This window comes from Grammomys surdaster, unplaced genomic scaffold, assembly GCF_004785775.1.
Source record: "Grammomys surdaster isolate TR1022 unplaced genomic scaffold, NIH_TR_1.0 164, whole genome shotgun sequence".
NCBI classification, from domain to species: domain Eukaryota; kingdom Metazoa; phylum Chordata; class Mammalia; order Rodentia; family Muridae; genus Grammomys; species Grammomys surdaster.
The window spans coordinates 5,933,739-6,002,217 of record NW_021604612.1 but is presented as its reverse complement, the minus strand read 5'-3'; the positions used below and the strand labels follow the sequence as shown (position 1 = coordinate 6,002,217).

The 68,479-nt window shown below is 53.6% G+C and overlaps 3 protein-coding genes and 1 long non-coding RNA gene across 5 annotated transcripts in view; 1 reads left to right on the top strand and 3 right to left on the bottom strand.

Moving 5' to 3' along the window:
- Fbxw8 (F-box and WD repeat domain containing 8) overlaps positions 1–10,172 on the top strand; it is a 91,321-nt gene extending 81,149 nt beyond the window's left edge. Inside the window, exons 9-11 of the mRNA XM_028765468.1 lie at positions 5,891–6,064; positions 7,761–7,871; positions 8,275–10,172. Coding sequence (XP_028621301.1) covers positions 5,891–6,064; positions 7,761–7,871; positions 8,275–8,419 — 430 coding nt within the window. The 3' untranslated portion in view covers positions 8,420–10,172. The remainder of the gene's footprint in view (positions 1–5,890; positions 6,065–7,760; positions 7,872–8,274) is intronic.
- Positions 3,482–10,053, bottom strand: LOC114619629. The gene is made up of 3 exons (XR_003711198.1): positions 9,676–10,053; positions 8,871–8,941; positions 3,482–3,952 (listed from the first exon to the last, which is right to left on the bottom strand). It is a non-coding gene; the product is annotated as an uncharacterized LOC114619629 (long non-coding RNA).
- Positions 10,173–14,968: 4,796 nt separating the features above from the next.
- Positions 14,969–47,197, bottom strand: Tesc (tescalcin). The gene is made up of 8 exons (XM_028765471.1): positions 46,952–47,197; positions 30,050–30,119; positions 23,195–23,275; positions 22,050–22,189; positions 20,390–20,451; positions 20,184–20,291; positions 17,362–17,409; positions 14,969–15,243 (listed from the first exon to the last, which is right to left on the bottom strand). Exons 1-8 carry the CDS (start codon positions 47,007–47,009, stop codon positions 15,166–15,168), a joined length of 645 nt encoding a protein of 214 aa, XP_028621304.1. The 5' UTR covers positions 47,010–47,197; the 3' UTR covers positions 14,969–15,165.
- Positions 47,198–61,458: 14,261 nt separating this feature from the next.
- Fbxo21 (F-box protein 21) overlaps positions 61,459–68,479 on the bottom strand; it is a 35,981-nt gene continuing 28,960 nt past the window's right edge. For both annotated transcript variants that reach the window (XM_028765434.1, XM_028765433.1), the window contains exon 12: positions 61,459–63,503. In XM_028765434.1, coding sequence (XP_028621267.1) covers positions 63,316–63,503 — 188 coding nt within the window. In that variant the 3' untranslated portion in view covers positions 61,459–63,315. The remainder of the gene's footprint in view (positions 63,504–68,479) is intronic.

The following is a 68,479-nucleotide window of genomic DNA, read 5'->3' as shown; positions in this document are numbered from 1 at the left end:
GGGGTGTTCTCACTGCTGTCAGTGTACTCTAAAGCACGGGGTGTTCTCACTGCTGACACTGTACTCTGCAGCACAGGGTGTTCTCACTGCTGACAGTGTACTTTAAAGCATAGGCTTTAAATTCTGGTCCAGTGTGATTCATCTGATTTCCTTTCATTGCTTGTGCTAACATTTATTTATAAGAAATGGTTTTTCTAATCCAGGGTTATTGATTTGTTTTCTTGACTTTTATAATTTAATCTCTTAATATTTGAAATGGATGACCTACCTGACAGGCAGTTTGGGTCCAGTGTGAGGTGAGTCTAGCTTTGTCCCGTTGTTGACAAGATTGTTTTGTCTGTCCTTGTATGGCTGACCATAACAATGGAGTGTGTTCCCGTTCCTGGTCTGTCTGTTGATCAGTCTTCCCCGGCTGGCCTGGGCTTCCTGCCTTGTTTGGTTAGGGTGTACTGGATAGCTACCGTCCAGAGCCAGCCTTGCTGTGTTCTCGCTGTGGATGGAGGGTTGGGAATGAGAGTCAACACCTGGAGGTCTCAGGACAGCAGACTGTACAGTGAGGCTCTCTGTGAGAGCAGGCTGGAGAGGTGGCCCAGCTGTTCAGAGCAGGCACTACCCTTTCAGAGGCCCTCAGCCTGATTCTCAGCAGCCACATCAGGCTCTCACAACTGCCTGGAACTCATCTCAGGGGACCAGATGCCCCGCTCTGGCCTCTTCAGGCACCTGCACTTGCACGTGCACATAATGCACACAGACATACAATCAAAATAAAATCTTAAAAAGAACAAGACAAAAATGTGCAACATAGAATGCAAACTGTCTGTGATGATTTTAAATTTAATATTTTTAACTGTATTGTGTGTATGCATGATGACGGGGTGCATGGCCACAGTGTGCATTTGGGGTCTGAGGACAACCACGGAGTTGGCTCTCTCCTTCCACCGTTACCAACTTTCTAGAGACGAAACTCAGGTCACTAGGCTGCTGCAGGCATTGCCCTTGCTTGCTGAGCCTCATGTGTGGACTTAAAATGCAAACTACAAGCTTAAAGCTTTCCTGCTTCTAGCTCTGCGACTTTGGCTACCAGCAGTGCTGTCCTGGGCAGTGTCCCAGGCTGGCTTTTCATGAGCCACAGAGTTTGGGCTTTAGTAGAGTCTCTGAGCAGTCAGGTGCTAAGGGCTTCAGGATGACCCCCCAGGGATGGCTGCTTAGCACAGAGCATGCTAAGCTTAGCCCGGCTGGACAGAGTGGACATCTGTAAACTATCTGTAACGTCCGCCTGCACACACAAGGGGTTCGTGTTTTGGTTGCTATGAACTTGAACCTTCCTGGGAGGCTGTCGGTGCTGTGTGGGTGAGGTGTGAACTCTGCACATACACCTGTGTGCAGCCTCCTCCACAGCTCAGGTACAGCATGGTCAGACGGAAGTGCACGCTAACCCCTTAAAAATAGCAGTTTTCCCAACTGATGTAGTCATAATTTTACATTTCCGTACATTTACCTTTAGTTCCTGGATAGAAATGCAGCCATGTGTAGATTCTTCCTGAAGAACAGCCAACCCAGAGTCTGAACCCTGCCAACTTTGCCTCCACAGTCTGCCTTGTTATCATGCAGGACTGTTGAGTCCAAACCAATAGGAAGCACGCCCCAAGGTGTGACCCCCCAATTAAAGAGTCTTCTCGCTTCCTTCCAGCCCAGCACACAGAAAGTTGTGGTGTGCTCATGTGTGCTGCCTGCTGCCAGGGCGCGTGCAGGGCGCGAACATTACACTCACTCCATCTGCAAGTGTTATAATGAGTTATTCAAAGCTCTTCGCACAGGACCGACCGGAGCGTGCCTCCCTCTCCGTTCCAGCACGTTTTCCTGCCCATCAGATGGATGCTCCTCTGCTGGAGTCTTTGGAAGGTTCTGGTGTCTTTTGTTTTAATTGGCGGGCTAAAGCTGCCTCCTGTGGTTCGGTTTTCATTAGCAAGGGCTGCAGAGAGGCAGTGTTGGGGCTGTCCTCCAAGCCCTTCCATGGATAGTAAACATAGGACAATTACAGCTTTCAGACCAATTCTTTTCTTTCAGCAGGCAAAGTGGTGATACTCACTAGATGAGGATTCACAGTTTCTACCATTGGCCCCTTCTTGTCCCTGGAATTGGTGGGCTTGGCATGTGTCTCTGCCCATTTTCTGGGCTACCTGTCTCCCAGTGTGGAGTGTGTGGTTTGGGTGCTGAGGCTGCCGGCTCTGCCAGAGCTGCTGCAGTGTGGTTGGTACTGCACTGTCAGATGATCTGGGCCGATACCTGCTTCTTCTGTGAATGTGATGGTTTGAATGGACAGGACACTGCAGCATGTGCAGTTCTGTCTGAAACAAGCCAGATGTCTCAAAACTGGGTTCCACTGTGTGGGCCGGTTTCTGAGTCCTTAGCAGACCTGAGCCGCGGTGTCTCTGTGTGTGTTGTCTTGTTTGGCGCCGTCGAACTGCTGTAAACACAGCAGAGGGACAGACAGCAAGCTCTGAACTGTGGACCACAGGAGCTTGCCCTAGACTCTTAACAGCCACACAGTGCGCACTCATAGAGGGAGGGGCCCTGGTAGTTCTCATGAACTAGCATGTGTGGGGAAGTGCTCCACCCTTTCTGCTCCCTCCCCCTACCTATGGAGGCCTGAAGCCAGGCAGTTGTGTGTGTCACTGGAGTGAGGCTAGGAGTGAGTCTACAGTCCCATCTTGCTGTGTGACCTCCGTTCTGCACCCCAGGACTGTGGTCGTCTGTTGTTCTGTTGTTGGTGTGCTTTTACAGCAGGCAGTCTTATAACCAGGCTGATCTTGAGCTTTTGTTGATGTAGCCTCATAGCCAAGAACGACCTTGAACTCTTGGCCCTCCTGCCTTCATCTCCCTGGTGCTGGACCCCGGCTTCCATAGTTCCACATTACACCTACTTCATAGTGCCCATGAGACCAGACACGGTCTGAAACAAATCGGCTGGGTGCGGCTGGATGCATACCAGGGCGAAGCCAACGTCCTCTGAGGCCTCACTTTTAAACAGCATGGTAGAACTTTGAGTAAAGTAAACACCTCTCTTAGGGCTCTGGCTACATTCCCTCCCGAGGAACCGCCGGTAGCATTGACCTTGTGAACTGTGCTCTGCACCCAGAAGCCAGTGCGGCGGCCTCTGTGCAGCCTTGTGACGGCCGCCTGTCCCCACATAGACCTGCCCACTTCCAAGGCCTCACCGCTGACCCTGCTCCGTGATCAGTGTCACAGCTGAGCAGCTCCTGTCCTGTGGTTGCCTGAACAACCACCCCATTCGGTCATTCACATTCATGCTCTTTAATGGTGCCTCTAATTTCCCTGTCAGCCTAACGATCATTCCTGAACTGGTGATTCCTTCTCCCTCAGGCTGCAGAACACTTCCTGTGTGCTCCCATTTTTAAAATGGTATTCTGCAGTATGTGTTTTATTCTGACCAGTGTTCTCTAGCACTAACCCAGGGCGGCACCCGGACCTCCTTTCAGTGTGATGCCCCTGCCCTCCACGCCCCACCCCCCTTGCTGCTGTCCACACTGGCATCCTTCTTGCCTTCTCATGAAGTTCATGTTGAGGGTCGGTGTCTTCAGTCTGGGAGATGGATGGCTGTTTATGAGCAGGAGTTGAGGTGTTCATGGCGCCTCACTGCCCCTGCCCTGGGAATTGAGGGCCACAGCCACCCAGCTCTGAGTCTAAACGATTTACAGTCCTGCAGGGCAGGGGGATAGTGGTGTGTGATAGATGGCTGCCCAGGCCTCTGACACAGAGGCTCTGTGGCTGTCTGGTGCTGCTGATGCAGCCCTATGGCTGACAGCCTGACTACAGCAGGCAGGCAGGCAAGCTCCGAGTTTCCCTTAGCGTATGAGTCACTGAAGGTATGGTTGGTCCGTCAGGGTGGGAGTCATGGTAGCTGGCGTGTGAGGCTGTGATCGCACTGCATCTGCAGTCAGGAGAAAGGGGTGCATGCTGGAGCCGGACTCCTCTTACCCACTTGAGAAACACCCAGCAGCAGCGCCTTCTAAGCCATCCCAGCCTGGGCCTCACACTGGAGGGCTCGAGCCGAGTCCCTGCAGAGGGTTTGTGTGTGCAGTAGTCATGCACCTCGCCACAGGCCAGAGTCTGAGGAGCGTCACAGCGTTTGCTTTTATATTGCCCTGTAGGGTAACGGGGTGTGCTGTGCCAAGGCATTCCCGTGTGGGGTCCTCACTGTAACCTGGAGGGGCCTGTTAGGAAGGAACTGCTGCAGACTCACTGTCATCATCTAACGTACTTGTGGGCTTTTCTTTATTTGAAACAAGGTCTTGCTATGTAGCATAGGCTAGCCTCAAACTCTCAGCAGTCCCCATGCTTCAGCTTTCTGAGTGACCCAGAAAGCTCCCCTTGTTAGGCAGGAGCTCTACCACCACACTATATCACAGACACGTTTATTTGACACAGAATGTGATTAAAGCTGTTGAGGGGGACCTGGAACTTGCCATCCTCCTGCTTCAGCCTCTCAGATACCTGGTATTATATGTAACTTGCTCCAAGTTGAGAAAACAGCATACACTGACTGCTATCATAAAACTAAAAACCCATTTGAGGTCAGATGGTACCTAGGTAGATCAGCAGAGGGCATCTGGATCCCAGGAGCTGCAGTTCCAATATTCGTGGTCTGCCTCATGTGGGTACTGGAACCGAACTCGGATCCTTTCCAAGAGCAATCCACGTTTCTAACTGCAGATCCACCTCTCCATCCCTTTGATGTTTCTTACGATTAGTGGTCGTCTATACAGACAGGAGCTGGTGGGGCTCCTCAGTTAAGAGCACAGGCCCAGATCAAACCCCCAGCACCCACACGGCAGCTCACAACTCTAACTCCAGGTCCTGAGGATCTGATAGCCTCCCCTGTTTTTTTTTGCAGACAAACATAATTTTAAATGTAATTGTTGATTTGGACATATTAATATTGACAAATTGCTGTTTCTCTTAAATCTGGTATCCTTTTTGATCACAGTGGGCAGAAGCAGTGCTGACAGTGCCTGGCTGTTGGGAGGAATCCTGTTAGACCCAGGGGCTTGCTTCAGCCCCATGGAGCTGATTGCAGTTCTCTTCTGTACAGTGTGTGAAAGCTTGACTAGTCTCCAGGGGGCTTCCTCTGGTCCTGCTGTCTGCCTGATGGTAACAACCTACCTTTCTTGGGGCATGGCGGCAGGGCTGCTCCTGAGATGCTGCCCATGCCTGGTACTTACTCTGTGCAGGGACTGACTGTTGGTTCTTATTGTTTAAGCTGTTTAGTTTGTCTGTGTTTTCCTAAAAAGTTACTTATCAAAGTTTTGAATTGTGGAAATTGAACTAAAAAAAAAAAAAAATGAAAAACCCTCAAACAAAAAAACTGGGCATATCTAGAGACTCAGGGAAGAAATGGAGTTATAAAATTCATAAAACAGCCTGTCTGTAAAAAGGAAGTTAGCTCTCCATAGCATTGGCTCCTGCTCCCCAAGGGCAAGTTTACCAAACTTTTGGTAACATTTGCTCTGTAATCCAACTCTTGTGGCTCAGAACTACAACACCCATCCTTGTGCCTGATGCCTACACACTAACAAGCTAGTTCCCATGATGCGCTCAGGGCCTGGCGGGTGAGTAAGGCGTAATCTCCAGGTTAAAGTCATCCCAGGCCCTGGAAGCAGCTTGCGTGGAGGTGGAGTCTGGGACAGCACATGCTGGCTTCTGCCTCGCCTGACTTTTTGGCAGATTTGTTTCTGATCACAAGACAAGGCTGCTCTGTATTCCAGGTGACTCCCCATGGGAGACTCCCACCAGAGCGCTCTAGGAACTGTGGTACTGGTACTTGCAGGCCTCCTCAGTTACCCCTCTTCTCCTGGTGCTCTTCTTCCAGAGTACGAATCCATGACCTCCGCAGCGATAAGATCGCCCTGTCACTGTCTGCCCACCAGCTGGGCGTGTCCGCAGTCCAGATGGATGACTGGAAGATCATCAGTGGAGGCGAGGAGGGGCTGGTGTCTGTGTGGGATTACCGCATGAACCAGAAGCTGTGGGAGGTGCACTCCAGGTAAGCTGGTTCCTGCATAGACTGTGGTTCCCAGGCTGCCTGCACCCTCACTGCGCAGGAAGTGACCTTCAGGAAGGTCACTGCACCTTCCCGAGAGCACTTTATGCAGGAGAGGTGACCTAGGCTTGGGAAGACACCAATCCAGAGACCTGAGCTCCTCTGTCCTCCAGTGACACACAGCCCTCATTGAGCATCCTGGCCTCTTAGATATAGGGAACTTCACAGCTGTGGTGCAGGTACCGTGTGAATCCCGTCATCTTAGTTACCAGGAAGAGGCCTGCTTGAGGAGACTAATTTCCAGTGTGCATGTGCCAGACGCAGTGTGTCCAAGTGTGGCTCCTGCCTCCCTTCAGTATGAAGAAGGGCACTTGGGGTGTGAGTTGCATGAGCCTCAGCTAAGGGGAGCTCACCTCAGCTCGAGCAGGAGTGTTGAGAGGAGAATCCTGTTCTGGGCACAGGCCAGGGCCTTCTAGGACTGGAGCCCTACGGTGAAATTGTTTGTGTGAGTCTGCCTGGAGTTCCCAGCTGGCTCCTATGCCTTCAGTGGCAGAGCCTGCCCGGAGTCCTCTAGCTGAACACTGGCTCCTCCATAACAAGAGGGTGTGACGCTGTAACTGCCCGGCTGGAGAACATAACATAGACAGAGCCCTTTCCCCAGATACACAACCAAGACAGCTCTGCCTTCGTTTAAGTGCAGGGTCTGTAGCTTCACAAACACTCCCAAAGGTGCGAAGTAAAGTCGCTTTGGTTTTTTTTTTTTTTTTTTTTGGCCTGCAGGGTGGTGAATTCTTTGGCTAGCAGCTTTATCAGATCAGAACCCCTGGTCTTACCACACTACCTCTGGCCTTGCCCTTCTCCAACTTCACCGGTGATACACCATGGTGCCACCAGGTGGTGCCAAAAGGCAGTTCAAAAGTCCCACATTGCAAACAGCATTTGCCTGAACTTCAGGAAAGCCAGCACTTGTAGTTGGTTCTCTGTGGGTCCAGGACAGCACCAGCCTTTCTGGGCCTCTGCAATGCTCACACCTTCTCACCACCCAGGGGAAACCAGGGAAGTGAGGTCCCTGCTCTTCAGCCCAGGGCACTCCTGCTAAGGCCTTCTCTCTGTAGGCACCCTGGGCCTGTCCCAAGCTCCGTCTAATGCAGCTGCTGCCTGACCACCAGCCTGCCTTCCCTCACCAGCCACCTCTCCTTCATGTCCTTTTGCCAAAAGGCTTGTTCTTGCTACAGGCCTCCTCCTCCTTCCTAGTGGCCTCAGCTAGCCCCACTTGGTGTGCTGTGGTATTCTTCTTCCTGGCTGAGGGGGGCTCCTTACTCCCACTGGTTTGGAGCCTTCCAGGTACAGGGGCTGTCAGCGGTAGCCATCACTCGGGACTGAGGCCTCACCCCGAGGATAAGAACTCGCCCATGTGGCTTGTGGGGTCTCTGGGCCCTGTTGTAGGTTTGTCTCAGTTGAATATTCTTATGTACCAAATACACCAGCTTGTTGAAGCAGTCAGCTGGGACGTGAGGAGGTTAGAAGTGTGTTTGTAAAAATGGCATGGTGCCAGAGAAGGAGGCCTTGCTCCCGCCTGCTCTGGGAGCTGCCAACGCTTGGGCCAGTTCCTTCTCCATAGTGGAAAGTGCCTAGAGGGCTCTGCTGCATACAGCCGGGGAAGGCTGCTCCTGCCTCACAGTGCTCTCCCCTCCCGCAGGCACCCTGTGCGCTACATCTCCTTCAATAGCCACAGCCTGATCACCGCCAACGTGCCCTACGAGAAGGTGCTTCGGAACTCCGACCTCGACAACTTCGCCTGTCACAGGAGGTCAGTGCGGGCTGGGCACACATCTGAGTGAGCCGGGGCTCCGTGCTTCCTGCTCAGCCTGGTCATGTCATCCTCTCCGGGGACCAGCTGTAGCAGGAGCACACACCGAGTGTCTGTCTGTCTGCAGTGTTGTGCATGCAGTGTTGTGCAGCTGCTCCTGCCGTTAGGGACAGCAGAGACACAATGTCAGTTGACAGGCAGACTCTCTGTGCTGAGGTCCCTTCAGATGCTTCTTCATAAACACTGTCTTTTGGGGCTCCCTACTCCCCTCAGCCCTGGGGTCTGCATATCTGACAGACTATGGCCTCAGAGCACGTGATCACACTGGAGAGCCAGCCTAGACTCTGCATCTGTCTCTTCCACAGCAGCCTTGGTAACTGGTGCTTTTCTCTGCTTCCTCTAGACATCGCGGCCTGATCCATGCCTATGAATTTGCTGTGGACCAGCTGGCCTTTCAGAGTCCCCTTCCTATCTGCCGCTTACCCCGTAACACCACGGCTGGATACAGCTATGACATCGCACTGTCTTTCCCCCATGACAATATTTAGAGTGTCACCTCATGTAGACGGAAAGGGCGGTTTTACAAATCTTAGAGCTGGAACAAGGCTCTGCAGCACATAGTGGACATCTGGGGACAGTGCTCTGCGTGCCTGTGGTCACACAGCCCTGTTGCCCTGTGCAGCCCCTGTACAGACCCCGGAGTCCATTGCTGCTTTCCTCCTTTTCCTCCTCCTCCTCCTCCTTAGGGCTGTGGTAGGACTGGCTGATGACTCAGTTAACCTTTTCAGGGGTGGCCCCTCCCCCTCAGCCTGTGGCAGCAGTGACACCCTCCCTCGTTCTACAGGCCAGGGCCATGTGGCCTTCACTCCCACTGGCCTGTCTCCTGGGTGTGGTGCTGAGGGCCTCACAGATGCAGGCAAGCGTTCAGCCTCCAGCCTGCTTCCCCAGCTCACGGTGGGCTTCTGACCCCACTGTTCATAATTATAGAGCCGCCCTTACCTGTGTAAGGAGTGTTCTGCCTCGCTTGCTCTGTCCTGTACATGTGCTGTGAAGGAGACAGCCATCCTTCCCTGCAGAGGGAAAGGGCCATTCCACAGGGATGGGATTGGGTTAGTTTCCGAGCCTGGCTGGTGGCATTTCTTCCCTCAGCAGCTGCAGTGCACTTGACAAACACTGCAGCCGCCATAGCTCACCCACTCTGGCTTCAGAGTGTCACGGGCAATCCACACACAGTGGCCAGGAGACCCAGTCAGAGCTCTCCAAAATCCCCACAGACCAGGCACCTAACACGCCTGGACAAAGGCCACCAGGTCTCAGGAGGCAGAGTCCCTCTCCCAGCGAATACCAGCTAAAAAACAAATGGGCTAAAAAACTCTACATTGGGTCTGCAGAGAGCAGAAAGGGGGTTGAGGTGGAGCTTCATGAGGTGGAACCCAAGTTGGAAACAACGGTGCAGGAGGGCCTGAGAGGGTGTGCAGCCTCAGAGGGAAGGGGCTCTCAGAGGGAAGGGGTGACAGCCCTCACCTGGAGCACTGCCTAGAGCCAGAGCTCACTATGCCTCATGGCCTGCTCTTGTGGCCAGTACTGGGATGAAGTAGTCTGAGGCCTCACATCCGTGCTTGGCAAGTGCTGCCACTGAGTCACACTTCCAACCAATGTGTAGTTTTGTGGCATGATCTCAGACTACGACATTGAGGCCTCAGACATCCACAGTCCACTGCACCGGACACAGAGCCAGCTGAGGCTGTGGCCTCTCCCTAGCAGAACCCTTCCGCAGCACTTGAGAGTGCCCAGGACAGCTCACCTCCTTCTTTCTGAGCTGCGCCCCCTGCTGGCCTGGTCTTGCTACATCTTCACTTCCCAGTCCTGGAGCTGTCCACTGGAGAAACTTGTCAGGGAAATTGGTTGTGCAGTCAGCTCCCTTCTGGGCTTCACAGCCATGGAAGGCAGGCCACTGAAGAGCTTTAAGAGCAGATGCAGAGGTGACTAGAGTAGTTTCAAGCATACATGCCCTCCTAGGCCCCAGCTCCTGCCCCTGTTAGAAAAAGCTCCCGAGCTGGTCTGCGGTCAGCCTCCTGGAAGATGCCCCTCCCGCACGGAGCATCAGCTCTGTCCACACTGGCTCCTCAGGTTGCTGCCACTGCACCTGCTCACAGGTGGGGGACAGGCGGTCTCCGTTAGCTCCCTGTGCTGCCTCTGCCAGGACACGCCCCTGGGAGCCAGAGGTGGCCACACATCTGCAGCTTGCCTTTTGCCTTAAGCAACCACGTCTGTTCTTATTATTAAAGGTTCTGGACTTACGGCCTTGTTTGCTGCTCCTGGACGTCTCCTCCACCACCTGCAGCCCCGGTGTATCCCACAGCTCGGGTGCAGGGTAACATGACGTGCATACAGACTGCACTGTCGCTCTGTGCGGGTGGCATGTTTCTCAAGCTCAGACAGCGTTCCCATGGGAACATTCTCTAGGGTCCTGTGTGGTTTTCAGCTGAGCAACAGAATTACCAACGTTCCCCAGCAGGGCCACTTTGAGTTCTTCCTAAATGGGGAAGCCAGCAGCCAAGGACAAAGCACTTGGTACCCATCCTCTATGAGGGTAGCATGCCCCAGTCCACTTGTTACAGGGCAACACCACAAGCTAGTTGCTTGGAGTTCAGAACAGTCTCCCCTGGTGAGGGGTTTCAGGTGATGACTGCCCCATGACAGTGGCTCAGATGGAGACACCACTACCCATGAGCTCTTGCTTGAAGCAGCAGATGGCACAGGCCGTGGCATTGTGGCCACGCAGCCAAGGCAGATGGTTACCTGGCTACTGCGGCAGGCCTGCGGCGACTTGGCCACCACTGCCCATGTGTGAGGTAGCAGAGCCCCTCCTGGGCAGCAGCCTGCGCCCAGCCTCCAATGCTGCCTACTGCTGTGCACTAGGGAACTTCTCCCTGGAACAGGAGAGCAGCTCCAGCATGTGCCCAGCTGAGCCTCTACTGTGGCAGCTGCCCTTCCCAGGACAAACGTGCTGCCTCTCACACTTTCCCTAAGGACAACCCTCTCCCTTGCTGGCTTGGCATCACTGTGTTGCCACCCTGCCCTAGCCAGTTTTGAGCCCTCCTGTGGCCATGTTCCTGTCCCAAGCCCCATTGGCATTTGTCCAGCTCATGGTAAAGACAAAGGTGCCACTGATGCCATTGGGAGTGGCCTGGTTCCGGCACTGGCTCCCTTAAGGTCACAGCATACAAGGACAGCCTTTATGGTAGGTGTTTGCCAAACCTCAAGGAGACCTGCATTTCTTTCTGGCTCTCCTCTTCCCAGCTTGGGCCTCTTCCAGCACAGTGGAACGTGGTCTGGTCAACTGCAGGATCCAGGGTCAGACCTCAGGGCCTGCCCTCTCCCATTTAGCACAGCACACAGGAATATGAACCAGAGCCTAACAGTGGTTTTGTTCAAGTCTCGAAGAACCTGGTTTGCCAAGGGGTCAGACTGGCAGGCTGCACTGGTCTTGCTCTGTTTCTTACCCATAGTTTATGTGTCACTAGGCTGCAGGTATGTATGCATCCAGCCATTTCTTTGAGGTTTGTATCACACAGCCCTCTGGGAAATAGACCAGATTAAACATTAGCCTCAAACTGGGGGAGGGGCAGCTTTAGAAGGAGAGCATAGTGACCCCCACTTGCCATCCCACCACTCAGGAGGATTTTAAGTTAGGAAGTGTCTCTAAAACAACAGTTGGTAACGGGACCAGACTATAGGGCAGATCCCGCTTTTCAACTTGCTGTAGACTAGAGAGAGCATACCTGCCCTCCACCCAGGTGCTGGGACCCCGGTGCCACCTGCTGCTCTGCCCACAGCCCTCAGCTCCTCAGCAGCAGCCTTCGGCACCGCCTCGTCAGCTCCAGTCTCTGATGAAGGTCACTAGCCAGTGTGGTGGATGGAGAGCCTGTACTTACCTGTCCCAAAATGTTAGCACAAACCCTGCTTCACACTGCTGGTGAAGGCATCTCTTCTGACTCATGTCACACAGGGATGGGAGGCCTGGCTGCACAGGGGCGGAGTATCACCCACCTACCCACAGTCCTGCAAGAAACAATCTACCTGCTAACTCCCTGCCCTGCAGTTCATGTGACCCACGTGGTGGCCAGAAGAGAATTAGTCTGTACTGCTTGGGAGCAGGTTTGCAACAGTTCATGGTCCTTATCCTGCCTGCCTGCTGCAAAGCATGCTGGGAGATTTCTACAGTGAAACTGCAGCCTGGTCTAGCCATTGTGAACAAATGAGCTTGCTTCTGGGCCTGGAGGACTGGGCTCCCAGTGAGTCAATCTCATTTTAATTAGCTGTTTGGATTAGCTGTGCCCAGAGCTTCAAAGACATTAGCAGGCCCTCAAAGGGGAGCACAAGCCAGCACGCTTGATGCAAGTCCATCTCAGCATCTTCCCGGCTAGACCTCCAGGCTCAAGGGAAGGTGATCCATTATTTATGAAAACATTTTACATTCATGAACTGCCTTTGTTGATAAGGACACAACTGAAACAAACTGGGAGAGAGTCTCAGGAAGCCCAGGCCCATGAGATGCCAAGGTGACGGCTGCCCAGAGTCTCCCGCCCCCTCCTCACCATGGCAGGGAGCATCGGGGAGTCCAGGAAGCCAAGCTTCAGATACTTTCTGCATTGTGTCTCCATGCTGACCCACTGCTTTTCTAGACCCTAGAGTCAGTAGAAACCCAGAAGCCAGGAAGTCCCCAAGTTGGGGGGGGGGCACCTTTGTGGGGTTCTCCCCAGAGCTGTCAGTTTGCTTGGCTCTGAGCAGGGAGGTGGGCCCCAGCATCTGCTCCTACCGGCTGCTTTGCTGAGGCCTTTGCCAAACTGAGGCCTGAATTCAGAAGCACAGCCCTGGCAGTGCCTTCCTTCCGACCTCCCTCCTCACCGGTCCAGGAGAGCGGGTGGTGGGTGGCCCTGTGGGCCAGCATCCAACACAGGCCGAACACAGGCCAGCCCTGCCTGCCAAGTGCTTGCTCAGAACATCTGCAGACCCTTCAGCTCCTCACTTGCCTCTGGGGTCCAACATAGTAACTAATCTAGCACCCTCACACACATACACACATTCTTGAGTACACACACACACTGCACATCCTAACACACACAGTCCATCCTAACACATCCCCAGAGCAGTCTCTGCACACCCCTATAAGTGGCTGCAAAGCGTGCTTTGCTTTTAAGTAAGACATACTAGCTTGAACCTCATCCCAGCAGTAGCTCGGGGCTCTCTTATATAGTAAGTTAGCTTTCCCCCTTCGAGCACGTTCTGGAGAACACTTGTTGATGAAAAGACCCATCCACCACTCAGAACTACCCCAGACAGCCTGTTTGGGGAGGACAGCATGGAAGGGATCCATAGAAGAAGCCACTGAATCTCACACATCACCATGGAGACAGAGCCTGCCGTCAGTCATGACAAGCACCCACAGGCAGAGAGAAGGCTGCAGGGGTCTCTGCTGAGACCAGAACAATGCGCTCTGTTCTGGTAACAGGATTGTTTGTTCAGGCATGAGTCACTGTCCCCTGAGCTGTACTGATGGCAGACAGCATGATTTCACCAAACCACCAGAACTAAGATGCATGTGTCAGGCTGTCATGATGGCTTAGGAGGTAAGAGCATCAGTGCAAGAGCCGGATGGCTTGAGTTTGATCCCCAGAACCCATGTGGAAAAGGGGGCAGGGCTAAAAAGACAGATGAGTTCCCAGCACCCACATCAGGTCGCTCCAGGGGGTCTGATAGTCTCAGCTTGGGGCACCCACACTTGTGTACAAACAAAGGTGTATATATATATACTTTTTTGTCTTCATATTAAAAAGCTGATGTGGTGGCCCACATGTGTAATCGCAGAGCTGTTGAGTTGGGAGGCAGAGACGGGACAGTTGCCAGAAGCCTTGAGTACACAGATGTTGAGAGAGCCCCTGCCTCAATGCCTCAACGTGGCAGAAGGCAAGAATGGACCTGTTGTCCTCTGACTTCCACACACACAGCATAGCATGTGCACACCGATGGCCACACACTGATAGTAACAACTTAAAGTGTATACATTAGGGGGCTGGAGGGATGGCTCAGTGTTTAAGAACACTTGTACAATTATGAGAACCAGAGTTTGGCTCTTGGTACCCAGAGAACAAGCCAGCACCTCTGACTCCAGCTCCAACGGATCTTGTCCCCTCTTTTAGCCCAACGTGCACTCCTATGCACAGATTCACATAAAATGTAAAGAAAAAAAAGTGTAGCCACATCGACCTGCACATGCATGGCAAACAACTGGAGACAGCAGAGGATGGAGTGGAGTTACATCATGACTGCCCTCTGGGCCTTAGGGAGCCCCAGCTGCAGGTACCCAGCCAGCCATGATGTGGCCGTTGACAGACTACACAAATGAGATCAAACGTGTTTAGAACAAGACGTCTAAGTAAGCGTGCCAACAGCAGCAGTTGCCAGTCACCCAGAGAACTTTCTGGAGTCTAGAAAAGCACCTCCCAGTGTCAACAGAGGAACAAAAGCATCCTAGAGCAACACTCGAGAGACCTGGAGAGCAAACACCAGCCAGCCACAGGCTGTGGGGGGACTCTACAGTTATTTCAGCTCTATGGGCCCCGACCCCACCCATCCTGAAATGAGTAGTGACAAGCCGAGCTGTACGAGCTGCTTACCTGCAGTAGGCACCTCCGGTCCCCACTGCTGCCTGTGCTGGGGGCTGGAGTGTCCTGGGCTCACATCTGGGTCCATGCTGTCAGGAGGAACCGTGGCAGCCCCAGCCGCAGGCACCCTCCATTAGGAGCTGTCGTCAGCAGCCAGCCAGCCAGCCAGCCAGCCGCGATGATGCTGAGAAAACCCCATTACCTCCACACCAGGTCTTCTGGAAGCCTGCCCTGACAGACTCTTCCTGGCTTCCCCTGCGTGGAGACCACAGGTGGATGCCCAGTCTCCTTCAAGGAGGAAACAGATGGTACATGAGGACCAGCAGACAGGACAGGCCTATGTCACCAGTCTCTGCCTGCTCCTCAGAATCAGTCTTATGTCACAGAAGCCCAGGTCCCTTTAAGGGATGTGAGGGACAGATGGGGATGGCCGGGCTCATTAGGAAACCTTTATTGTCACTGTTAGAGATAAAAAAACATCGGAGTCCCACCCACCATGCCCCACAAGGAGGATAACCAAAGAGTTACTGATTGTCACAGCAGCCCAGGCAAAGGGCTGAACATCGGTCCTCGGCCACCCCCCAGCTTCCAGCCACCCCCTCCCTTGCATAGTCAGCGGCAGCAGGTCAGTGGCAGAGGGCGATGGTCTCCATGTTGAGGAAGCGGATGTGCATCTTGGTCTCGATGTCAATGCCCTGCCAGATCTGGAATGGAGGGAGTGGCATCAGCAGGCATCCCCACCACTGCCAGATGCCCACCTGAGCTAGGTCCTTGGCCTGCCCACCCACTCACTGCCCTGCCGCTGACTGAGCCACTGTCTGCTCCTAAGAAGCAGGATGGGTTCAAGGCCAAGCTACATGAGGAAGGAGTCCGTGTGTCTGCTGGTTCCTCTCACTCTGACCTTCAGGCTCTTGCCGAGATAGTCACTGTGGAGTTAGGATGAAGTCCTGAATCCAAGCAAGGGCTCAGTGGGCTCCATGATCCAGTCCTCCGCCCACCCCAATGGCCTCTTGAGAGTTCCAGCCTCCTTTTCCCCAGTCCAATTCCAGAGTGGCCTCGCCATGCTGCCCACTTTTCAGACTCAGACTGGGGTCAGCAGAGCACTGCGTCAGCACCTAGGGGCTGTTACATGGCAGGTGTCACTAGACAGCTATCATTAAATGACCTGCCAGCTTGGTCACCATAACCTTGGTGGGATAAGAAGTCACCTGCTTCAAACTTATGCTCAGTGATACTGCTGTAGACTTTCAACCCTAGACAGTTAGGGCTTGGACATTCAGGTCATGAGGCCATTGGCCTGCAGGACAAGACCTTGTCCCTCCCAAGATCACCCTCTCTCCAGTACTTTGGCTATGAGCAAGTCAGGGGTTTCAAGTAGGGAGCCAGGATAAGAGCAGGGACAGCAGGTACCACACTGAAGGCTGTCACTCAGCATCTACAGAGATGCCCCCCTAAGCTTCCCAGGGTGAGGCAGGCCTCGGAGCTAGACTTCCCGCTGGCCCCTGCCTGGTCCTGTAGGGACACAGAAATATTTCCACTTCACAAAGAACAGCCCCAACTACTGGGAGTTCGAGTTCGAGATGTTCTCAGAGAAAGATCCTGGGCTCCATGATGATTCAGTCAAGTTCTGGGAGAGCACAGACACTGGGGGGGGGGGGGGGCACCAAAAGGGACAACGTAAGGAGCTAGCTTCTGAAGAACCCCGGGGAAAACAGCAGGGTTGGTTTGTCACAAGAGTCTTACTCTAGCCCAGGCTGGCTTTGAACTCAAGATGCCCCTGCCTCAACCTCCTGGACAAACATTGTACTTGTGTGCAACCAGGACATGCTCAAGGCGACTGCGCCTCTTCTTGATGCTCCTGCTGCCCTGGCGTCCTGCATCGTGTTCTTACATGAACAGGTCCCAGTCATGCCCAAGCAGATCTGTACAGTAATAGCTCCTGTCTTCCCCCTCTATATGCCCTGTGCAGCCCGGGGTGGGCCTGTCATGGGATAGGGTCAGCAGCTGACCTCTGCCTCCTCCCCTGAGAGGCTGGGGCTGTGCTGCTTGCCTGCCTGTAGCCAGAATCCATCTGGTAGGCAGAGGCTCTGCCAATGAACCCTAGAGGCCCCAGGTTCCCTCCATGCACAGGCCTTAGTGAGGCCTGCAGGCTGGGAGGCTGGACTGGGAGGTTCCTAGGTCTTCCTACATCCTGACTTCTATCCCTAGAAGGGCTCGGAGACATGACTTTGGCATTTTCTTCTTTCTGCTTCCGGATACCTTGGTCAGTGCAGCAGCCAGCAGCCAGCAGCCAGTCTTAACTTCCAGCCCGAGAGAGAGAGAGAGAGAAAGTGTGTATATGTGTGTGTGTGTGTGTGCGCACGCGCACGTGCGACAGTAACCACTATCCACCAGATTGCCTGCAGGCGCATTACGCGGGGGGGGGGGGGGAAACAGGCGAGTGGATAGCCACTCATGAATCCCAGCAGAACTCGGCAACATGCCACCTGCTCCAGTCTGCAGAACGCTGGTGGTTTGTCCCTGTGCAGGAAGTTTTCAGAATATTCTAGAATCTCTGCTCTGCTGTGAAAAAGCAGCTGCTCCCAGGAAGGATTGCCAGGGTCCCAAGAGAGAGAAAAAAATTCACTTCTCCCATCAACCCATGTGCCACTTAAGTCACAGACCACACAGCAACACCGCCCTTTCCACAAAGCCAAGCACGTCAGTCAATGTGGCTTGCAAGGCCTTCCTAGAGAACAGCCCTGGTGGGCACTTGGGATCTGCAAAGAGCCACAGCTCCTCATGGTGGCCCGGAGCCCCCATCTTTCCCCTCTGGAACCTACCTTCAGGAAGTCCTCAAAGGTGATCCCCTCATACACCTGGTCCGGTTCCTGAGGACAAGATTGTAGTCAATGAGTGGCCAGAGGGGTCTGCCGGGCTCTTCTGAGACAGTCCACCTCCTCCCAACACCCAGAGCACAGAGGTAGCCTTTTTGAGGTAGAGTTGAGGCTAGGTCATTCGTTTTTTGTCAAGGCCAGTTTCTTCAAACTCCCAACAGAGGCACAGGTTTTATCCCACCAAACTCCCCCAGGACGGTCAGGGGAAGAAACAGTGGGACCTCTGGGCATGGACTTTCCTTCCCAATACAGCCCACGTCACCCTGTCCCCAGAAACCTATCCACCAAGATACATCCTGCCAGTCTGGGTCCTGCCTCTGTTCCCTGTACTGATAACACAACTATTCTGAGCTAATCTATGCTCACAGCCCACTAGGGTAAAGGGAAGGGCATGGAGGGCCTTCTGTGGCCACCCTCGTGCCCATGAGTCACTATGATAACCAGGGAACAGCAAGTCTCCAGCTGTATCCTTCCTACCAGAGGGACAGAGGGGATGTCACCAGGGCTCCGTGCACACACTGCTGAACGAGTCTTCAAAAACAGTTCACCCAGCAGCTCGCTGTGGCAGTGACCAGCAGTGCAAGGCTCCAAAGGTCCCTTCTGGGTACTCAGAGGGTTCCCTGCACTGCCCAGAGTCCTCCTGGATTCTACCCTTCGTGGCTATCGAGGGGGCTAGCCTCTTCTCAGTGTGGAAAGGCTCTGAGATGTCCACAGAGCCAAGAACAGGAGACCCACAAGGAGTGAGTGCCTGCAGTTCCCAAACATGCTTGTAGAAATATCACCCACCCACTGGACACATGCCTCTGCCAAGAGGAAAGAAGACCATGTCCAGTCAAGGCTGATTGGAGTCAGGCTAGACTAGAGCTCAGTGGTACAGCCTGAGCTTAGCATGTACTGGGCACTGAGTTCAAAACCCAGACTACCACCCCTCCGTTCCCCGAAATGCAAGTGACTGGACACAACAGAACAGCAAAGACACACGTGTGTGTCCGATGGTGCTGTAGAAAAAGACCCCGAAGGTGGTTCCACAGGGCAGGGCCTAGACTGGGCATGGAGAAGGAGTGACCTTTCACCCTCTCCCGGTTGCTCTTGGGGGTAAGGGTCAATGCCCCTTTAATATTTCTTTGTTTCTTAAAACATTTCATAAAACCCCCAGTTTTCCGCTGGCCTGGGCCTGCCCTGTCCCCAGGGTTTCTCCTCTGTCCCTCCCTCTCCAGGGCACCAGGCTCCCAGGCTGGGTGAGGGGAGCTAATTATAGACTCGGGCCCCACTGTGAGGAGTGGAACAGGAGGGCGGTGCTGCTAAGGACAGAAGGCCAGGAGTTGGGGAGCCCAGGATGAAGCCTAGGCCAGCAGCCCCACCCTCATCCGCCAAGATCCCCTGTACAGACAGGACCTAAAAGATGGTACTTAAGAGTGTCCCCGCCCAAGTCAATAAGTGGCTTTGGAACAGCATCAAAAGAGAGAAGGTGGGTGGCTCTCTGGTGAGTTGGTGTGGTCAGAAGCATTTAACCAACATCGGAAGCCAGTGGCTGCCCTGACCCATAGCTCAGCCCCGGCCAGAGTGGGGTCTGTGTTGATCTGGTGGATACGCAGTGTGTGTTCCACAGGTAGACACACATGCCAGGCTCCCTGGTGGCTCTGTCCCCTCTGCACTTGGGACGCTACCACTTCTGTGACAGGGCAGATTTGATATAAATCAGCAGGCACCAGCTGCCAACAATTTTACTACAGCAGATTAAGAAAAGTCGGCAGTTGAAAGTGAAGCGGGCTGGGAGTCATTTAGCAAGAAGAGTATAATTAAGCCAAATGGATGTTTGGCTCCACAGTTACAGGGGAGCTCCGTTCTCCACAGGGTCAGGGCCCTAAGGCAGTTCACATGCACAGTGTGGCTTTTATTTTTCTTTTAACTGGGGCCAGTTGCTTCTCTGAGAGAAAAGCCCAGAGAGATACAAGCCAGGAGGGCTGTGTTCTGCCACCATGACCTCTAGGGAGTAAGGACCTGATCCCAGTGACAAGCAGGAGACATGGCGGGGGGGGGGGGGGCAGAGGCTCCAGCATGGAGCTGCCTCCACTCTGAAGCTGTTGGCAATACAGATGCAAGGAGGCCAGATGCCCCGCCCCGTCCACGGAGGTGACCACCTACCCACCCTAGTCATCGGTCCCCAGGGGCTGCTGGGCTACAACCCCACACAGAAAAGATCACAAGCTCCAGAGAAATCTTCAGAGCGGAGCCTCAGTTTCCCCAGAGGTAAGAACGAGGCTGAAGCCATGAAACGGTGAACACAGATTGCCAATCCCCTGTTCTGCAGCCTCTCAACTCGGTCCCTCAACTGCCCCACCCCCAACACCAATGGTCTTCACAAACGAAAGGTGCTGGCCCCAGTGTCCAGGCCCGAAAACACCTCCACGTCACTCAGGACACAGCGCACGTGGGGATAGTGTGTTGGGTGCTGCCCTCGGGGGTGAGGACAGGTAAGGAAGGCCACAGTGGCACTCCTTAAGCCTTGCTCTCTGGTTCCCAAATGACACAGATCTCCAGACTTGCAGTCTCCCGGAGGCAGAGGAACCTGCACTGGTTATGGCCCCCCCCTCCATGCCGGGCTCTGGTGAGAACCGGAGGGACACCCGGCTCCTGCCACTGAGACCTTCAAGAAGCACAGACTCCAGCCATAGGGAAGGTATTGTGGAGCCGTGGAATGGGGTATCTGCCGGTGAACTCCTGCTGGCCACCCTTCCTTCCCTCCCTCTACCCCAAGGGGCTCTCACCATCTGCCCCACGCACACGCTGGCGGCTTCCATCATGGCCCCGTCTGCAATGGACCGAGCTGACTCCTTCTCAATGTGAGGGTTTCCAGAGAGCAGCTCCTCCACCACCTGCCAGTGGGGCAGACACTTGGTGACCTTGGGACTCGGCAGTCCGAGAAGGGGGAGACGCCAGGAGCCCCAGGCAGGGCCAAGAGAGCATACTTTACATTTCGATACTCTTCCAGAGTGATGCGGCCATCGCTGTCCGAGTCATACATATGGAACAGAACTGTAAGCAACAGAGGACGTAGAAGTCAGTTAGGCCAAGCCAGGAGTGGGGCCAGGAGACTCCCACTCTGAAGCTGTACCAAAGTAAACACAAAACATCATGGCAAGATCTAGATGGCAAAGCCTTGGGGCAGAAGGGCACCGGGCATGGGACCTAACTGGTCTCTCCCTAGTGGGATGCACTGAACAAGTGACTTCTCTAAGCCTCAGTTTCTCATCTCTTAAGAAGGGAATTGGGCTGGGCGGTGGTGGCACACGTCTTTAATCCCAGCACTTGAGAGGCAGAGGCAGGCAGATTTCTGAGTTCGAGGCCAGTCTGGTCTACAGAGTGAGTTCCAGGACAGCCAGGGCTATACAGAGGAACCTTGTATCGAGAAAAAAAAAAAAGGGGGGAATTGGAAGCAATGTCTGCCAACCCCACTATACTTCAGACACGAGTGACATGACTGGATATCTCAAGAGCCCAGGGCTTCTCAGGTATCACCTTAAAATGCCAGGTCTTGAGCCATGATACCCACATCCTGATTGGTGGCCAGTTCTAGGTAGATCGTGAGGGTGACAGGAGACTTAGCAAGGCCTGGCTGCCTCTCTCAGGCTTGGCAACAGCTCATAAAGATGAAGTACCGAGTGGCCGCTCCCCACCACCCCAGCCCTCTGCTCTGGCATTTATCAGGAACCAAGTGCCCAGAGCCATGCAAAGTATTTCCTGGTCACGATGTCCTAGCTGACCCCGTGAGATCAGGGCGGCTGCAACCCACTTCACAGATGGGCTGCCAAAGCCTGTAAGCGCTCAGACAGCGGTCTTGAACCGGTTCAGACCTGTTATCTTCTGATTTCATGATCCTCACCCCAGCCTTCAGAGCAAACAACCAACTGGGACCATGGGTATGTCCTAAACTGACACAAGAGGCCCAGGGGACACTCAGGATGGTTGTTCTCAAGAGTTCCTCACATGCACTCCAGAGCTAAACATAGCCAAGCACTCAGAGCCTGAGGCGGTCGGGAAGGTCAGGAAAAGACCACAGAGGGGAAAGGAGACGTGACTGCTAACTACCGCTGCTTGGGCTCTATGCTGCCGTCCAGTCAGGATGGCCACCAAATGCTCCCTAGAGCTGCCATCCTAAGGTAGACCTAAGGTAGAGCCTGCCATAGACTGTGCTCCTAGAACACCATGGGGGAGCAGGTGTGGGACCCAGACTCAGGGGCTCCCCAGCCTTGGACGCAAGGTTCTGTCTGCAACAGAGTCCTCAGCTCCACTGCCACCCGTGTTCAGAGTCAGTACACTATGCCAGGGTTCAAGGTCACATGGCTGAGTGTAAGATTTCAAGGGAAACCCAGGTCTTTAAACTACACCCAACACCCCCCCCTAATCCATGCTCCCCACTCCCCTCCTATCCTGGAAGGCCAGAAGCTGCTGGGATTTTTATGAGGCTGCCACCAAGGTGCAACTTCAGAGAGGTCACCCAACACTGCTGTTTAGGGGCCGATGGTGTAAGGACACAGGCTATGTCCCCTGGCTGTCTCCCTCCCCCTACAGATGGCCTAGCCTCCCGCTGTTGGGGATCCCCACGTTTGGAGAACCTGGGACTCAGCACATACATCTCAGCTTCTCCTTTCGAGACAGCTCCACCTGTTCCTCGCTCAGGGTGGTGTCAATGGGTCGGAAGTAAGACATGATAGTCAGGAAGTCCTCAAAGTTGATCTCATCGGCCAGGCCGCTGGGTCCCTTGCGCAGGTTCCTATGGTGGCAGCCGGGGAAGGGAAGAAGGACCTCAGTACATGAAAATATCTCTTGAGATGGCTGACTTCTATGTGTACAGAGTACTACACAGACATATACAGACAGACACACACAAACTCATGTCAACATGGCCCTCTGGGTACATGTTCCCAAGAATCTGTGCCTGAGCTGTCTGCCACAGTCCTTCACCTTCACCTTCACCCTGAAGTGTCCCTGCTTCTCCAACTAGGCCTCAGCCTGGTTTAGTTACTTCCCAGTAATACCCATGACAGACCCATCAGTTCAGAGGTCAGAGCGCTCACTATCCAATCAGATCTCTAGAGCCCCAGCAGCTGAGGCTGGAACGGTGCCTTCAGCACTGGAGCCTAAAGCCCAGCTGTACCTCCTGTTCTTAGCCTTGGCCACAGGTGGGAGGAGACGCTGAACTTCCGGGCCCAAGGAAGCCACGAGGAATCAGTGCCGAGCTTGGGGCTGGGGTCGGATCCCAGAGGGAGAGAACCTGCCTAGCACACCTGAGACCCTGGGTTCTATTTCAGAAACAAGGATAAAATGTAAAAAGCGGGGCTCAGCAGGTGACATGCTTGTCCAACAAGCGTAAGGACTGGGGTGTGGGTGAGTCGTTTGCCTATAATCTCAGTTCTGGGGAGGTTGAGGCAGGAGGATTCCCTGGAACTCCCTTGGCCAGCCTAGCCAAATTGGTAAACTGAGACATGCCAGCTAAGGTTGTCTTCTGGCATCCACGAACACACAAACATACATGTGCACCTGCGCGCACACACACACACACACATACACACACGTGCATGCGTGCAAATGTGAAGAAAACCCAAAGGGTCTGCTAGGTTGGGAGTCGGCTGTCACGCAGCCAGCAGTGACTCACAGAGAAGTGGATTGAACCCAGGAGAGCCGTCCAAAGCCATGCAGGACTGTCCACCCCCACCCATTCTCTGTTTGGTGATGGAAGAGGTAGGCCACCTCGGCCTGCCCAGGAGAGGAAGCACACCTGTTGTCGAAGAAGGCACGGACGATTTTAGATCGGATCGGGTTGAGCTCCAGGTCAGGGACATTGTTGAAGTTCTCCTTCCTGTATTTCAGGACACGCAGGAGAGAAAGTCACAAGAGAATAGTCATCAGTGCCATCGGACACAGGCCGTGAGGTATCACTTCATCGCCGACAGCCCCACCCTCCCCTCAGGCCTCTGCCTACAGATTGGATGCCAGTGGGAGGACTGAGGGAGCCTGACCCTCAGAGGAACCTGGGAGGTGGGGGGTACACTCACACTCAGGCTGCAGAGATAGATCTGCAGAGTCTGGGGAGGGGGGAGGGGGAGGGAGGAGGGGGAGGGGTGGCTGCACTGGGCTCCCAGCAGGAGGATTCAGGTCTCAAGGAAATGGACTTTCTGAATATCTCATGACCTGGCACATCCCAGCATATGCCCAAGAGACACAGCACACACGGGCAGTCTCCATGGGAACAAGGCTCCTAAGATCCCCAGAAGGGCCAACAGTGGCTGCTACCAGATAAATTGATAGCTGGACTGTGGACTGTCCACCCAGGGGAACATTATGCAGCCAGGAAAAGAATGGGACACTGGTACCCACTGCAGGAGGATGAACCTGAAAATTGACACCGTTGGAAAGGCATTGGCAGGGAAAGGTCACATGACTCTGTTTAAATGAGGTGTCCAGAACAGGCTGAGACACTGAGGCAAAAATCTGAGGGAGCCAGAAGACACCTAAGGGGAACAAGCGTCTCTTAGGTGACAAATATTCTGGATACCCGCTCTGCAGAGACACTGACACTGCTGTGCACTTATATAATTAAGCCGTAAAGTGTGTGTGAGTTTTAATTCAGTAAAGAGATTCATCCCACCAGCAGCTATGGGCCTGGCAGGGGGGACACGGACAGTTTCAGCTGCCTGTCCTCACAGGAGGGGAAAAGCCTCCTTTCAGGCTGCCTGTACCTGTTCTATGGCAATGACCTTCTGAGGGACCTAGGGCATAGCCCAGTACTTCAGGAAACAAGAATGAATGCTCAAAAGGGGGGAGGGTTGGCTGATTTTTTAAAAAGAGGACTTTAGGGAGGGATGTGACACCGGACTAGACCAGAGCAGGAACAGAGGCTGTTTGACTTGGGAGGGACCACAAACAGTCCCTTATCCTGCCCTGGCTTTACCTCACAGGAGTGGGGCCTCAGGCTCTGACACAAATAGAACCAGGTGTCCGGATCTTTCCTGTTCTCGATACCCCTGGCTTGCTTCCTGCCCCTCCCTCGTGGCTGGACTGGTGACATCTAGCCAGTCAGGAGCTGGTGGCTGGGTACAGCCACCTTCTACATTCACCAGAGCCCAGGTTAAAAGGACACATTAGGACAGTTGTCCTGGTGTGCCAGGTGACAAAATGAAGACACAAAGAAACAGAGCAAGCAAGCTTTGGGACATGGTGGATGCGGAAGGAATTGGGTGTCGGGCCTGATGAGATGGCCCAGCGTGGGAAGACGCTTGCTATGTAAGCCTGGAGACCCGAGTTCAATTCCAGAAGCCACATAAATGTGGAAGGGGAGAACCAACCCCACAAGGTTGTGTAAACACAAAGTAATACTTTAAAAAAGGAATCCAGTCAAGTGGGTGCAGCAGTTCAACCAGAAGTCCTAGGCACTTGAGAAGCTGAGCCTAGGATTTCGAGTCCAGCCTGGGGAACACAGAGAAAAAAAAAAAACAGCCAGGTGTGGTGGTACACGCCTTTAATCCCAGCACTTGGGAGGCAGAGGCAGGTGGATTTCTGAGTTCGAGGTCAGCCTGGTCTAGAGAGTGAGTTCCAGGACAGCCAGGGCTACAAAGAGAAACCCTGTCTCAAAACAACAACAACAACAACAAAAAAGCAAATAATAATAAACAAAATCAAATCCGACAGTACCGTGACAGTGGTACATGCCTGGGATCCTAGAGATGAGAAGGCTGAGGCAGGAGGATCACAAGTTTAAGGCCACTCTGGGCCCGTGCAGACTCTGTCTGATGAGACCCTAACCAGACAAGGACACACTCTGCCACCAAGCCTCAAGAACATCACACCTAGGATGAAGCGTGCACATACGGAGTCCGGTTTCCAGGGTGATGTGGGTGGGTGACAGGAGAGGGTTTCTTCCTGAGATGCTTAAAGTGGCAGTACATCTTTAATGACTGGATCATTCTCAGGTACGACCTCTCCCCCAAACTACTAAAAACTCCCCCTCTGGTTTCCTTAAAATAAGAAGCATAGCGCTGTCTGTTTCTACAGAGGGAGTTTCCACACGGGATAACGGTTACCAGCCCTTGCAACTGGCAACTATGAGGACCCAGGGAGCCCCAGGGACAGACACACGGGGCTCTGTCCCACCCCCATATAGTTGCTAGCCTGTAACAACCACAGGAAGAAACAAGAGAAACCAGAACCCCAGACTGACCGGGGAAGCCAAGGTTACCACGGACACCATCAGATCATCAGAGGCCCCTCCCCTCTCCTGGCCACTGCTCCCACGACTGTCATAGTCACAGCGGCTGTGTGAGCTCTAAGGCCTGCAGCAGGTGCCTCACCCCAGGGAAGCCTGTTGTGGCTCCTGTGATCCCTGAAGTAAATTTGACACACAGGGCCAGTCACCTGCCCAGGCTCATCCAGCTGTGGCAAATCGCACTGGAAGCCAGGCAGGGCATAGCCACGCTCATGCCCCCGGCACCTCCCTCTCCACTCTTCTCAACCTCTAGTTACTACCCTACCCATTCTACTATCCTACCTGCCCCCTCACCTCAGGCACCTCCTTCTGTGAGGTTCCGTCTCCAGGCCTGTGAGAAGGGTGAAGTAGAGAGGCCCCGGCTGCTGACGCAGGCTCTGCCCCTGCAGCGTGTGTGTGTGTGTATGTGTGTGTGTGTCCCCGCCCCTAGCTTCAGGTGTCCCACTTGTAAGATAAGATTGTGGCAATACTCAGGACAATGGAATAGGATGTCACACATGAACACTGATGGGAACACGGACACCATGGCAGTGTAGCGGTGGACAGGTAGCACCTGTTATCCCAGGTACTTAGGGAGCTGAGGCAGGAGGATTGTAAGTTTGAGGCCAGCCTACATAGCTCTTAGCAAGCCCCTGTGACAAAAGTAGAGAAGGGCCTGGGGATGTAGCTTAATACAGAGCCCTTGCTAGAATCCCCAAAAAAGGGAGGGGGAGGGGAGGAAGGAGGAGGCTGCCCCCCCCCAAGGAGTGACGTGCTGCCCTTGATCTGGAAGCGGCCACTCACGAGAGGAAGGTCTAGCCATCGGGTACCCAGAGACCTCTGACTTCTGCTGCCCCCTACTCTGACAAAGAGAAGTCAAGTTTCGTGGCCAATGCTGGGCCAGGCCAAGTGGAGCAGCCTCGGGACCCTGTGCCCTCTAGATCCCTGGTGAGCTTTGTCACTAGGGCTCAGCTCTGGATGGTACAGCCGTAAGAGCAGCTCCGCTCTACCCTAGGCCATGGCTGCTAGCAGATCATTGCCCTTGGGACCAAGCTGACCTACCTACCATCAGTCCCGTGCTGCCGCCCTAGTGGCCAGCAAGAAGGGCCACCAAAAAGCCCCAAGAGACAGCAACCTTTCTGACCTCCTCCAGGGCAGCTTAAAGTCTGTGGTAAGGGGTGTTTAAGCCATCTCCCCCAAGTTCTGAAGTGTCCTCCCTATGCCAGGCCACATAGTGTGAGACTCATACCCATAAATGGTGGGAATGATGGACTCGCTTTCATAGACAAGACCGTGGAGCCCAGAGAAGTCTAGCCAGTAAGCTGTAGTCACACAGCTGGCTGGCAGAAGCACTCAGGCACCAGGGAGGCCCGTTCCCTTTCTCCAGGTTGTACCTTTTGGCTTTGGAGAGAATTAGAACTCGGTGTGCACCCACTCCTGCCCAGTTTTACTCTGAACCCCGGTGAGGAGCTCACCAAGAGGGACAAGCATTCAGCCCACAAAGGACACACGAAACCAAGAAAGCCACAGAGGGCTGGGCTGGCCTCTTCTGCAAGTACAGGGCTGTGGGCTAGTTTCTGGTAGTTTCCGGTGGCTTCTGAGGCTCGGCTCAGCTGCCAAGGACGTTCTCTGCCAGGCCTCAGAGCAGAACTTACAGTAAGCCCTATGTCACATGGCCTGACTTCTCTGGTTTCTGAGGGCTTCCCCATCCTGAGAGGTCATGGTCTTTCCTCTTCACATGCACAGCTCTGCCAAGTACTTCCATCACCCAGTGTTGGACGCTTCCCATGCTAGAGAAACTGAGGCCTCTTTGGGACTCTTTAAGGAAGGAACCATGTCTCACAGGCAGTGCTGGACACAGGCCTGGAGGATGGGAGGGGACCATGGGGGTGACGGCTGAGAGGGATAGAACAGAGGGACAGGAGGACAGGACAGTAACCCCAGACTCTGGGTAGAATTGAGTACTTTCTGATGGACCAGAAGCGAGTGAGATAGACAGACAGCTCAGGGCAGCTCTGGGTGGGGGGAAGGGAAAGACAATAGACGGGCACGCCCCATTCACTATGTCCAAGGAGCGTCTGGGAGGGTAGAGGGCTCATGTTGGGACACCAAGTGGCCGTGCAGCTGCAATGTGCTGTAACATTTGGGCTAAAGCCCTGGTGAGGTACACAGGAAGCATTTTAAGCCACAACTTCCTCTAGGGAAGTTGCGGGGTGAATACCTCTCCCCTGACAACACAGCCTGAGGCTACTGTTCCCACTACAGTGCCAAGGAATCCAACTTGGTTACCCTGCTCATGATACACATGGGTTGCCTTAGATGCTTGTGATGGTTGGTACACGCTCTGCCCAGGGAGTGTCACTATTTGAAGGTGTGGCCCTGTTGGAGTAGGCGTGGCCTTGGAGGAGGTGTGTCACTGTGGGTGTGGGCTTTAAGACCCTTATCCTAACTGCCTGGGGGACAGTCTTCTGCTAGCAGCCTTCAGATGAAGATGTAGAACTCTCAGCTCCTCCTGCACCATGCCTGCCTGGATGCTGCCATGCTTCCTGCCTTGGTGATAATGGACTGAACCTCTGAACCTGTAAGCCACCCCCAGTCAAATGTTGTCCTTCTAAGAGTTGCATTGGTCATGGTGCCTGCTCACAGCAGTAAAGCCCTAACTAAGATAATGCTATAGCCTTCTTGGAGAGGGCCTAGACACCTACTGTGTGAAGTACACCTGTGGGACAAGACCGCCCACCATAGCTATTAGCCATGCTAAGAGGCAGCATCAGCATGGGGGCTCCCCAACATCCACTCATACCTTACCGTTTAACTGTCCCCCTTCCTCTGATCCGAAACTCACCTCTGAGGAGGTGGGACCTCTCAGGCATCCCCTTCCCCATGGGACTGAGGACTCCCCCAGCCTCTGTTCCCCATCTCAGGTGGATCACAGTGACCTGGCCCATTTGACAAGAACCTGGGGACCAACTGTTGCATCTGAGGCACAATGCACAGATCCAAACCCAAGGACACAGCCTGCTTTACACGGAAGGCCGGCTCCAAGGAAGGGGTGGGATGGATGCTGGCCCAAAGCCACACAGTCAACAGCTTGAGGTCCATGAAGCTTGTCTCTCGGGTTTTTGCGTCTGCACCTCAAGTCTGAAGGGATGGCATCTGACCCAAAGCCAGGTAAGACTGGGTCTGACTCCAGAGCCTACATCTTCACAGTGCTAGGTAAGGCAAACAGTGTGTGTCTGGTGGCTGGCCATGGTGACTGGCTCAGAATGAGGCACCTGAGCCCATGAGAGCCAGGAAACTTCGAGAGGTGCCCCAGCTTTTCCTTTGGGCTTAAAGGGTAGGATGGCTGCTCTGGGCAGATCCATCCTGTCTTTGATAATGTGTGTGGCAAATTGAGACTAGAGGCCACAGGACCGTAAGACTGTGGAACCCTTCCGGGTGAGGCTGTAGTTAACAATGTGCCTTTGTGTAGGCTGCAAGGAAACGTGCATGTGCACATGGCTCCCTCGAAGGGCGGAACAAAGCCCATCTATAAAGGAAGCTTTTCTGCAGCCCATGCAAGGCTTCTGTCCGTGTCACAGTGACATCACCTTGATACCTCGTGCGTATTTGAGGACACTGCTTATCTGCTAGGAAGCTTGTGACAGAAATCTTTCCACATTGCAGGGCCTGGTGGCTCCCACCGGCCATTCCAGCTGCTCAGCAGGAAGAAGGACAAGTGAGCCCAAGGCCAGCCTGGGCTATAGAGTGAGTCCAAGGCTAGCCTGGGCAACTTAGTGTGGTACATCAAAGGGAAAAAAAAAGGAGCTGGGGCTATAGACCAAGGGTGTATGTTTAACCCAAGTTTAAACACGTTTAACCCAAGTACCAAAAAAATAAATGTGACGCCAGAGAAGAAAACCGTCTACTTCCCTAACAGGAGGTTGACCCCTCCTTGTTGACAGCTTCGCCTTGCCCAAGGCTGGAATGACCCAGAGGAAGTAAAGTCTAGAGATAGACCCATCAGGGCGACACCAGCGTCCCACACACAACTCTATCAGTAGACCCTCAGACTCCCAGCATCAGGGACGATCCAGCAGGAGCTCAGTGTGGGGGTGGGGGGACTTCAGGACAAGTCCAGATCACATACGACATAAAGAGGTTAAGCAGGGCTGGGTGGCTGTCTGTCTGTCTCCTCCCTGGCGTCCCCTGCGAGTGTCTGTTCCTGTAGAACCCGATAGGGCCCCTTCTTCCTTCCACAGCTTGTCTTACAGAGACCCAGGAGAATTCAAACAAGAGGTTTGCTTCAGAAACTAGGACAGGCCTTGGAGCCAGCTCAGAGTCACACGAACCCAGGGTAAGCGATAACAGACAGAGAGTAACTTGAAGCCCAAGGCTGGCTGCGTGTCTTACCGAATGGTGGGCTGGTCCCCGCTTAGCTGCTTGAACCTCCGGTGCAGTTGTTCTATCTGGTCCGAGGAGACTAAGAAGGGAGAGGGGAAATGGGAGAAAGAAGAGAACGAGAGAGAGAGAGAGAGAGAGAGAGAGAGAGAGAGAGAATCATTGACATTGAACTTGAAATGGTCGAGGGCTGCAGTGTTCTTGTGACCCCCCCTTTCCCTTGACCACCGCCATCCTGCTTGTGACATTGTGACATCTCCCTTAACCACACTGAACCATAACTGAGGAGCACAGGAGAGCTTCGCTTTTTGCCTGCAGGGACAGCTCCAGGCCACCATCTGCTCCCTTAGCAAGAGGGCAGCCATTTTAAGTGAAAGCTCCTGAGGGTGGACGAGGGACCAACCACTCCTCCAGGTCCTTCTACCACCCATGAAAGAGGACCGTGGATCTGCTCCTTTGCCCGTGGGGCTTGTCTTGTCTGGGAGAAGGCCAGGTGGGGAAAGCAGAAAGAGAAGGAAGAAGGTGGGCCTGGAAGGAAGAGGGAGCCCCGAAGACACACAATGCCCCCCACCCCACCCCCACCCCTGTTTCAGAGAGACTGCTGAGTGACCAGAGATGGTCCATACCGTCGTCTCTGGCTTTACCAGCCACTCAAAGGCTGAAGACCACAGCGCTAGCTAACCAGTCCCAAGCATGCCCTTCCCATGGGGGACATCACCTCTGTTCCCCAGATACTTGATGCTCAGGGGCCTTCAAGTCCTCCTAGGGACCCTGTCCAGCTTAGGCCAAACAGTGACTGGACTTGGGGCCTGCTATACACACCTGCAATCACTTCATTCCCCGCCCCGCCCCTCCCTGCCCCTATCTCTTACTCTAGAGCAGCGGTTCTCAACCTTCGGTTCCTAACGCTTCGACCCTTTAACACAGTTCCCCACGCTGTGGTGACTTCAGACCATAAGATTATGTTTTCATTGCTACTTCATAACTGTAGTTTTGCTGTTATAAATCATAATATAAATATTTGTGTTTTCTGATGAGCTCAGGGGATACCTAGCAAAAGGTTGGTTCAACCCACAGGCTGAGAACCCCCGTTTTAGAAGCAGCCGATACCTGAGACCTAACAGTCCTCCCCATCTTGGAGTCTCCCCTCCCTCTACCTCAGGCTCAAGCCTTGTTCTACTGAAGAGTCCATCACACATGGTTCTTAAGCATCCCCGGCGGCTGCTGCTCACCAGGGAAGACAACAGAAGCCTGCCAATCTGAGCTGGGCACCACTCCAGCCGTTAGCTCATCTATCCCACACGGCACAGGCAGGCGGGGATGTGTCCCCACACCGTGCGTGTAGTCAGGAATGATAGGAAAGGCCAAGTAACATTCGAGACAGTATCTACCCTTCTAGAGAAAAATACAACCATGTACATCACCAGCAAGATAGCAAGCGAGCTGACCAGGGACCCAGAGCCAGTGAGCACGTAACAGAAAGGAGGATGAACACAGGATGTTTGCGGCAGGCCTGTGTGAAGCATCATAAACTGCAAACCACACACATGCCCAGCCACACCGGACCAGCCAAAGTACAAAAGGTCGAGGCAGCCAACGGATGGAACGGTATTTGGTAATGAAAGCAGATACCACGTGTAACACGGAACCAAAGGAACCAGGCGTGAAAGGGCGTGGCCATGGGTTCACGATTCTACCGGGGGCCAAAACTCATCCTCGGGAGACACTTGCCTACATTGTTAGCAGTCAGGGCAGTGGCTGTCCCAGGGGACAGAGTACTGTGATTGAGTGCGAGGGGCCTTGAGGGCAGAGAAGATTCTCTGTCTTGATGTGGGCACGAGTGAATCAGGGATCTCCTTGGATAAATGTGGGGCTTCATGCTTAAGGGTGACACACTTTTTCTTTCTTGAAACAGGGTCTGATGTCTCCCAGGCTAGCCTTAAACTTACTATGTGGCAAGAGATGAGGTCAAATTCCTCATCCCCCTGCCTCCACTTCCTGAGCTCGGGGATTACAAGTGTGTGCTGCCATATCCAAATTTCTTAGGAGCTGGGGTCGGAACCCAGTGCTCTGTGTGCTTTGTGATGCCCATGATTCACTAAAATACTTAATCCACCAACTTCAGAACTCTCCTCGGGAGAAGTGGATCCTGAAAATAAGAATCCGACATGTATGAAATATGTGTGTATGCATCTCTATCCCTGGTGCGTCCCTGGAAGTCCAGCAGCTAGCTCTTCTGGCCCAAACACTTGGGAAGAAGCAGAAGTGCTTCTGACCTGGCACTGTTTTCAAAACGTCTTTCTGGACCAAATCTGTAGTTGCTGTGTCTTTCATCTGACGGTCTATTGCCATGCTGGGTACCCTGAACTGTATCTATGCAATCCTCTGCAGAGAGAATCTCCTGTGTTCTGTGTGGAAGCTTCACCCGTCAGTAAAAAGCCAATGGCCTATCAGCTGAGGTAGGAAATAGGAGGTGGGAGTTCCTGTGGGGGAGAAAGGAACTCTGGGATAGAGTCAGGCCCAGGAACAGATTTACCCCAACTCCGAGGAGGAGACAGACGCATGAAACCACGTGGCACTCACAGAGCAAAATAAACAGGATAATTAAGTTACAAGTGAATCTCAGAACAAGCCCAAGCATTATTCATAAATAAAAAGTCTCAGAGTCGTTATTTCAAGAACTGGGGCATGGGTCGAAAAGCCCATGGTTACAATCCCCCTGCCTCAGTTGCATCTTCAGCCATTTCTTCAGCACTCATACTGGAAAGTGCAGAACTGGGTTACACCACAATTACTAGAAAACTCAGGCTCACTCTGTCTTGCGTGACATCCGTACCAGACGATGGTATACACACCCTTGCAGCCAGAACAAACCCAAGGAACACGGATGAGTATACAGAGATAGCCACAGAAGCTTGCCAGGCCAGTAACACAAGCTAGTAATAACCATACCATACCACTGGAGAGAGTGCCAAGCCCCCAGAAACCACAATCATCCTGGGTCATCCTTGATTTAGAATACTATATAGCCTTGAAAACATACTCAAGACAGAATCTTATGTGTCTCAGGCTAGCCTTGAACTCCCTATGTGGACTGCAAGCATACACTGCCACACCCGACTTATGTATTGCTGGGGATTGAACCCATGGCCTCCTGCATGCTAGGGGAGCACTCTACAAACTGAGAGACATCTCCAGCCCTTGAAAAACTATTCTGAAGTATCGAGAGTCAGTATTTAATGCTCCCGGCATGTCAAGGGGACCATCCAACTAGCCAAGACGATAATACGTGTAAGCACAGAGGAAAAAAGCATGACAGAGCTCGCCACCCTGGGACTCTAGCTTCCCCGTGTTTCCCAGTTTCTCTCTGTACAGTGCGTAGGCATCAACCATAATAACATTTCCTGGCACATGGCACCTGGCATATGGGACAGCAGACGCTCACAAAAATATTAATAAGTCATCCTTGGCTCAGTGCCGTGGTCTGGGTACATGTGGTCTTGTAAAGGACATAGTTCCCTTCCTTTTCTCGCTCCCTTTTTGAGACAGGCTCCCACGAAGCCCAGGCTAGACTCCAACTCACTTATATAGCCAAAGATGACCTAGAACCCTGATGTGTACCTGAGATCAGGGATTATGGGCATGAGCTGCCAAACCCAGTTTACGCTGTGCTGGGGATTGAACTCAGGGCCTCATGTTATGAGTCTGGGGGCATGGCCATGAGTCAGTGGGGGTGTGGTCATGAGTCTACCAAATGCTCTACTAATTGACCCATACCCCCAGCTCTTCACCCTGTACTATTTGAGACAGGGTTGTAAAAGTATTCGCCAGATGTAATTGTCATCTCGGAGGACTCACTTCTGAATAAGCTTACCCTTTCTAGTTCTTTCTGAACTCTGGCTGGCTGATTCAACTCAGCTGTTCTGGCTCACATTCCTCTCCAAGCTGACCGATTCAACCTATCCTCCCTCCCCCTGCCCCACCCCTGCTTCTCACTGAATTGCTCTGCTTGACCTCAAACTAACTCTGGCATTCTGTTCTAATCTTCTGTCTTCACCTACAACTTGTCTTGGTAAAACTGTCCCAGTAAAACTGCCTCCTCTTCCCTCCACCCCTGCTCCTGCTTCTCCCCCTCCCTCCTCCTCCCCCTCTCTCCTGCTGCTGCTTTCCAAGTAACCTCTCTTTCTTGTGCTGTTTTCCTGAGAGTTGGGTGTATCCTATCTGACTCATTCTGTCAAATCTTTCTCTGATTCATTACTTTGTCTGCCCCTCCATTAGACATCACTTTCAAACATGGCTGCCTCCTCCTTCAAACTAATTTTACCTTCATTGTTTGGCATTAAAGGTATGTGCTAAGGGTGTCTGTATTCCAGCCAGTGGGGTTAAAGGTGTCTCTGTATTCTAGTCAAAGGAGTGAAAGGTGTGTGTTAAGGGCAAGTCTGTATTCCAGCCAGATCCCACAGACCTAGGTGGTCTTTGGATGTGATTCCTTGACAGAGAAGTCACATTACTGGATTAAAATTCCTCTACACAGGGTCTCACTATGTAACTCACACTGTAGACCAGGTTGGCCCTGGTCACAGAGACCTACCTGCTGAGTGCTGGGTTCAAAGGTGTGGCCACTATGTCTGTGCTTCTGATAAGTGGTAAACTGTGCTTCCTGGAGTTTCTAATAACACTTGACCCACATCCAGGTGAAATTAATTTTAGGATTATACTTTCTTTAGTTCATGATAATCTAAAATACTACCAAGTCAACATGTAACCCACATAACGTAGTAACGAGGCCTCAGGAGGCCATGTGAATTCTGCACCTCATGTTTCAGTGGAAAGAGTGATGGGAGAGCTATTTCCACCCCTGGGGTGGGAGGGTCTGACTGATGGGGATCCCTGAAGCCTGGGACATGAAGCATGAGGGTCGGGGGGAACAGCTCAGGAGATGGCAGGGGGAGATTTGCTGGTTTCATCCATTTGGACATGTTTTAGAGTCTTCACCTTCAGGGAACATACGACTCCTGGCAAGATGGACTATACACTCAGTGAGGGCCAGGAATTGTGGGAGGCAGCAGGTGCAGCAAAGGAGAGAAGCAAAGGCCCCAGACACTGAGAGGCAAGTGGGCCAGAGGGGCCTAACCCTGCTCTCCGTGTGTGTGGGGGGGTGGGGGGTGGCGGGGGTACTCCCTAAGCTTCCCTACTCCCTGCTGTGTCCAGTTCACCTGAATATGGATGCTTGACAAGGACCAGCACAACCAAGTAGGACTGGGGACTCTTGGGGTACCCGGAGCTCTGTGGTTCAGCATCCCACAGACAGGGATGGGGCTCTGCCGACACAGGACTCCCCGTGTATGTAGAGATCAGCCCAGGCCAGCAGTAAGGAGAGGCAGCTTTGAGCCCCTCCTTAAGCAGTCACTGTTCTCCCGATCTGCCGATCTGCGCCTCCTACTCTGAGAAAACAATAACACCTCCCACCTCCTGGGAAATGGCTCCCATGGTGACAAGCCATCTCAGTGACAAACACCATTCACAGCTCTCCAAGGTGGCAACAGCCATGTCGCCCGCCTGTGGATGACTGTATGAAAGGAGAAATATATTGGGCGATGTCCTGATCCCAATCAAGACAGGCTGTGGGGACACTCACTGGCACACGGGGTGTTGACAACATCGTAGCCAGCACCAGAGCCACCTGGTCCACACCTGGTCTATATGTCAAGCAACGTACCAGGTGACTCCATAGGAATGGAACAGGACTCTTGCTGGGCAAGGGCCAGGAGGAGAGGGTAAAGATGGATAATGGGTGGATACAGGGTTGAATTGGGGGTGATGGAATGTTCTGGATATAGAGACGGTGGTTTAGAACATGAAATGCATTGAACCCAACTGAGCTGTTCACATCACAGCAGTTAAAATGGTGAGTGTGTATATGTGTGTACGTGTGTGTACATGTGTGTATGTGGGTGTACATGTGTGTATGTGAGTGTATGTGTGTAAGTGTATATGTATGTACATGTGTGTATGTGTGTACATGTGTGGACTTGTGGATACATGTGTGTGTATGTGTGTGTATGTGGGTGTACATGTGTGTGTATATGTGGGTGTACATGTGTGTATGTGTGTATATGTGTGGACTTGTGGATACATGTGTGTGTATGTGTATAAGCGTATATGTGCATGTTCATGTGTGTATATGTGCGAGTTCATGTGTGTACATGTGAGTTTATGTGTGTATGTGTGTGCGCTTGTGTGTTTACATGGGGGCATGTGGAAGGGGTGAGGTCAACATCGTGTCTTCCTCTGTCACTCTCAACCTTGGTTTTTGAGCCAGGGTCCGTCACTGTACCCGAGTTCACAGATTCAGCCTGCAGGAGGACTGGCCCTGGACCTCCAGGGCTCCTCCCCACTCTGCATCCCCAGTGCTGGGAACAGATGTACGTTATCACATTTGCCATGAGTACCCGGGATGGAACTCGGATCCTCATGCTCACAGGTGGCACTTTACCGACTGGGCCACCTCCTCGGTGCTAAAATGGTAAATTTCATGTCACATGAACTTTGGCTCCAATTGAAAAAAACAAATAAACAAACCAAAAAAAAAAATCGGTGTCTACTTAGCTGGATAGAGAAACGAGCCATTAGCCTGGCTGTGACTGGCTTGCTGCGCCGCCGCCGAAGCAACCCCAATCTTCAGGGCTGTTCTGCTGGCTCTGAGCTCCACAGGGAGGCCACCTGGGGCTCCAGACACAGCAGTGACTAATTCGGGGCTATGAAGGGAGAGAGGGAGGGAGGGAGGGACAGAGGCTGGGCTTCCGGAGCCTCCTCACAAGGGATCCTGTGCCAACTGCCCTCTCTGGAGAGCACCCCTCCTCTACCTTGACAGCCACAACCCCGGTACGCACACACCCTATTGCCATGGACTTTAAAACCTACCAAGGATGCACCTGGCCTCTTTGAAGTAGTTTATTCAAATCCAACCTGGAGCACAGACTTCAGGCAAAAGACACCAACTTCCCTGGACAGAGCTAGCCCGGGCCACGTCATCTCTGATACATCATCTATTGTCACCCCGGGGCATCGAGGGTCCCGCTGGAGACGCTGTGCGCTGCTTCTGTACAGAACACATCCCTGGGGTGTGTGGGGGAAGGGTAAACACGATAGGTGGATTGCCTTCACCCTGTCCTCCGACAGAGGAGGCAGTGCAGGGATCCGTAAGAGTGGGAGAGCGAAGCTTGGAGCACCACAGTTGGGCTGTGCCCGCCTTCCCCCAGCTATACTCTGCTCTTTACATTCGCCTTATAGCAGGAATAAAGAGAGTGACAGCCTGACTCAGGCGGGAGCTGAGCCAGGGCCGGCCAGGCGACAGCTCAACTCTCCGAACAGTGCAGTCAGTACACCCACTTGGCTGCTCGGGAGACAGGATCAGAGAGGCAGTGCGGCTCCCTGAGAGTCACACAGCTCTGGACACCGCAGGTAGGGTTGGTTCTTCCTGCCGTGGGCTGGGGGCACATTACATTTATGCGTTACAGCGGAGCCATTCAGAAAGGCGGGGGCAACCTCGAGCCACGCAGACCTTCAGAAAGCGGGCGTGATGCAATGGGCTCCAGAACAGCTCAGCCCCCGCCCTCAGAATGCTCTCAGCTAACTTATCCGAGGCTGAATCAAGCTGCAGAAACTTAACCTCACGTGCAACCACAATGGGAATGAAGTCTGAGAAGCTGGCCCAGCTTCTGAGAGCTAGCACGGGCTCCACCTGGCACTCCAAACACAGTGGCCGCTGGAGAAAACCAGAATCCACATAAATAACCTGCCAAGCTCAGAAGGGAGAGTGTTCCCTGAGCGGGGGCCTAGTTGCACACACCTATAAATCCAGCATTTAGGAAGCTGAGGCAGGAGGATCTCTAGTTTAAGGACAGCTAAGGATGTTGGACAAGATCCTGTCCCAGGGAGGGAGGAGGACATACCCAAATGCCAGAAGCAAGGAGGGACTGAGACCCCACAGTGTGATGAACTGAAGACGCCAGAGAGTGTTAGAATGCTCTCATGTCGATAATGGGGGCTTTAAACCCACTGAGAGAGCCACCTGGCCTTGGGTCTGAGTAAGCTCAAGGACCCCACAGAACACTGAAATGCAAAGGGTAGCCAATCCACATCGGCCCCAAACTGAGTTCATATAGGCAGTGTTTGCAGACTGGTGGGAACCCTGAGATACTTAACACAACAGGTGCACAGCACCCTGGAATCACTTCTGTGGCTCAGGACACACAGGAACCCTGTGAGAGGGAGGGATAGCCCCAGCAGAGGAGTCGAACTCAGGATCGGGCCAAACCACACAAATCAAAGCAGGGTATTCAAACTCTACCATGTGAGCCTGTAAGCAATTTGTAAGTAACTAGAATTTAAAAACTTTAGCGGGCATCTTGCTGTGATGAAACACCCTGACCAAAGCAACATGGGGAAAGAAAGGGTTAATTCAGCTTACACATCCACATCACGGTTCATCATTGTAGGAAGTCAGGACAGGAACTCACACAGGGCAGGAACCTGGAGGCAGGAGCTGATGCAGAGGCCATGGAGGGGTGCTGCTTACTGGCTCGCTCCTCATGGCTTCCTCAGCCTGCTTTCTTACGGAACCCAGGACCAGCAGCCCAGGGCTGGCCCCACCCACAATGGGCTGGCCACACCCACAATGGGCGGGGCCCTCCTCCATCAATCACTAATTAAGAAAATGCCTTACAGCAGGATCTCGCGGAGGACTCGGATTTGTATCAAGTTGATATAAAACTAGCCAGCACAATGAATAGATAAAGGCTGCAACCTGGCTGGAGAGAAAATTAGTGAATTGAAAGGCAAACCTAAAGAAATGATGCTGAACGGGGCTCAGAGCAACGAAGAAAACATGAAAGAAGGGTCAAGAGGTGGTCAGAAGACAACAAAAGATCCGACATATTTGTAACAGCAACCACTGAAGGATAAGATCACTCACCGGCTGGCGCACGCCTTTAATCCCAGCACTTGGGAGGCAGAGGCAGGCAGATTTCTGAGTTCGAGAGTTCGAGGCTAGCCTGGTCTACAGAGTGAGTTTCAGGACAGCCAGGGCTACACAGAGAAACCCTATCTTGAAAAAACCAACCCCCCCCCCCAAAAAAAATCACTCACGGGGTAGCAATAATTTTTTTGTGATAGAAGATATGAATCCTTTTTAGAATGAAACAGCATAATTTATTCCCAGGCAGGATCATATAAAAAAAACACTGACACAAATTTTAAAACAGAGGGAAAAATAGGTTTCAACAACAACAACAAAACCCCATTAGACAACAGAAATCCAAAACAGACTGGGAGTAGGGGATCATCCAGCAAGCTAAAATTTTATACCCAGCCCAATGTTCATTCATAGATACCAGCAGAAGAGAGTTCTGTTTATAATTCACAGACCCTTGAATCTATGGGAAATCTATGGGAAAAATTTATTAAATAAGAAAAGCAAATCCATAAGGAATAGTTTTTGCAAGAATAAATATTTGCCCAAAAGAATAATTAGCCAGGGGGCTGGGGAGATGGCTCAGTGGTTAAGAGCACTGACTGCACTTCCAGAGGTCCTGAGTTCAATTCCCAGCAACCATATGGTGGCTCATGACCATCTGTAATAAGATCTGATGCCCTCTGCTGATGTGTCTGAAGACCAGCTACAGTGTATTCATATACATAAAATAAATAAATCTTTAAAAAAAAAAGAATAATTAGCCAGTTTGCAGGCTTTAGGAAAAAAAAAAAACCCACCACGTAGCCAGACAAAATTAAGCACAAAGGGAGAGATAAATAGTTCACTTTTGGTCTGTCAAAGATAAGAGAGGTGACGATGTTATGGAATCTGGATGTAAAAATTTCCATGCAGGGCTGGCAAGATGGCTCAGAGGGTAGAGGCTCTTGCCGCCAAGGCTGTGTTGTGGGATATGCACCCACAGAAGCACTGACGTACACACATAAATATAATTTAAATCACCACTTACGTTGGAACGTGGCCAGGTGCAGAAGTTTATCACCTTGTAATTACAAAGACTTGAAAGCCTTGGACTGTGCATGTTTCAGGTTTGACTTTGTTACAGGTGAGGTGTCTTAAGGATGGGACCCAAGTCAAAACACCGAAGTGATTTTTATGTACTAGTTTGTTTCCAGGCAGGGTTGTATAAATCCCTGGTTGGCCTCAGACTCCTTAAGTAGCAGAGGCTGACCTTGAACTTCTGATTTTCTTCTCTCCACCTCTCAAGTCCTGGAATCACCATATTGGTTTTATTTAGTACTGGGTTATTTGGGGGCAGGCACGCTATGGACTGAGACGTGTGTGTGTGTGTGTGTGTGTGTGTGTGTGTGTGTTTATATTTGGATTTTCAAGACAGGGTTTCTCTGTGTAGCCTTGGCTGTTCCCAGAGCTTACTTTGTAGACCAGGCTGGTCTCAAACTCACAGAGATCCCCCATGCCTCTGCCTCCAGAGTACTGGGATTAAAGGGGTGTGCCACCAGTGCCCAGCATATATTTTTTAAGGCATCTGCTTTGTTTTGGTGGCGTTGAGGATGGATCCAAAAGTCTCCTAGTTAGGCATGTCCCCTACCACTGCGTTCCCCCCTGAAGTCTTCCTGCATGTGTCTTGAGCCCATCTGTCACATGAGGTCAGGGAGGAATTTTCCACTTGGGGTGTCGCACCAGTGCTCAGAAAGTTTGCATTTGGGAGCACTCTAGATCTAAGATGGGTGCTCAGCCCACATTTGCCGGGGGTGGGGGGGGCACCCTCTTCCAGCTGCAGCGCTTGTGGCAAGATATTCTCCCCAGAGGGCCTTGAGGCACAACCAAGCTCCTCTCGAAGGGGATCTGAGAGACTCAGCCTCATGGGCAATGCCTCTGCCTCCTGCCTCCCCTTCTAGAGGACCTAAGGCCCCTGTATGGCCTCGAACACTTCCTGTGGCCTCCCAAGTGGAAGGCCACTGCTGACAGCATGTCCGTCCGCAAAGGTCACGCTGCAGGGACGACAAAGGACCTTTTTGTCCTCGTGCATAAGGTAATGGCCACCACGGTGGAAATGCCCAGTCGACCTTCTGGCTTTATGAATTAATGATGAAGCTGGAGGAAGTGGTAAGCTGTCTGGCGCCCCTGCTCCTCCCTCTGGCCCTGGCCTGCCTTCTTCCTAGAGCAATGGGTCCTTCAGAGATGCGCAAACCTCACATCCCTTCGCTTAAGGCACCGGGGACCAAAGTGCTTTGAGGATACAGGAGCTCATCTGTGCACAGGGCACTGTCTGGCCTGTCATCCAGCCGTCTGGTCTGTGTCATCCAGCCGTCTGGTCTGTATCATCTAGCCGGCTGTATGCCTGAGCTCTGATTAACCTCCCTGCTACATCCGGGAGTGGGGGTGGAGGGGTGGGAGCAGCCGCTCAAAACAAAATAGCATGCCCGTACAGGGCTTGGGAGCCGGGTGAGAAGGGGCACCAGGAGACCCATTACTGCAGGTCTCTAGGCTGGCAACTCTAGAAACTGCCACCTGCTCCCCCACAGACAGCACAAGGTCCTCTTCAAAACAGATGTGAGCTACCCAGGAAGCCCCCAGGAGACAGAGGGGGTGACTCTCACTCCAATCTAACTGCCCATCAACAAACATGCAAGTTCTTGAACATTCTGTATCACTCAGAATCCATGCTATCAATCCTGAGGCCCAATGAACACAGTATACTAACCTGTGGCTGTAACATGCAGGCCTCTCCTGGGCATGCCAGGGACCCCTGGGGCTGCAGGCTCTGTCCTTTACCTCTGGGGTCTCTGTCTCCCTCCCTTCCGCTCCATCCTACCCCCCCCCCACACACACACATTTGAAACCTCACTAGAAGGATCTGCTTTGGATTACAATTCAGCATCTATGTGACCACGGGCAGTCACTTGCTAAGTCAAGCCTGTTTTGTTTATAAACTGGCCACTAGGATACTGGCCACTAGGATCGGGCCCTCATGAGCTTTTACAGGGAGTGACAGAGAATAGCCGCTGGGTGTGGTGTGGAACTCCTCTGGTCCCTGCACTCAGGAGGCAGATGCAGGAGGGTCTCTGTGTGTTCTGGGCCAGCCTGGTCTACAAAGACAGTCCAGGACAGCCAGGGCTACACAGAGACAAAACCAAAGGAATTGATTTAAATCTCTTCCTCCATTTTCTAGACACAGCCCAGTCTCAAACTCACGCTCCTTCTGTTGGGATGACAGGTGTGTGCCTGTTGTCACCTCCTAGGTACAAATGGCTTCGAATGTTCTTGTCCTGAGACCTTAGAGAGCTGCGGGGGTAAGCCCCCTTTTGTGAGGCTCCCGGCATCTGTTGCTGAGGAAGGTGGCTTTGGCTGGCTGCACTCATGCCTTAGAGGATGGCTGAGCACAGGTGTCAGCCCCACCCCATGCCACCCCCTGTACCTCAGGCCCTTGAGCAGCTGAAGGGCAGAGGACCCGCCCATCCTCTACCCTCATCCAGGGCCTGCAAGCATAGGAGGACAACGGGCTCCCTGACGATGAGGAAGGCCTCAGGTGCCATCGCTGGGAGGCTGATGAGGAGGGCCCTGGGTGCTAGGCCAGTCTGACCTACACACAAAGACTAACAGTTTGTTTTTAAATGGGGGGGTCGGGGTGCAACTAACTGGTGAAGCACTTGCCTAGCATGTGTGAGGACCTGGGCTCCAGCCAGAGTTCTACAATACAAAGAGGACTATGGCCCAAACAATGGCCTCCTCAGGGGTAGAACTCAATAGAAAAGAAGGAGGCCCCAGGCCCCAGCGGGTCTTCGCTCTCTCCTGGAGGGGAGGGTTTTGGTCTCTCTCTCTCTCTCTCTCTCTCTCTCTCTCTCTCTCTCTCTCTCTCTCTCTGTCTCTCTTCCATCTGCAGAGCCTCCATGACCTCATCCATGCAATGGGCCAGCAGCGTCCCCACAGGGCCCTGGAACAGGACCTGGTTATTGACTTCTGAGCTGCTCCTGGCGCCGAGCGAATGGCACAGGGCTGCCAATGTTGCCATAAAGGCCGAGTTCTGGCCCAAGGTTCTGTTTCTTCTGGCAGCTGCTTGGCCTCTCTGTAGGCCTGGAGACTGGAGGACAGACCCCCTGCCTTTTCCAGCATCTTCCTGTCTGCCTTCAATCAGGAGCCTAGGAGTGGGGCGGGGACTGGGGAGAGGTGGGAGCACCTCGGGCCAGCTCAGGATCCCGAGGGTCATGGACCTGGCCTGATGTCCCCTCCTAGATGGAAAGAGGATGAGGTCCTCAGCAGCTCGGGAACAGTCTAGGCGCTGAGTTGGCTCAGAGGGAGGCTTGAGACAAGAGTTGAGACAAGAGTCAATCAGTTCTCACTGTGGAGGGAGGCGGGTGCAGCCGTGGGTGTGCCCTGTGCGGGCGGGTAGCTCCTGAGTTCTCTTCAGGCATATTTGCCCTGGAGTGACTCAGCCTGGCAGGGACAGGGGGGTGGGGGTCGGGGAGGCAACCCTGGGCTCAGCGGGAGAGCAGCCAGGCAGGGAAGTTTTCTGGAAGGGAGCAATGGCTCTCAGGGCCCTAGATGGTGGTGGGAACTTTGTGCTGAAATCTTTTTTGTTTTGGTTTTTTGGAGACAGGGTTTCTCTGTGTAGCCCTGGCTGTCCTGGAACTCACTCTGTAGACCAGGCTGGCCTCGAACTCAGAAATCCGCCTGCCTCAGCCTCCCAAGTGCTGGGATTAAAGGCGTGCGCCACCACCGCCCGGCCCTGCCCTGAAATCATTTTTTTTTTTTTTTTTTTTTTTTTTTTTTTTTTTAAAGATTTTATTTATTTAATGTATATGATGAGCACACTGTAGCTGTCCTCAGACACACCAGAAGAGGGCATCAGATCTCACTACAGATGGTTGTGAGCCACCATGTGGTTGCTGGGAATTGAACTCAGGACCTCTGGAAGAGCAGTCAGTGCTCTTAACCTCTGAGCCATCTCTCCAGCCCCTGCCCTGAAATCTTAACCCAGGAGGAGGTGACAGGAAGATTCTCCCATCAATCAACAGCAAATATTGATCAAGATGGTGCAGAGCGGATCAACAGCAGAAAGGCCTGTGCAAAGGTCCTGGGGTGAGGAAAGGAAGGAAGAGCAATGCATTATGGGAAGTGGTTCCTGCCTCAGAGGTTACAGTGTGTGGTGGGGAACTCTCCATCTCGTAACCCTTCCCTCCTGGCTGTGGTGCTACAGGCAAGATGCTGTCTCTCTCTGAGCCTCAGTTTCCCTCAGGAGAGGAAATGGCCTTATCTCCTTCCCCGAAGATGTGGGTGAAGACCTACTGGGTGTTGTGTAAAGTTCTCAGTGCTGGTATAAGCAAGCCCCAGTGCAGTGGTGTCCCCCTGGCTGTCCAAAAGTTCTTGCATCATGGCCCTGTCCAATCCCATCCCACGCCCAGCACCTTCCTCGTTAATGTCACCTCCCAGGTTCACACAAACTGCTCAGAGGCGACGCCCAAGTGGGGCACTGAGGCCCAGAGGGTCAGTAACCTGCTGAAGGTCACACAGCAGGATTAAAGGGACCAAGACCTAGCTCAATGTGGCTCTGAGGGCTGGGCAGCTCTACTGCAATGCCCATCTGACAGGAGGGGAAACTGAGGTATGGGAACACAAGGGATGACCCCTGAAGTTGGCCTGCAGTGCAGCCTGAGGCTGGAGGACTGCTGTGTCATTGCCCATTCTCACTGAGGTGACCAACGGCCCACAGGGCCTTGGCACCTGCCAGTCGAATGTTCTGGTCGCTGTCACATGACTAGCTCCTCCTTACCTGACTAAACCTCCTCGCTCCTCTCTCCCTGTTGCTTGTTCCTGGATACATAACACCAGTGGGGTGGATCTGTGTGCTGTGCATCCTGCTTGGGGATATTGGCCTCTCTGGGTCACCTCCACATCCTCTAAAATCCTCAAAAACTCTAGTCCATAACCATCTGCCAGCCACCTTCAGGGCCTGTGGGACCCCAGGAAGCACTGTTCCTGGGGCGGGGGCAACCTCAGATTCCCCCCTCCGGCTCCCTTTAGAGTTGAATTCTGAGCCCAGGCAGCAAGTGAAGAAGCCACCCCAGCCACCTCCAGGCCGCCACTGAGCCTGAGCATCTGTCACCGTGGGAGGCTGGGCCCAGGAAACTGACAAGGTTCCCAGCATGCCTTGCGGCCCATCACTGTCAAACCCACAGCCCGCAGGAATTCCCCCAAAAGGCCCTGGGTGCTGCTCCGATGGGGATCCAACCTGCACCCGGAATCCCAGCTCTCTCCACACCAGCTGGGATGGCAACTGGCAATCGGTCAAACTGAGTCAGAGGTGGGCGGGGACTCCTGCCGTCTTCCATCACGTGGGCCTCAGGGTGGTAGGTTTATGAAACTTTGGGCTTGTGGTCAGTAAAATGAATTCAGAGAGAGAAATAACAAAAGTTGGGGAGGGGGCGCTGCCCTGCAGTCCCGGAACTGGGGAGACTGAGGCAGGGAGTGTCCCAGATCACAGCAGCCTGAGCCCCAAAGTGAAACCAACCGTGCTTCAAACAGCAGTGCCCACGGCGTGCGCACACTCACAATTACACAGCGTGCACGCACTTCTGTCTGCCTTCCGCACAGCGTGCACACACTCCCGCTTGCCTCGCACACAGTGTGCGCGCTCCTGGCTTTCACACAGGACGCACACAGTCAGTCCTGCTTGCCTTGAACACAGTGTGCGCACACTCCCGGCTTGCACACAGTGTGCATACACTCTAGACTTTCACAATGTGCTCACACTCCCGGCTTGCACACCATGTGCACACACTCCTGCTTGCCTCGCACACAGTGTGCACCCACTCCCGGCTTGCACACAGCGTGCACACACTCCCGCTCGCACACCGTTCCCCTTTCACGCGGTGCTTGCACACCCCGGGCCGCGCACCCACAGCCGGCTCTCGCCGGGACCGCCCCGACGGCGCGCGCCCTTAGCGGGTCGTGTAAACGACTCTCGCGGGTTCGCTGCCCACTCCACATACTGTGTGCGCGGTGGAGACGCTCAGCAGCTGGGGACTTTCTATGACTTCACTGGGCTCTGGGGAGGCGAGTGCCAGCCGGGTCCCCTTCTCGGGTGGGGCTGACTGGGTGTTCTCAAGTCAGCAGCAACCTCCTGCCGCAGCACTCCCCGGGGGTGCGCCAGCCTCCCATTCCTCAGAGGAGGTAAACTGAGACGGGAACTGACTGGCTCAAGGTCACACAGCCCTGGCCGAGCTAACGACCGGCTCTGTCCGGCCACGGAAGCAGGCTGCGCCCACGCCCCTGCCCACTCTCGCGCAAGTCCGGGTCCCCAAGTCGCTTCCGAGCCCGGGGTCAAGTGCGGGGCGGACGGGCGCTTCCCCCCCACGCGCGCCCCGCCCGGCCTCTGCGGTCCCGGGAGTGCGGGCCAGCTCGGAGGACGCTGGGCTCGGTGCCCGAGCCTGCAGCCGGGGGGCGGGGACGCACGGGGAGGCGGCAGGGTGACCCCCGCCTAAGGTCACCGCGGACCGCGCGGCTCCTCCCGGTGCCACCACTTCCAAACTTTCCTCCCGGCTCACCCCCAGCCGCAGACTTGCCGGTGCGGCGCGCGCTCCGAGCTCTCCCGGGCTGCCGGGGCGCCGGCTCTCGTAGCCGCGGCCACCTGCCCAGCTCCGCCCTGGCCGGGGGGAAGCTTGGGTCACATCGCCTCCGCGACCACCCTCTCCCCAAGGCCGGGGTCCCGGCCAACCCCTCCCGGCGGCGTCGCTCGCACGGCGGCTGGCGGGAACCCATCTAAAGCAGCCGGAGAGCGAGGCACAGAGAGGGCCGGCCACTAGCCCAAGGTCACACAGCGCGGCGGCGGCGCGAAGCCGGGGGGCATGCAGGCGACGGTCCCCGCCCGCGAGGGTGCCCGGCCCCCGCTTGATACTCACAGCCGGTCTTGCCCTCGAGCTCCCGCACCTCCTCGGACGCCGAGTGGGCAGCGCCCATGGTGCGCCGCGGGGCCCCCGGGCGCCCCACGCAGGCCGGGGATTGCCTGGGTTGCGCTGCGCTCGGGCCGGGTGGGGACGCGGGGACAGCGGCGCGGAGCCGGTTCCGCGTGGGGCTCGAGCGGCCTCTTATAGCGGCGGGAGGCGGAGCGGCGCGGTCCTAGCGCTCGCCCGCTTCCCTCGCGGCCGCGGGGGCGGGAATCGGGGGGGCGGGGGGAAAGAGACGACGCGGGTACGCCCCTGCCGCAGCTCCGCGGGATGAGCTTGCGGGCAGCGCGATCCGCATCCCTCCGGCCACTCTCCCGGGGTCCAGCGGCGGACCCCGGCGACCCGGACAGAGGAGAGCGTGCGAGTGAGCCCAGTCTGAAAGCTTCCCCTTCCCCGAGCCCTGCACCCGGAGGAGCGCGCGCGCCGCAGGTGACAGGCGTGGACTGAGTGAAGAAGGTGGGGTTGATGGGTTCCTGGGACCCGCTAAGCTCTGAGATAGACGGTCCTGACTGGCCAGTCCTGTTGCTGGTCTAACCACCATCCCTCCATCTCCAAATAGGAGCGCGGTGAGATGCTCACCGAAGGGCGCCCAGGGAGAAAGGCGCTGGGGTGCCGTGGGATCCGGTCTAGTTGATGAGGAAGGGGCTGGTACTCCCGGAGGGAGAAATTCAACCTCAAGGCTGCCCTGGGGCCCCCGGCCATGCCCGGCTCTGCTTGGTGAAGTCCGGCTTAGCTGCCAAAGTGCTGAGGTCCCCACGATCTTTCACCTCGCCTGTCACGGCCGTGGGTGCGCCCACATCTTTTTGCTGGGGTTCTCAGGAGCCCACTCTAGCCAACCCAGGACCTGGGCCCTGGCACCTCTTGCAGCAAAGGGGGCTCGGCAGAGCTGGAAGAACCGGCCCTACCGTTGAAACATCGCTTACCACCCACTCTGGGCCTCCGGGGTCTGCCCCTGGAGGTCCTCCCTGAGGGTCCTCCCTGAAGGTCCTCTGTCCTCACAGCAGCCGTCCAGAGTTCACGGAAACTGCCCTCACCCCGGAAACAAGGGAAGCTTGGCCTTGGGGCATCGCTGCTGAGTGGGCTGGACCGCCTCAGGGGGGATTCCATTTGTGGCGCCAAGAATTCTAAAAACCCAGACAGACCTTTGTGGGGTGGAGGGCAGGAAAGGACTCCCCAGGTCCCGGGATATTGAGGTTCCTAATATACGCTATGAATATGCCTTCCTGCTACTAAATTTCGCGTCTAGGTCCTGGTTGGGGCTTCCTGTCAGGGAGGAGCTGCATTCTCCAGGCTGGAGAACTCCCATCGTCCAGCAACTCCAGACACACGCACACCCGCACCCCAGGTTGACAATGGAGACCTCCCCTCTTCCTCCGGGATCTCAGTGTAGGCCTCCTCAGAGAGGCCTTATCTGGTGTCCGCCTATTTTCACCAGGCTGGGGTGTGGTCGCCAAGCAGAGCCCGCCCATCCGCCCGGGGTTTCGAGGAGTCCTCAGGAAAGGGGGGCGACAGTCTGACTTGTGTATTTGTTTACTCATTTAGCGCGTGTTTCCTGATGGCCTACTATGTGCAGGGTCCCAACTAGGTCTTTAAGCTGCAAACAGGGATAAGACACCACTTTCACTGCAGATGGAGTGGGAGAGACCCGGGAACCGGAGTAACCTAGGGCGAGCTCTCAGGAGGACCGCGGCGATCTGAATGTCCAAACTGAGCTTCAGAGTCCATAATTGGCCCCACCCGTGGCCCCACAGAGACAGCCAGCTCCGGGAAGCTGCGTGGGTGTTGTGGCGGCACCTGCCCTCCTCCTTCCCGTTCTGGCTCCCGCAGTGATGTGACCACCCAGCAGGGCTCTGTCCACACAAAGCCTGCCTCTGCTGGTCCAGGATGCCACCGCTTTCATTCAGTCTTATCAATGGCTCTGTCCGAGTCATCAAAGCTAGCTAGACTGGGGTATGGAGGGGGCTTAACACGAGGAAGGCATCATGGGGGCTCCCTCCTCCCCCAGCACAGGGCTGTCTCAGTCACCAGGTAACTAACTGCCCGTCCTTAGAGGCACAGGTCCCCAGGAGGAGCTAAAAGCCAGGTGCAGACAAACCTGTTTGTCGCTGTACCAGTGTGATTTGCAAATCTGGTCCCTAGGAAACCAGAGGGCAGCCCAGCCCAGAGATGTTGAGCTTTTAGCTCTGCTGTGGGACCATGCTTGCTCAAGTGGGTGACTTCACTTCCCGGAGCCTCAGTTTTCCCATCTGTAAGATGGCAAGAGCAGCGGTACTGTCTTTCTGGGGTAGCTTGGAGGGTTAAATAAGGGCTCATCTGCTCCAGCTGGCAGAAATGACAGTCCCCAGGTAATCACCTTCTAGGAAGTCCGTCAGTGGTGTTTGCCAGTTTCCACAGTGTAGACATCCCGGATGGCCGACACAACACATCCGCCAGCAGTAACTCAGCAAGGAGCTTTCAGGATACCCCTGTTTAACAAGATTCTGCACAAGCTTGAGGTAGATCTGAGCCTCCATGTATGTCATTCACACATTGGCTACGGAGAGCCAGGAACGTGGGTGAGCCTACGGACCCCAGGCTGCAAACAGATGTGGGAAGCCATCATTGCTCTCCAGTGGGTACCAAATGCTACAGGAGTCTGGAGGGACACCAGACACACCCCTGTTTTATTGGTCAAAGACCCCAGTGGTCTTCCCCCACGGATTTGAACTCCGAGCAGCCATTTCTATGATCCTGTAACTATGGGGTGATCCCCCCTGGGTTTTAGAATTCTGCAGGAATACAGGACAATTTCTTAACCTACAAAGACTCCAAGAAGTTAGAAGGGACTCTAGGTGCCAGCCAGCTGGACAGACCAGACAGACAGATCACATCAACCAGGAGACCATCGGCCAAATTTTTCCAAAGGCATAGCTGTTCTGGTGCAGGCCTGTGATCCCAGTCCTGGAAAAGCTGAGGCAGGAGGATTGCTGGGAACTCCTAGCCAACCCAGGATACATTAAGTGTGACTGTCTTGGAAAGGGAGGGGCTAAGACCGAGGCTGGGTTGGCACCACCTTAGCCTGGCATTCAGGAAGGCCTGGGTTCGGTCCCCGAGCCCTGCATCAACCAGAAATGGTAGAGCACATGTGTAATCCCAGAATCTGAAAAGTGGAATGTCAGGAACTCAAAATCATCCTTGGCTACGCAGAGTTCAAGGCCAGCCTGGGCTACATGAGACCATTTCTCAAACAAGGGAGGGAGACCCCATGGTGCCCTCTCTATGTCTCTTGAGTACAGTTCAATGAATAATGGAATCTCAGATTCCACCTTTTACCAGCCCCTTCTTATTAAGTCAAGCTCTGATATAGGAACTTAGGAGTCCCTCCCATCATCCTCAGGGACCTTGAGACAACCCCCCTCCAGTCACCCATCAGCCTGGGTGAGGGTCCCTCTGGGTATTGACCTCAGGTCTCTCATCCTTATCCTATCCAGGTTACGGGACCACTGAGCCCACAGAATCTCTTTCTCAACTTCTGGCCAGACCTCAGAGGGGTGCAGCTCCATGGGCCAGGGGGTGCCTAAAAATAGGAGATTAGGTCCCCTTGGGGAGGGCGGCTTGAGTACGCTTCTCCATTATTTATACAATTATAAATAGTGACCAATCGCCGGAGACAGCAGGGGCAAAAAACTTGTCCCTGGATGGGCTTCAAGTCTGCATTGGAGTGGAGAGGCAGAGAGGTGGCTAGAACCCAGCATCCATTTCAAATTCACCATGCTTTGTATGGAGCTGGGGTGGGGGTGGGGGTCAAGAACGGGAGCTCTCAGGAGCAGTGCACATCCGCGGGTGAATTCGGTTCTCCTCACCACCGGCTGTATCCAGTCTGTGAGGGACCCTGAGGAACAGCCTCCTGCATCACAGCAGACAACCCAAGGGAACTGTCCCATCCCTCCCTCGAACCTGGGTTGTGGGCCTAGGACGAAGACTTGAGGCTGCTCTGTGCTGACCAGATGGATCCTGCGGCGGCACAGAGCGGGCATATACACGGATGAGGGAGATGGAGGGTTGTGCTCCAGAGTCACAAGAGATGGGACAGTGGCCCAGCCAGCCATGGCTAGCTTTAAAGATGGAAGGAGGGACAGAGATCAAGGAATGCAACCTTTTCTAAAAGCTGAAAAAATGCAGGAAAACAGCCCTGCTCCCGGAGGCTGCTAGAGAGGTATCATGTGCACCTTGCTGGTGGCCCAGTGAGACCTCCGGCTCCCAGAACCAGAAGACAAACCGCTTGTATTCTTCTAAACCAAAAAAAAAAAAAAGAAAAGAAAGAAAAAGAAAAAAAAAAAGAAAAAAAGAAAGAAAGAAAGAAAGAAAGAAAGAAAGAAAGAAAACCAAACAAAAAAAAATCAGTGAGCTGGGACAGAGCCCGAGCTTGTAAGACCCCCCCAGGGCCGTGAACACCACCGTGGGGACAGGGCGGGGCGGTCTGCTTAGTTTGTGTGCGCATGCGTGCAGCTTGCCTCCACTTCTGGCCTCAGCCGCCGCTGCAGTCAAGTGCAGAGGAAATTGCACATCACAACTCTGGGCGGCTCTGAAGCCGACCGGCTGTGGATGGGTTGGATGTGTCCAAGAATTCCCCTGACTAAAACGCACAACCTGGACAGTTTTAGTTTCTCCGCAGGCCTGTGTGACCGTTGCCGCAGTTCCCTTTACACGATACATCTTTCTCGTTCTCACACTTTCAGCCGTGATCCCGCAATCCCTCCGTCCTCCCCAGCCCCCGGGACTCACCAACTCTGGATCTTTTCCTCGTGTAAACAGAAGCGTGCATCAGGAGGCCTTCTGCATTCGATTCCTCATAGTGTGCGCGTCAGTGTTCACCACACTGTAGCACGTCTGCGTAGTCCTTCCCTCTTCATGGCTGAGTGCTATTCCACAACCGGACAGCCATTTTGTTTGTTTATTCGTTCTTCCTAAGATGGACACTCAGTGGCCTCTGTCTTTTGGCTGCTGTGACTCATGCTGTCTGTCGTAAACATTGTTGTACAAAGATCTGAGTGAGACATTGTGACAACCATATCTGGAGATACAAGAACACGGTGGTAGGGTGGGGGGGGCACTCTTCCCTTCCTCTGTATCCTTTCCTCTGTATTTACTTCCAAGGCCAGACACAAATATGGCCACAGGAGGGGGTGCGGGGGTACTAGACAAAGAGGGTCTCCACATGCCAGTGGCTTTCTTTAAATCATCTCAGCCAGCATGACCAAATGAGAAGACACTGTCCCTTTACCATCCCATGTTCCAGCTGTGAAAACTGAGGCTCAGAGGGGCTCAGATCTCTGACTGGCATGTACCTAGTGAGTGTTTACCTCCTGGGTCTCAGTCACTAACTAGCCCATGATGGCTGACACTTCTTAGAGGTGTCTCCAGCCACCAGGGTGACCAATTGGGTTACAGGTCTGTGCCACAGAGCCCAGTTTTTAGTAATGGGAGATGGCTCTCCCACTCTGAGCATGCTGGGTTCTCTCCCAGCGGAGCCATATCCCTGTCCAGGTTCCCATTGGTTCTGATGTAGCCAGGGACAAATCCTGGACTCCTGGGCAGAAATGGGGTCTGATGCACTTACATGAGATCCCCGCTCCCTGTCCCCCCACCCCCCGCCCAGGGACACAGTGTACTGTGTCCTGGTGCATTACAAAGTGCTGGTCCCTTGGGCCCAAGAGCATTTTCCTCTCAGCTTAGCAGACATCCATAGCAGGGAAGAAGCAGGGAGTGGCAGGACCGGGGACAGCTTCTGGGGTGATTGCCCTGTCTGTCTGTCCTTCAGCCAGGCTCCCAACCTCCATCTGGGCTGGGGGCCCGAGCCTGAGGCTGTATCTTAGAGGCCCAGTGCTGTCCTGTAGGGTGAAGCCAGCTGTGTGGGCTGAGCCTGTCACCTCCTTTCCAGGCTGGGGCAGTGGAGGTGAGCGGAGCCCTGTAGAGAGTCCTCCCTGCTCCCTCCTCCCTTCTGAACATCTGCACCCACGGACTCACAGAGATGCAGCGCTGATAAACATAGGGTGGGGTGCGGCATCGCACGGGGTAAAATTTGAAGCTAAGCAGGGAGAGCCTCCATCAAAGGGACCAGCCCAGGCAAGTGCTGCAGAGCCCAGGGCCCAGCCTGGCCATGTTGACTCAGCAGAACCCAGGCCGTTTGCTGTTGCTGGCTGCTGACTAGGCAGGGGCAGGAGAGGGGAACTGGCTTCCAACTGTCCACTCTTGCTGGCACCGAAACTCTCCAGAGCTGCGATAGCATAAAGAAGCAAACTCCATTCCTTCATCAGCCAGAGAGAGGTGGAGAATGTGGGTCAGTTCCCACTCAGGGTCCCAACATGGGACCCTGGCATGGCGTCCCAGCTGCTATGTACGGAGGTAGGTGAGTGTCATAGAGCTGGGGTCAGGGAGGAGATGGTGTCCCACCCTCCCACTTCCAAAAGGAACTGAGTTGGTGACTCCAGGCAAACTTGAAAGACCCTCGGGATTAGCCGACCCAACTCTGCTGTTTTCACAGAGAAAGAAACCGAGGATCAGAGTGAGCCCAGCAAGGATGGAATGGGAGCTAGACTCAGACCAGGGTCTGATGCACACAGCGGGCTGTGGCCTCCAACGGCATCTCTGGGCTACTTAGGCCAGGCTAGCTGGCCTGCTTGTGTACACACTCAGGCTCCTGCATTTGTACACACACTGGTATATCAGTACCTTGGCTGCAGATCTGAGGGTTGAGGGAGAGGGAACCCAGGGGACCAAGTAGTTCAAGCCCCGTGACAAACGCCTCATCCTGAAGCCTCAGATCCCTGAGATCACACTCAGGGCAACTGGGGGGATGTAGCTCGCGCGTGGGTGTGGGTCCTGTTGGGCTGAGTTGTGGATCCCTCGTCTGTCACGGCTCAGGGAGGCAGAAGCACGCAGGAATTTGACTGAGTTCACTCCATGCGGCTCCGGGCAGACACTGGGCTATGAGAAGCCACCGAGCTCCGCCCAAGCCAGTGCTCGACCAGAAACTAAGATATCCTTTCACGGTCCACTGCCCCACAGGCAACAGGCAATGATCACAGGATGCTTACATGCCTCACGCTCGATGGTGGGCAAGTGTGACTTCATTCACCCCTGGCTGGAGGCACCGAGGGTCAGTTGTACCTCCTAGGTGAATCTCAGTGGGGATGGCCGAGGGGAGGGCATCTGCCATGAGGATAATTTGGCTACTGTCCTTCAATCTGTCTCCCAGGGAATGGTTAAGACTTTTTGCTCAGTCGTGCCTGCACCCGTATTAAATGAGACATGGTGGGATGGTGGGGGGACAGGAGGGTGTCCCCTAAGGTGACTCCAATATGTCTAGCTTGATGCTTCATCCAACCAAGCCTGATGACCCAGATGGAAGGAGAGAACTGAATCCTATTAATTGTTCTCTGACCTCCACATGTGCACACGTACATAAATGCAGGCATATACAAGCACACACATTAGAGAATTGCAGGTCAAAAGTCAAATTCAGTTGGAGCTGTGTGTGTGTGTGCGTGCGCATGCATGTGTGTGTCTGTGAGTGCACTCATGCCATAGTGCAGATATGGAGGTCAGAGGACAATCTGCAGGATTTGGTCTTCTCCACCATGCAAGTTCCAGGGATTGAACTCGGGTCGTCAGGTTTTGCAGCAAGCACCTTTACCCTCTGAGCCATCTTGTGGGCCCCTTGTTGAACTTTGAGTACCTTCCCTGCTGCAGTGGCTACTCTGGATGCTGAGGCTCTAGTAGGCATGGAAACCCCAGAACATCCAGTTTGCAGACAGGGGACAGCCTGGAGTCCGGGCTGAGCAAGAAAGCTTGCGGTGAACAGGAGGGAAAGTTGATAGAGGCTCTATCGGGCTGACCCCTGCCTCCGGTCTGGCCAGGTGGCCAGCAAATTAGGACTTGGGGGGCTGGTAACTTACATCCACAGCCTCAGCTAGCATATCTGTGACTTCCAATCCCTCCTTTCACCTCCTGAGATGCTCCAGGCTCTACTCAGCCTCTGCAAGGAACAGGCAGCCTTCAGAGCAGCTGTGGCTGGTGTGTGTGTGTATGTGTGTGTGTGTTGCTAGTGTGAGGGTGCTACATGCCTGGTGGCTGCTCCCAGATGATGTCACAGGCAAGCAGCCCCTGCCAGGGCCAGCTATTCTCAGTCAGTAGAGCACACCTCTGCCTGGCACAAGTCTGCCGACTTCTGCAGGATTTTTATAAATAGCCCGAGGTGGGAGTGCTCGGGGATGCTGGGGGAGCTGGAGGTGGATGAAGGAGGCTGTGGTGGGTGGCCACATCCTTCCTCTAGGCTTTGTGGACAGGGGTCAGAGTGTCACCTTTCCCGTGTAACACTGATAGGTGCCTAGAGCCACTTGTTGACATTTCACAGATCTGCAGGCTGGGGCAGCTCTGAGGCTTCCTGGAGTAACCCCAGGGATTTGCTTCTGTTGTCCCCACATCTGTCCCCAGGACAGGTGCCACGGTCCTGGAGCAGACAGCATTGGATGCTGGGGAGAAACCACAAGGCACTGTCTGAGGAGGTGCCCTGAGCTTAGGTAGAATAAAGCTCCATACTTCTCCTACAGAAGAATTTGTGGGCAGGTCCCAATGTAGCCCAGGCTGGCCACAAACTTGCTATGTAGCCAAAGATACCTCAAACTGGTGATCCTCCTGCCTCCACCTTCTGTATGCTGGGGTTACAGGTGTATGCCCCACCCACTCATTTATTTAAAGTTATATTACTGTGTGTACATGTGGGTGTGCACACCACAGTGTGTGTTAGGAGATCAGAGCACACACAACTTCATGGGGTTGGTTCTCTCCTTCCACCTTTATGTGGGATGAATCTCAGGTCCCCAGGCTGGTGTGGCCTGTGTTACCACCCACCGAGATGGGTAGCTATTTTTAAGTGCATGGTTCGGGGATGATGCGTACCCAGGCTGCGGTGTCAGACGTTTCTACTTTGAACGTTTCGAGAGCATCTTCCCCGAGTTTGTAAATGGCCCGCTGCTGTGTGCGAGCCCCTCCACCTTGCCGTAACTACAGCGCTTAAGAAGCAAACGTTAAGTTAGTGCTTAACTCAAAATGCTTGAGGGGGTTTAGTTAGAGGCTTAATGATACTCGTAAAATCCAAGCCGGCTTAGCGCAACCCATTCACAGGCGTCTCTATTTGTATTTCAGTGTGTAGAATATTACATGCGGGGCCTCACTAGGTAGTGCGGGCTGGACTTGAACTTGTGAAATCCTCCTGCCCAAGCTCCCCAGTACTGAGAGATTACAGGCATGTCCCCCATGCCTGGTATAGAATCTTTAATTTGCTGGTGGCTGAAAGTGGACCTGACTTGCGTTGTGCATGGCTTTACCAGCAGACTATGTCCCCCGTCCAGAACATTATATTTAAAATGACTATTATCATTTTAAAATTAGTATCTCTATGTGGTCAGGCTGGCCCAAACTTGCAACCTTCCTGCTTTAGCCTCCCGAGTACTAGTGTGACCGGCGTGAGCCACCAGGCAGCCAACAGCCTATAGCACCTGCCTAGCTGGGTGAGTCACGTGTAAGTCTCCACCCCAAGGCCCTCTGCCTCATCCTGGGGTCATTGTCCTCTGGGACTGTGCTGGCCATGTTGCTGGTAAAACACAGAGGCTCCAGGACCTGCTCATGCACTGGATGAGGGCCACAATCTCTGTTCCTCCACGTCACTCACTCCCAGTGAGTAGAGGAGATTGTCACAGCCCTAAGACAGGATTGCTGATCTCACAGCTGGCTCCAGAGCTACCTCAGACACTGCTGAGTCCCCATGCAATGCCCCTGACACTGTTAGCCTTAGGGACATGCACTATGCCCAGCCTCTGGAGGTAGATACAGTGATGTTTCATTTTTAAGGGACAGCAATAATATCCCCAGATAAATATGTGCTGTTGGAAGCTTCAGGGCCTTAGAGGACACTGTCCACAGAAAGGTGAGCAGGTACCTGTCTCTCTGCCTTCCATCTGTGCTGTGCAGGGCACAGGAGACACAGCAACGTGAAGCGGCCAACCCAGGCTTCTCCGGAGTCACCGGGAGAGGATATGGAAACTTACCTCGCCCCCACATTCTCATCCCCACAGAGGAACTTGGGTTCCCTGGAGGGAACAGCAGAGCCCTGGCCATGCGACCATCTGGCAGGATGCCTGGTTTGTCCTGCACACTCTGCCTCCCTCCTGGCTGTGTTCCCAGCTCAAGGCTCCCCTCCTGGCAGGTCACCAGGCACTGGGTCTTAATGAGCTCCACGGGGGCCGATGTTGTTTGTTGGCCTTCATCTTCCTTTGCCAGGATGGTGATGATGAGGAGTCTCTCACTGTGAGAAAGTCCTGCAAGGCAGTCAGTCGCCTGTGTGCCCTCACCCTCACACCACGGGTTTGTTTCTAGTACCCCGTGTGTAGCACTGCCCTGGTCTATGCGGCTAGCTCTGGGATTCCCGGCCTCCCACTTCATAGAACGGCCCTGCTCATCTGAGAGCCAGGAAAGAATGCTTTCTTCTCGGCAGCATCATCATACCCTCCCTCCCCAGCTCTGAGCAGGGGGAATACGTGATACATGGTACTTATCTGAAGCCTTTTACTGAGTGGGGAGAACTCACAGGAGGAAAGTCTCCATAAACAATACCTTTGCCCATCGGTGACTAAGCTGTCAACCTGAGAGACCAAAGGAATCAACAGGTCAGCCTCTGAACACCTTGGGTTGGCAGCGTCTGATCCCTGGAAAATTAAAATGGTGTCGCACACACATAGTCCCTGGCCTGTCCCAAAGTGTGTGAGTCTACCTTTCCGTGTGTTTCACTAACAACCAAATTGTCCCCACTCCAGCTGTGTCACAGAACCAAGGGCACCTTCGTGAGGAGGATGGCTTGATCTTAGCCATCCCCAAGAAGATGGGGTGTTCAAACAGACAGACCAGGAGAGCTGTGAGCAGCGGCTGGTGCGGGCACCACGCAGAGCTGGGCTGAGCCCTGAGCCCTGTCTCTCGGGCGTTGTGCCCTCCCAGGTTAAATTCCTCAGCCTCTCCAAGCCTTCACTTCCTTTCGTGTGACCTGGAAGAACACCAAGTACATCCATCCGTGTTGAATGTCACCACAGCACAGGGTCCACGTGCTTCCCGCTGGTGTCCAGTCACACACAGGATAATAGAATGACTTTACAGAACATTCTACAAGTGTTCACCCGTGCTCCCTGTGTCAACATGTGTGCCAAGCAGCACTCTCACGAGGCTAGCCCATTTGTGCTCTGAGAGTGAAGACTGTTAAGTTCTTTGCTGGTGAAATTACTGAGACCTGGGCTGGAGAGATGGCTCAGCGGCTAAGCGCACTGACTGCTCCTCCAGAGGTCCTGAGTTCAATTCCCAGCAAACACATGGTGGCTCACAACCATCTGTAATGGGATCGGATGCCCTCTACATACTAAGTTTGTGGTCTGTGGGTTTCACTCCAGCTGCATTTAGTTTTTTGAGAAACATTTTAAAGTATACTTATGTACGTATGTATTTACGTGTGAATGTATTTGTGTACACGTGTGTGTATAAGTGTATGTGTGCGTATGACAGAGAGACAGAGGGAGAGTATCTGTGTGTGTACACACATGCATGCGTGTTTTGTGTGTTTGCAAGTCTGCGTGTGTGTATATATGTGTAAGTCAAGTCTGTGTGTGTGTGTTTATATATATGTGTGTGTGTGTGTGTGTGTGTGTGTGTAAGTCAGAGAACAGCCTGTGGGCATCTCTTCTTCCAGCATGTACGTCTAGGTGGAACTCATGTCTCTAGGATTGATAGCCCTTAGGACTAAGCACTCGATGGCCCTTCAAGTTTTCAATATTGACTCAGTGAGACAGACATCAGCTGTCCCCCCTTGGCACTTGCAGGCAGAGGTCACATTCCCAGTGGGACAGGAGCACCCTCAGCGGAGAAATGTTCTTAAGAACATCTCAGCAGGAACCATTTGTGACAGAGATCGAGGCTGGGCTGGAACATGGGAGTTTCACAGGGACTCATGGCATGGAGGTCCCGTGGCTAAGACGGGAACAAGTATCCATCGATGGACATGTGGAAGAACGGTGTCCCCTGTCATAAATGTGGTCCTTCCCCGGCTGTGATCACATGATGCTGAATGAAAGAAGCCAGATACAGAAGGCCTCGGGGCCAACATTCCAGATACAAATGTCCACAGGAACGGAGAGCAGCAGTCAGGGCTGAGGAGGGGGGAGGGGCACCATCACAAGGAAAGTGGCCAGAAGGAGTGGTGGCTTTGTATCGTGTACTCTGTGCTGAGACAGGGAATCAGCTTGCTGTTCATCAACAGAGGAGCAGATGAAGGAAGTGCACAAGGCATACAGACACGCTAGCACATCAGACCTAGAGGGGGCAAGGTGATCTCCGGGCTGCAGCGGCTTGGGAAACACAGTTCAAGTGATCATTTTACCCTGGCTGCTATTGGCTGAGGGGGAAAACATTCCATCATGGAGAGAGTGCAGCACAAGGCCAACGAGGAGGCTGGAACATCCCTGGATGAGAACTCCGGGTACCATTTATGCAGGTTATCTGATGAACAATTAGAGATCTCAGAGTGTCACTCGCAAGAGTGACAGCGTGTGGTGGTGACGTGGCCCCCATGCTGGTGGCAGGTTGATGTGACACTTACAAAAGACTGTGATACTCACAAAGGACGGAGTACTGGCGTGGCCCCCTAAACTGGCCATCTTTAATGCTAGCTGCCCTGCTGTGGAGCATGCAGGGGTGACCTGTGGCAGCTACCACGAAGCACCCTCACAGGCCGCAGGAGGCCAGTCCTGATCCATTCACAAGGACCTCTAGACATGTCGATCCACCCTTACTTTCTTCAAACTGGATAGGGAGAAGACCTCGGGGTGGGGGTGGGGGGAGGACCCTTGGCAGTCACCTCCCTAAGCCTGGGTCTCCAGGTACCAGGCCATCCCCCTCCCCAGCAACTCCAAAGCAAGGGGGCACACAAGTGCTATGGTATTTGGAACACGGCGATTTTTGGGCCTATTTACTACAGAATTATATCAGTATTAGCCTGGTATAATTGTCACTGATGTTCTAGTTGTACAGAATTTTTACCCATGGAAGGGAATGTTCTCAAACCCCCAGGCTTCGGGATGCTCAGAATGGGGGTAGGGGGACAGTAAGAAGGCTGTGAAGGGCTGGGCTTGATGGTTTTTCTATCCGCCCACCTACCCAAACAACGGGGCCTAGGTTTACACACACAGCAGGACCTTACCCTCACCAGGGCCTAATACAGCAGCAGCCTGCCTCCAGGCAGCCTTCAGTGGGGCCATCATGCCTCTAAAACCAAAGGCAAGCAAGTGATGTCACCCAGCGCTGGCCAGGCATTTGGTGATCTGGCTCTGCCGGCCACATGGGCAGGAGGCTGTTTAGGCCAGGCAGTACCTTCCACAAGACAGTACACCCATGACAACCGTCAGCATCCTCCAATAAAGAGCCCAGTGGCAACCTGGCCTCTTGATTTTGCCCCCATACATATTCCTTCCTTCCGTGCAAACAAAGCCAGATAAACGGATAGCATGGGCCACACCTGGATGGTAACATCCACAGATGCTTTTAAAGGAAGTCTTGGCCCTCCAGTCCCCCACCTCCACTTCTTGTCTGGAATAAAGCAAACAAACAGCTGTCTTTATAGAAAGGGGACCTGGGGCTGGCCTGGCTCCATTTAATACGGCAAGGAAGATGGAAACACTTCCAAATGAGAGCGGAAGCCATCTGTGCAACACTGTCCGCAATGGTGCTCTGAGATCGAAACAACGCCCTTGCTAACTAGGGAGACAGGGGTGGACCAGCTTTCAACAGCTTCCTCCTGAATACCGCTGCAGACACTGGACCTGGGGCGCTAGCCACGAGTATGTGGGTGTGTGCACTGGGCAAGTTCTAGGTCCGACTGGGGAAGACGTGTCCTCCTGTCTGGCTTCTTTGGCTAGCAGCAGTGACAACAGAGGCCACTGTCCTGGCTGTCCCTCCTTGAATGCGCAGTTCTCCTTTGGCAGACAGAAGGCGTCCTCATCTGACAGCTGGACACTTCCAGCTGTTCCCAGGGCCCAGAAAGTCTGCACTCAGCAAGACATTTGTCAAATATTAGAAGAAAACTAAAGTCAGCTATTTTTTTTTTCTTCCACCTTGTTCAGGAGAGAGACCCTGCTTTGTCCTTACTTGCTACTGAATGAAAGCGGGCAGGCCACTGGCACAGTTTCTCTCGTTAAGTTCGTTTATTAATTGTTGTACAAAAAAAACAAAAATCAAAAAAAACAAACAAAAGACCCAAAAAAACCCCCAAAAAACAAAAAACAAAAAACCCTTGGCATTCATTAGAAGTTGCTATAACCAAATATTTAGTATTTTAACATTGTGAAAGTTCTACTTTTTGTAACAGGGTTTTTGAAAATGGAGAAAACTTTTGGAAAAATCTTTAAAAAGAAACTTATGATTTATTAGAGTACAGGATCCAAAACACATTTTTAGAAAAATATAAAGTGCCCAAATACCAACTTACACCGGTGATATAGGCTCCCTCAGCCAAACGAAGCCTTCGTGAAGAAACACATTTAAAAACAGTCTAGGTACATATTTACAGTCGGGTCAGGGAGGGAAGCCATCTTTCTCAGCTTTGACGTTTCTCTACAGAAAAAAGGAAATCAAAGCAGAAACCCAGCAATGGCAACTCCCAGCATGCTCCACAGCTGCTCGCTACTGGGATGCAAGCCTGCGAGTCCTCCTGGGTTGCTTCTCACCTTTAAATGAGTAGGTGTAAAATCCCCAGACCTCAGGCAGATGCTCTGAGTAGCTAAATTTCCAAATGCAAGTTCAAACCCACCTCTGACTGGTTCTGACTGGTGAGGTACAGACTGGACAGGAACCTTTTCAAGTACAAGAGTCTCAGGCTTCCCATCCTTCTAGAGACTGCCTCATCAGTGGTCTGCCTCAGTCATCCCGGGACGGTGGAGGGCAATGGAGGAGGGAGCGCGCATTTGGATCGGTGTGAGGATACACATGCGGAAGGCAGGCAGGCAGGCAAGGCTGGCAGGCAGCCCCCTACAGCTCCGCTCACTAGAGCGACAGCATTTTAAATGTAGGACAGACGTGTCATTGGCCTGATGGGTAGTTACCTAAGGGACTGCTTGTCTGAGGACCAGGTGGCACCCGCTAGGATCTGGTAAAGGCTTGGTCCTTTCACACTTGTGGACAGCATCAGGCAGAAGCCAGGGGTGACCTGAGGCTAGACCTCAGCCAGGAGTCAGGATCTCATCCTGGAGCCTTCAGACTGACAGCGTAAAGCCCGAAGCATGCACTCCTCTTCCCATAAGCCCAACACTCTCAAAATGACTCAAAGGAGTGACAGGGAACACAGAGCCTGTCTCCCTGGGCGAGGCTTCCTCAGGTCATTCTCCTGATCAGAAGAACAGACCTGTTCTCTTGGTTTGGGGACTGGGAGGGACAAGTTTGAAGAGCAATTTTCATTCGAAATGCAGGCCTTACTACTGAAGCGGGCCCATGAGCAACCTAAGATCCACTCGTGATCCTGTAGAAGATTCCTAACGTTAAACATGGAGTAGTCATCTTGAAAGAGCAGCTGGTGAACGAGAGAGCTTCCCTCGGGAAGGCCATTGCTGCACATCTGCTCAGAGAACCAATGGGACAAGACAGAAGCTCACAACAGGCAGAAATGTGCACAGACCCAGCAGGAGAGGGAGATACTGTCCTTCTCCCAATTTAAATTAAAAAGAAAAAAGGAACACTTGAAATCTGTGTTTCTGTATTAGCAAAAAACCGAACCGTGACCATCCCGACTCCCGACTCCACGCCTTCCTGCGAGTATAACCCAGCACAAGGCAGAGGCGGCGGCCCTCCCTCAGCGGCCTGTGTTCCAGATGAGGAGACATGGCCCCGACTGTCCAGCGGGAGGGACGCTGACACAAGGTAGATGGAGACAGGGATGGGAAGGGGGTGAGAGGACAGAGTGGACGGTGAGACCTCATGAAGACAGAATGTCACACACTGTCACCACGGGACAAGCAGACGAGCCATGCCACTGGACACGGTGCCTTTCGACTGGTTCACTAGTGTAGCGGAGAGCAACGCTGTCTGTGGCTGGAGGAGCACACACCATCTAAAGTGGGGAGGCAGCCAGGCTGCTGGTGACGTGGCTGTCCTGTGCTGACTCCAGGGGCAGCACTCGTCCTTCAGGAATCCTGTTCCCCTAGAAGGTAGCAGCAGCGGCAGCAGCAGCAGCACAGAGGTGACACCCCCAGAGTTTACTCGGCCGTGTCCTCCTTTGCACTGTAAATGTTCTGCACTGTCTCGTACACAAACTCCAGGTCCTCGGGGTACCGGATCTCCAGCTCCGCATTTGGGATGTAGTGTGTACCTGTGAACTCTGAGAAGTAGCGCCCCACATCTGGGTGCGAGATCTCCTGAGGCTCCACGTTGTACTCCAGGTTTTCTGTTGGCAAAGAGGCAGCAGACACCGCTGTTAGCATTTCGCTTTCCCAGTGGCGCTCTGCTGAAATCCTTCTGCTGCCCCTGCCGGGGGAACTTTAGTAACAGAGTGAAAGTTACCAGCAGGGGTGTTCTGGTGTTACAGGTATTACTCAAATGCAGAGGTGGCAGCCAGGGGGAGGGAGCAACAGTGGCACAGGTCCCCTTCCCTGTGGCTCTGCTCAGAAGACCTATCTTTCTATTCTCTGAGAGAGACGTTTGGCTCTGAGACTTCCAGTGGCACCTTTGGGATACTCTTTGCACCCCTCATCTGGCTTAGCAAAGACCTGGAGCACAGAGTAGACGCTCGTCACCTGCACATCCGCCATCCTCCCTTGTCAGAACCAGTTGGTCCTTAGTCTCAAACCTGCCACCCTGTGCACAGAGAAGAGTCCTGGCCACACAGCAACCGTTCTCCAACTGAGTCCTCCCTTGGGGCAGCACCTCCTGGGTGAGCTGGTGGCTGCAGCTGCACCCACACCCTGCTTGGTCCCTAGGACACAGCCTGTCTGCATCCTTCCCTATCTTGACTTCGCCACTGGAGAAAGGGACAGGGCACATAAATAGAGGAGCAGATCTTCCAGGCGCCACAGGGAAAAGACCATAGCCCTTCCTCATGGCCCGGCATCAGAGGACAGGGGACCACAAGGCCCCATTGCTGTGAAAGTCCTGCCAAGAGAGGAGCTGCCCACACGGAATCCGCAGGACTTGTCCCCAGGCTGGGGCACGGGCACAACCCTGCTCTAAAGTTACTTTAGGTAAGTGGGTCCCGAGCAAGGCTTGCCACAAGCAGCACACAGGACAGCCCAGACACCCAGAGGCCTGGAGCCAGGGCTGTTCCTGATGCTTGTCTCCGTGAGGTCGATTGTGGCCAACCACAGATATTTCCGTTTAACCACAGGTCTGGAGGATCTGGGGAAACTGTTGGGGCAGCATCTTCAGAACGGGTTAGGGACATGCCCGTGAAGAGTCACACTGTTGGGAGATTGTCAACACATTAAGACACTAGTATGGAGGCAGGAGCATGACTGCAGACCAGGAGAGAGGACACCGGGTCAGAAACAGTGGCCCTGAGAAAACACCAGGAGGTCTAGCACTTTTGGCTGCATGGTACTTTTGAGTTTGGGGCTTACTCTGGCCAGGCCCTGGGTAGCCTCAGTGCACTGCCATCCTGGCCTCACCCTACAGGAGGGACTGCTGAGGGCTCTGGCTGGGTCAGACCCAGCACCGTAGAGCTGAGGGGACATGTATGTGCATGGAAGGGCTCAGTGGCCTACACTAGTGGCCTACCCTGTCTGCTCGCAATCAGCGGTGACAGCCGTGTCAGTGTCTTCATGTTCGCACTCTTTCAGGCCCCTCAGCGACTATTTCACAGGCTAGCTGCTGAGGCCTCATGCCCCACAGAAACACCACAGAGAGCAGAGAGCCATGGACCTCTAAGGCCCTCTAAGAAAAGAAAGCCCTTGCCCTCAAAAAGCAGGTCTGCCACTGCAGGCAGGACAGGTGACGGTAAAACCAATCAGTTCTACTGGGACTTTTGATTCCTGCTTTGAGGCTAATCTGTTTAGTGCAGTACAGGTTGACGGGAAGCTAAACTCCCCAAAGTCTGAAGGCATTTCTGTGGTTAGCTCTGAGAGCTGCCCTGGGCTGCAGAGGGAATTCAGGGGTACTGCTGAGCGCTCACAGGGTACAGAGCTGCCCTGGGCTGCAGAGGGAATTCAGGGGTACTGCTGAGCGCTCACAGGGTACAGAGCTGCCCTGGGCTGCAATGGGAATTCAGGGGTACTGCTGAGCGCTCACAGGGTACAGGTCCCACCACAGGGAGTTGCCTTGTCCAGTGCTCATCTGCTCAGGTGAGACACCCCGCTCTACACAACTCCTGTACCTGCACAGCCCTGGCCATGGGGACTCTCTCTAGGTGCCAAACAGTGGCCTGTGCAGGGAGTTCTCAGCTTCTGCATGCCTGGAGGAGGGGAAGGAGAGGGAGAGGGGTAAACAGCTTTGTGGGGACATCACAGCCAGGTAGCTACTGCAGGCTTCTGAATATGGCTTCTAGTAACAGGCTGCTCTGGAAAGCCGAGACAAGAACAGTGGCTAACAGTACACGCTCTGGGCTGCCCGTCCCCATCTCCAGCTGGTCTCAGTGCCCTGGCCTGCTGGCCCTCGGAGAACATAGTCTGTTCTTCAGTGCTGGGGAACTGAACTCAGGGTCTCGTGCTTGCTGAGTGATTGTTCTACACTCAAGCTGCATCCCAGCCAGATTTTATGTCTACTTTGAGACTAAGCTGCCCAGGCTGGCCTCAAACTAACGCTCCTGCCACCTCCTGAGTGTGGGGATCACAGCTGTTCACCCCTAAGCACAGAGCCGAAACAAGCGTCTCACAGGAGCAGAGAGTGAAGAGGCCTGTGGCCGTGCATCTGGAGGGGACGCGCCACCTGATACGCCTCTGAAATCTAGCACTCTAAGAAGCACAGCGTGGCAGCTCTCACGAGAACTGTCTTTCGTATTTCATATCAAGTCTGTAGCTTCCTGCTACTCCATGGACACACTCAGAGATACCACCTGGGGGCCGAGCCTGGCACATCCCTCTTTGGGGGACAGTGGCACATCCTGCATACTGGAGTTTGGTATTTATCTCTGTTGCTATCTACACCAAGTGCGCACTGAGCATTTATCTGCATTCTGAAGATCTCTACTCCACCGTTTTACAGAGAGCACAGACCTCTCGGTACTAAGTACGATGTCTCTAGTCGAAGGGTTGTGGGGTGGAGCCACCAGAAGAGTGCACGCTCGAGATGTTACACTGAAATGACTCAGTGGGCAAAGGCACTTGTCACCAACCTGAAGACCTCAGTTTGGCCCCTAGGGCCCACACGGTGGGGAGGACTGACCCCCCACAAGCTGCCTCCCATCTCTTCCTGCCTGTCACAGTCCGTGCCCACCTCACCACACAGAATCCAAACAAGAGAAAGCTACATGGCCCCTGAAACAACCAACTGTCACCCATGTGCAGACTGCTCAGGGCTGAAGTGGAAGAGCAGCGTACGATGTGACAGGAGTTACAGAAGGAGACGTGCCATCCAGCTACGGCTCCTGTGTTCAAAGACACACTAAGACATCACCGGCCTTCCGAGAGGAGCATTCCCGGCACACGGTGGCACCTCAGCAGCAGCCATGAAGTAAGGGGCAGGAGCCAACAAAGGCTGTGCAGTGCTCCCCCTGGTGGCAGCAGGGTGTCACACACAATTCTGACATTCAAAGTTGCCACCCATGCATGGACAGCTATGGACAAGAAAGTCGTCATCGGGGGCTGGTGAGATGGCTCAGTGGTTAAGAGCACTGACTGCACTTCCAGAGGTCACGAGTTCAAATCCCAGCAACCACATGGTGGCTAACAACCATCTGCAATGATATCTGATGCCCTCTTGTGGGGTGTCTGAAGACAGCTACAGTGTACTTACATATAATAAATAAATAAAAAAATTTAAAAAAAAAAAAAAAAAAAAAAAAAAAAGAAAGTCGTCATCACTAACGGCCTCAACTTGGGAAACTAGAGTCACTGACAATTAGATCTCAAGAAAAACAAGCAATACAAAAAAAATTAACCCAGATATCCTCAAAGGGAAACCTAAGGAAGTAGCTTAAAAATGTAGCTCGCTGGCCACTGAGACAGCCCGGCGGGTAAGAGTGCCTGCTGTAAGTCTGAGGACCTAAGTCTGCTTCCAGCATCTGTGTGGGCAGCTCAACAAAAATCCCTCCAGCTCTGGAGGACCAGCAACTCTGGCCTCTGCAGGCACTGCATGTCCACACGCCCAGCCATACATAATTAAATACAAATACATATACACATAATTAAAAGCAAAATAAAGTCTTTTTAAAAACACAGCTGCTCAGACCCTTGAGCTGGCTCAGTGGGTAAGAGCATGGCTGTGTAAAACGGAGGACCCACACAGAGGAGAGAAGAACCAACTCCTAATGCTGTTTCAGCCTCCAGCACATGCTTGGGACACTATACCCCATGCTCATGGCTCACACACACACACAATAACAATAATTTTTAAAAGAAAAAAAAAACATTAAAAATCTAGCTCGTCAAAGTCTCCATCCTATGGCCATGGGCTGTGAGCATCCAACTGTTCTCAAAGACTATAGCACAGGACTCTGGTGGGGAGGGAGTAGGGAGGGAGGCACAGGAAAAGCAGCTCCCGTCTCTGGGCAGGTGCAGCAGACACTCCTCAAGCACAGTACTCCTGAGTCAGCATGGACCAAGTGCTACGGTAAACTGCAGTGTCACAGGTCTCTGGGGAATGACATTCACAGGACACAGTGTGACCCCATGGACTTCCTGTCAACTACAGAAGGGAGTTACCTAGGGTTGAACTCTACATCACCTGGTGTGGGCCATCCCCAGTTCCTCTGGGTGAGGTGGCCTGTGAGGTGGTGATGCCCATGTAGTCAGGCCTCAGACTTCTGCCGGATCACAGAGACAGTGAAGGAAAGGAGTCAGTGAGACAAACCAGAAGAGCAGACAACCATGGCAACCAACAACAAGTCTTGGTGCAGGAGAATGAGATGGACAGCGAGTTCTCCAGTGCCAGGCTCTGCAGAGGGAGTGAACCACAGTGGGAACTGCGGAGCCGAGCCTGTCACACCGCAGACGGCTGCCCTGTGACACTGCACAATGAGGAAGCTGGGGAACACCAGCTGTTAGTTATGTGGTTTAGTGTTGCTGCAGCTCTAGTGCGCCACAAGGCAGGATCTGGTAATGTTCCTTCAAACACTGGCAAAAAGTCCACATCTCTATTCACTGACAAAACAACCAGACAAGGAACCCACTGGCAGCAAACAGGGCACCGTGTGGACAGTGTCTCCAGGAGCAGGCAGGGAGGAATATGAGGAGCACCGTGTGGACAGTGTCTGCAGGAGCAGGCAGGGAGGAG

Coding starts and splice junctions, on each gene's coding strand:
- Tesc (XM_028765471.1), bottom strand. CDS start 47,009: ATGGGCGCTGCCCACTCGGCGTCCGAGGAGGTGCGGGAGCTCGAGGGC. Junction 30,120..46,951: donor GCTCGAGGGCAAGACCGGCT/GTGAGTATCAAG, acceptor CTCCCTTCTTAG/TCTCCTCGGACCAGATAGAA. Junction 15,244..17,361: donor CCTTTGAGGACTTCCTGAAG/GTAGGTTCCAGA, acceptor CCTCCATTCCAG/ATCTGGCAGGGCATTGACAT.